Source organism: Crassostrea angulata, chromosome 10 (assembly GCF_025612915.1).
Source record: "Crassostrea angulata isolate pt1a10 chromosome 10, ASM2561291v2, whole genome shotgun sequence".
Lineage (NCBI taxonomy): Eukaryota > Metazoa > Mollusca > Bivalvia > Ostreida > Ostreidae > Magallana > Magallana angulata.
The window spans coordinates 33,401,320-33,452,040 of NC_069120.1; the positions used below are offsets into that span (position 1 = coordinate 33,401,320).

Below are 50,721 nucleotides of genomic sequence, written 5' to 3' on the forward strand. Positions count from 1 at the left end.
CCAATACAACACATACGTAAAAATGACAATATTCGAGCTTTGTTTACAACACAATTATTGACTCCGTATCTTGCTGATATTTGACTTTCAATTTCGATATAACATTATAAACTTCTATATTTATCATTATAAACATTGAAAATGGAAAAATAAAATTTATTAACATTATATTAACATTTGCAAATATGTTTCCTTATATGAACCTATAGAATAGTGAAAACGTTCAATTAAGGAATGAATTCAATATTTATTTGTTTTATACGATATAAAATGGTTTGGGGCAGTTTACGCTTTATAAACCCTGGTACGGTTCCTGGCTCTCCGGTGCTCCAGTTGTTCCCATCCTAGCTGGTGTAACATGCTAGACATACTGCCTGGGTCCCTGGACGTGTAGTCCCCGGTGGCAAATCTGGCTGCTTGGTGCTGAACGTTCTCTAGCCGACTGATCAGTTGTTGTTGGTAGGGATCCCACACAACCGATGCATATTCCAGTACTGGACGCACATGAGTTATAAATGCCTGGCTTCGGATGCTCTTCGGGCAATTTCTGAGGTTCCTCCTGAGAAATCCAACTGATCGTGTGGCTTTGGCCGAAGTTGCGTTGATGTGTTCACGCCAAGATAGGTCCTCGCTGATGGTGACTCCGAGGTATTTACCACTTGGGACTACTTCCAGGGTGTGGCAATGTAGATAGTATGCATCCTTGATGGGATGGCGTTTGAAATGTGGATGGTTGTACATTTCTGGGGGTGGAAAGCCATCTGCCAATCCCTCTATCACTTCTCGAGTGCTGATAAGTCCTGCTGAAGTTGGACTGTATCGCTGGTTGAACAAATCGTTCTGTAGACGAGGCAGCCATCCGCAAAAAGCTTTACGTTGGACTGGACAACTTCAGGGAGATCGTTGATAAGTAATGGTGCCACGCCAGAGGCTTCTTGCTTCCTACTCTTTATAAATGAACTTCTTAAGGTTCTGTGAGGCACTATAAATATAGGAGTTATGATGTCATCGATGTATTCTTGGTAGGCACGACGGATGGTTCGCTGGCATTCTGACTTAACAGACAAGTATCTACGTTGGTCTCGCTTGTTCTTTGTTGCCTTGGCTTTCTGGAATGCACGGTGTTTTCTGCGCGTCAGTCGCCTGCTGGATGTGTCAATCAAAGGGTTTGTTGTTCTGGATCTGGTACTCTTGTGGGGGACATGCTTGTTGATGATGTCTAGTACAGTGTCTCTGCAGAGCTCCCAGTGGGTGTTGACTGATGTAAAAGGCCTGGCGATGAAATCTTGTACAAAGTTGGACACTTCTTGGCGCAACAATGTCATGCCTGCCTTGTCCCATGAGTATATTTCCTTACGGACTGGTTTGCTTCTAAATGGTTGTATTAATGAGTCTATTAGCACTGCCTCGTGGTCGCCTACTCCTGGGATTACTTTGCAACGTTGTACAAGAGAAGGGTTGTTTGTGAAGAACAGGTCTAGTATCTTGTCTCCCCGTGTGGGTGTGTTCACAAGCTGTTGTACTCCACAGTCACCAGGTGTGATGGTGTACTCTGCTGACATTTTGCTTGGGTAGAGATGAGAGTTGATTGACAGGGTGGGCCAGTCTATATCTGGGAGGTTGAAGTCGCCAGTCAACCAAAAGTCAGATTTTGGATTATCTGATCGGACCTTACTCATCTCTGCTACAGCCATGCGTGCGTTGTCTTCGCAGGTGGTGTTTGGCGGTCGGTAGTATGCTCCAATGATAATGGACTTCTGTCTGGTTAGCTGGAGTCTAACACATAGAAGCTCTTGGTCTTTGCTGGTGAATAATATTGGCGTGCACACCAAGTCGTTCTTGATTGCTATGAGTAACCCACCATAAGAGTCCACTCTATCCCGTCGGAATATGTTGTATGTTAAGGGTAACAGCGCTAGCTCAGCTTAGAAGATGTTGTTGTTCAGCCAAGTCTCTGTAGCAACTATGATGTCTGGTTCTGAGTTCTCGACAAGTACCTCGGTCTCCAGGACTTTGTTCTTGATGCTCTGGAAATTAAGGGATATCAATCTCAAAGTCGTCCGCTTTTGTGCCTTTGGAGGCGCTGGATCCTTGATTGGAGACGATGTGGCGCACGGGCTTCCTATAGAGGCGCACGGGCTGCATGGGGCCTCTGGGTTGGTAGTTGAGAGGCTACTGTATGAATTGTCTTCTACTGAGATGGAGTTGTAGATCTTGCTGCTGTTAGGGGTGTTACAGGCGCTGCAGATCCACACTGTAGATGTATTTGCAAGATGAAAATACTCAGGAGTGGTCATGAACATGCATGAAGTGTGATACCATATGTCGCACTTGTTGCAAGCAACACCACGCTTACCGGTTTTAACTGCCTTGGTGCATATACCGCAAAGATATTTTACTGGACCAGGGTTGAATTCCACCTGTCCACCGATGAGGAGTAATAATTTAATAAGGCTCTTTCGTTTTATGTATAGGTGAATATTACATTGAGAGGTAAGAGGGAAGGCTCTTGAGAGCCACACGTATATACTGTTGTGAGGTTTTATATATTATATATTTTCTGTCTTCCTCATAGGAAAATGAATCGTTAAATGAAATATGGCAGGTATGACAAATATGAAAAAAGAGATCAGCAAAGATTTTTGAAGGTTCATAGTTACGAGATGTAAATACTGCTCATGCAGTTCGAATTTCCTTTTTATTTATTTGTTTTATGCGATATAAAATGGTTTGGGGCAGTTTATGCTGTATAAACCGCGTACACAACGAACACGTTTGCAGGAGGTAGGACTTTAGGCTCAGCATCTGAAGCTACCTCTGCGATTCATTTATATTTAGTTCAATCAACTATGCCAGCTATTATCTATAAAACATGTGAACTGTTCCAAAAACCTAAACCTCATCCAGCATCCAAAACATATGGCTCAGATTCAGCATTCAAACCCGTCAGTTGCATCAGTATCATAAAACACATTATCCACGCAAGATTTATGAAGTTAGGACCAATAATATTATAACTAAGATATAATCATCAAAGGGCACCTGCTCCAAAATCTCTAACCAGCTCGAAAAACCTTAACCTCATTCAGCACCCGAAACCTATGGCTAAGGTCTGTCAGGTGCATCAGTATCATACGACGCACTATCTATGCAAGTTTGGTGAAGTTAGGATCAGCAGTAACTTAGAAATTGCTTTCAAAGGGCACCTGCACCAAAAACTTTAACCTGTTCCAGAAACCCTAATCTCCTCCAGCATCTGAAATTCATGGCCCAGATTCAGCATCCAAGTCTTTCAAGTTGATTACATGTAGTAGGTCCAGATACATCATGCATGCAAGTTTGGTGAAGATAGGACAAGTACTAACTTAGATACAGGACCTGCAACAAAAACTTAAACCAGGGGTATAGCATAAGCCCCCCCCCCCCCTGACTTCGTGTCGGTGAGCTAAAATGCAAAACAAGAGGCATATAGAGCACATCGTTCACCTGAGCAACAATATTTATCGCACAATCGGAGCATAATGGAGTCATATACAAAATATCTGGACTATTCATTATAAAAAAAAAAACCTGTGATAAAAAAATCAATTTTTGTTCCCCTTAGATATTCTTATGTTTATCATTGAACAAACTTGAATCTACCCTCCTGCATGAGGATGCTTCTACATAATGTTCAACTTTTTTGGTAAATTTTTGGTAATTCCTAAGTAAAATGTTGACACCCAATTGTGGCCCTACCCTACCACTGGAGATCATGATTTCTACCGTACTTTGAGGATGCTTCCACACAAATTTCACTTTTTGAGAAAATAATATTTTAAAAATTTCTATATGTAAATTTTCCTTTGTAAAAATTTGACCCCCTTCCACTGTGACCCCATCCTACCCATGGGGATCATGACTTGAACAATCTTGAACCTACACTGCCTGAAGATGCTACACACATGTTTCAGCTTTTCTAACCAATTGGTTTATGAGAAGAAGATTTTAAAAATTTCTTAAAATGTACTTCCATCTCGAATAAAACATAATATTAACACCCCATTTTTCAATGATATTTATTATTTTGTGCATTGACGTCCGATACAAGTAGTCGCTCATTAAAAAAAAGTCCTTCAATTTCACAATACCATAACACACACTTTCATCAATCCAAACCAAATCATTCGCAAAATTTCACGAAGTTTTGCTACCTGACAAGCACCTTGTCATTAACACTAGAAATTGTGCATCATATATGCATCTTTGCAACATCTAACATGTTCAAAATCTTTAGATTGAATATTTAATTCTTAAATACAAAATCGACTTTCTCGTGCCGTTCGGAATCGTCAGAATGAATACTACTCGAACATACTCTACCCGTAATCACCTTCGAACCCCGCCTACCTCATGAATATTCATCAGTTCCACAAAAGAAAATATTTTCAATCTAAATCTCTACGTTCTAACGAAAGAAAATATATTTACTCTCTCTCTCTATATATATTCCTATGTAAAATTCCCCCCCCCCCATCTTAGCCCACCCTACCCCCGGGGATAAAGATTTGAACAAACTTGAATCTACTCTACATGAGAATGCTTCCACGCAAGTTTCAGTCATATTTTACCCTGTTTTAGAGTGATTTCTAAAAATATCACAAACAATTGAAATGTAACGTTTATTTACACAAGAATACCAATAAATTAAGAATCTATAAATAGTTACGTGATTAGACTTTCACAAGGTTAATTGTGACGTCATAAACAGTGCATTTTCCCGTAATTTGCACAAAAGTGAGCAGAAGACACTAGTTCCTTGGTGGTTTTTCGAATAGTAAAATATGTCCGCAGCTTTCGCCCACGATGAAACTCATATTATAACTTAATCATGTGATATTACATAAAATATATTAGTTTAGTTTTGGGCGACGGCTGCGGACACATTTTTCTCTTCAAAAAACTATGTCGAGAAAATCTGCCATTTTTAATCTTTTTTTTACCAAATTTTAGCAATATGCCAACATGTTGAAGTCGTAATTATTTTTTTGAAACAAGATAAAAGTGCATAACTTGGTACTTTATATAAACACATGTTCAAGGTGGTATATGTGTATTTTTATGAGATTTGAACAACTTTTGAATTTTAGGGCAAGTATTGAAAGAAACTGTACCTTCTTCTTTAATCAAAAATGGGTAGGGATTTGAAAACAGATAGAGGAAATTCGGACTGGAATATTATAAAGTCAATGAAAACTGAACGCTTTGAATCTATTTGGTGCCATTGTCATTCATAAACTGTATTTTATTTTAAAGAGAGTTGAGCTATTTGTATTTTCACAATTAAGAAAATCACAATTGTAGTGTTAAATTTTTATGGATTTTTCTTAAATAAAAAAATTCAATGGCCATTAACTCAAATAATATGTTTTGATCTACTTTTTTCAAAGTGAAGAATAAACCTACAATAAAAGGTCTAGAACACACAATAGATATATATGATCATAATCATCAGTGGATTTTTTTTTCATTCTGAGTAAACGTAATCATTAAAGTCTTTTTTTTTTTTTGGTAGAACATAAAAACTATAATTAATTTTAAATCCTTGATAAGCCCACTGAAATATTTGATTATAAAAGCCGTTGAATACAAATTATATTCTATCTCAAATATCATGAGAGATCATACATATTTACTAGTACTCTATAGTATATAGTTTTGGCTATCTTCAATCTAACGTGGAATAACGTTTTCTATGATTGTCTGATTTTTAAACTGATTTTCTAATTGTTAGTTAAAGAAATTCTAGTAACATAAATAGAATGCACATTTATAAAAGAACGCACACGCATAAAGTATAAATTGAAGGTAGAGATTGATAAGTTGCATAAAAAACTACCGATTGAAAGAAGATGAGTGAATAAGGCGTGTAAAATGCCCATATGAGGAATGATTAGATACATTGTACTGCAAAATTAAAACATCATTAAATCTAATACTTTTTAAAAACAATAATTAAAAACAATGTATATTTAACGAATCATCGGTTTGTAACCCTTAAATATTTTAAATACTTGCAATAAGTTGATTTAAACTGCCGTATGCGTATCAAACCTCTAAGTAGTGTCATTTTTATGACTTCAACGCCTTTTCATTCATAGAGTGGGTCTGAGGTCCATATTTTTGTCATAGTCTAAATGCGGTTTAATGAAATTTAAACCGATTTTAATCAACAAAAATGTGGAGAGATGACCCACTATACTTTAAAAATGTCATTTTGTAGCCCAACAATTGAACGTTATAAAAAAATGATACAAGTCCGTAAATTTGTGGCCAACGTCTCATATAGCATTTAAACAACCCATTGTGTTGTGAATGATATGGCTCAGTGGTTAGAGCACCAGACATTAGGTAACTTTATAGAACTTGGGTTTTTAGGTTGTGGGTTCGATACCACACAAATTAAAGATTCTTTTTCTTATCTTTTTTTTTAATATTTCAAACTGAATATAATAGTTAGAAATTACCCTTTTGTAAACTTGTATTATATCATATCAAATATATTTAATTGAAAAAATGTTGAATTTGAAATTGTATTTTACGACTAAACCAAATGGGCAGTTGCGCCATCTTATCCCCCCACCTTCTTTTATATACGTATGAGTTGAAACATTGTTTTAAATTATGCTAGAGTATTAGGCAAAGTCATCAGGCTACTTTTAGAGAATTTGGTAAATAAATTTCAATATGAAAAGCAGGAGTTCTTAAATTGCAATGTTTTAGCATTTTGCAATGACTCGCGCACCACATATCCACATATAACGTTTTCTAAAACAAAAATGTGGTGTGCAATTGCGTAAATATTTTAACTATAAATCCGCAATTGTTACAGCATGACAAATCCATAAATATCATTCCTAAATTACAGTAATATTGGAAAAAGTGCATTAAAAGTGAACTCTGAATATTGAAATATCACCCTGCATAATCATTTTTGTACAAGTATATCATGATTTTCACTATCGGTACATCAGCTAGTTTAATTTTTAAATGTTTTTTCGGTTGAAAAATCTACTTTCTATGATTTTTTTTTTTGAGGGGGGGGGTGTAACTCTCCTCTTCCATATTGTTTTTCGAAACCGTCTATTATTTGGGACAGTGATAAAATTACATGTAGGGTAAAATTTGACATAAAGAACAAAAGAAATCAATTAAGAAAAAAAATCTAACACAGTGAATATTAGCATTGTATCTTGTTAATTTGTAAAGTGTTACTTCCCATGCTTCTGCGGAACATCATCATTTATCGAAAGAACGGAAAAAAAACCCTGTAAAATCGAAATTTTTTTCAGCAGAGCTCTTTTATAATATGATAAATACTAACTAGAAGCTAAGAGTATTTCAAAGAAAAGCACACAGTTTCTTGTTCATCTTGTTCATTCGATTAAGTCAATCTTGACTGCCGTAGTTTCGTTGGTCGCCGAGTCCACCGCCTCGACCTCTAGTTCCGTACCGTCTAACAGAAAGCTGACTGAAAAATACCGAGACTCATTGCAGACGGCCGCCATCTTTGGAATTTTAATTACTAAAATTCCCAAATAAAACACTCCTTCCTCGGTTGTGAACATTGGATTTGTTTTAGTTGATGCGTATATTTCTAAATCTAGCTGGTCTTGATCATCTCTGCTTAAATAATAATTCTTTGGCCTACCCTTTTGTCCAATATGGATCGTTTCGTTGGCTTTGATATGTATGTTGAAAATGTCCTTTGCGAGCATTTTCCTACCGATACGTACCTTTTTTTCTGGAGGAAAGCGTTTTTCATCAAAATCGACAGTAGTGCAAATGCCGTATGTACACCGACATACTCTGGTCTGAAGGATTTGAGGATTTCTGCCACAAAGAACGGCACCCTTCAGGACTGCAAGAACCGGATCTTCGGGAACCAGTATTCTGGAACCTGGAAATGACGCCTTAAATAACGACTTTAAAAGATCACACTCGGCAAACCCACCTACAAGAACGATGCTATCCACCTTGAGTTTGTTCGAATCTATAATCGCGGACACGTGAAAGATTATTTTTTCGATAGTGCGATTCAACAATTTCGTGAAAGCATCGTTGTAAATATACATTCTGTCGCGCTGAAATTTCACTTCATGTGCTCTGCCAATTTCTTCAATGTGATCTTCCAATGACTTTCCAAGCCTCTCGCACATAATATCACGAATGGACTGAGGAACGTGAAGAATAACCCTATCGTCGTCTTTTGAGAATACCCTCTTTTTATTCTCAAAAACCGACATAAATATCAGAAAATCATCAGGGTACGATTCCTTAATGACCTTCATAATATCTGTTTCTGTCAGATCCTCTAAAAGGTCGATAAACTCGTCGTTTATGGCTAAGGAACCCAAATTTCCACCTGAAGCAGCGATGACTTCTCGGAGACCTCCGCCAGGTAGAATCTCATGAGCCGTGATATCTACTGTCCCACCTATAGGAAGGCAAGAAGATGGGCGAATAAGGCGTGTAAACTGCCTATATGAGGATAGATAAGATACTTTAAAATTAAAATATGAACAAATCCAATAATTTCTTTCCAAATTATTGAAAACAATGTATATTTACCATAACATCGATTTATAACCTTTATATATGTTAAATATTTAGAATAGGTTGATTTAAACGGCGTATGCGTGTCAAAACCTTCTAATAGTATCATTTTTAGAACTTCAATGCCTTTTCTTTTATAGAGTGGGTCTGGGCTCCATATTTTTGTCATAGTCTATATAAGGTTTAAAGGAAATCAAACCGATTTCAATCAACAAAAACGTGGGGAAATGACCCACTATACTTTATAAAAATGCCATTTTGTATCCCAACAATTGAACGTTTTAGAAAAACACTACAAGTTCCTAGATTCGTGGTTGAAGTTGCATATAGCAATCAACAATGAAGTTTGTTGTGACTGAAATTGCTCAGTGGTTAGAGCACCAGACAATAGGTAACAATATAGAGCTAGGGTTTTTAGGTTGTGGGTTTGAAACCACCAAAACTTTTAAATTCATTTTTGGGAGTTGATTTTAATCAACTCTCCTATGCAGTTACTCTGGCAAACCGAAACTGAAACAGTGTTTGGACCTAAGCACAAATCATCACCGCTTACAAAACTTAGTTCTTGAAAATAATCGATAAATTCGATGTAATGTACGCTGAAGCATTTTTTAAAAAAGGAAACTTATTTATAAATACCTAAGAAATAGTCAGATTTTAAACAGTACGAACAATTTAGAAGCTTTTTGCAGTCGTTTGTATTCCTACGCCAGAGTTCAATATAGTCTCGTTCAACCATCGGCTGTCTCCGTTCATCTCCGACAAGCAGAGAGCCAGTCTATATTTAGAGGTCGCATCATCAAGCTATCACGTGACCTGGTATCTCTTACTTGTCGGAGATTAACGGAGAAAGCCGAGCTTCTGATTGAACTAGACTAGAGTTTATTATTGGTTGGATGAAATCAATTCTATTTTTTAATATAACACAACATGATTCATAAGAGGTTTTCTCGAAATTCTTGTCGAAAAAGTCCGAGAATCCATATTATAAAAAATGTGCGTACCGTAATTCAAATAGAGATTATAAACTACTTGCCAAGCAAAATAACATATCGTTGATTTAAGGAATAAGGAATTATTCTTTGAGTATTATGAAGTGATAATTTTGGTCGGAACGTGATCAAATTCAATGAAGCCCGAAGGGCTTTATGATAGATTTGATCACCCCACGACCGAAATTGTCGGAAAAGTCCGAGAATCCATATTATAAAAATGTGCGTACCGTAATTCAAATAGAGATTATAAACTACTTGCCAAGCAAAATAACATATCGTTGATTTAAGTAATAAGGTATTATTCTTTGAGTATTATGAAGTGATAATTTTGGTCGGAACGTGATCAAATCAAATAAAGCCAGAAGGGCTTTATGATAGATTTGATCACGCCACGACAGAAATTATCACCTCATAATATTCAAAGAATGATTCCTTATATTTATATATTTACATTTTCCAGTGTCTTTGCCTGTGATAACACTACGTATCGATTTTGTACTATATAACTCCAAATTGAGGCGCCAGCGGGGTTCGTTTATTTATATTTAAATATTTAATCGTACGATGGCCTAAAATTATATAAATATAAGTAATAAGGAATCATTCTTTGAATATTATGAGGTGATAATTTCGGTCGGGGCGTGATCAAATCTATCATAAAGCTCTTCGGGCTTTATTGGATTTGATCACGCCCCGACCGAAATTATCACCTCATAATACCCAAAGAATGATTCCTTATTCCTTATATAATCTAAGCCTACGTACGATTAAATATTTAAAGATAAATAAGCAAACCCCGTTGGCGCCTCCATTTGGCGTCATTTGAAGTTATGGATTATGAACAATTTTTAAACAGTAATCTCACAAACTGAAGTACTGTAGTTCTCGAGAAGAAGATTTTTCTTTTTAATTTTCCCACTATATTTCTATGTTAAACTTTGAACCACTTTTAGGGCCACAATAATAGATCAAGGGTCACAGCTTTTATGATTTATAATCTACACAAATTGAAGCATTGTTACAGTAGTTCTCGAGAAGAAGATTTCTAAACATTTTCCATTTATACTTCTACGTTAACCCCGTCTTGGGTCCCCAGTATTATTCCAAGGATCACTATCTTAAAGGGACTTGGACATTATATAGATCAAAATTTTATTAATTTTCTTATTTTTTAAGGAATGATCTCAATGTTTCATACGATATAAAATGGTTTGGGGCAGTTTACGCTTTATAAACCGCGAAGCGGTTTATAAAAATGCTTAAACTGTTTTAAACTATTTTATATCGTATAAAACTAATAAATATTGAATTCATTGCTTATAACTTTTTTTTTTACTCTTCATTGTGGATAAAAACGGTCAAAATGACCTTTAAAATGACGTAATATTGTACAAAATTCAAACGTATCGTCAAGCATATTGATATGTTTTTGACGTTAGTCTTACTAAGACGTAGGCAAAATTATACTATATAAAATAATTTTTTAGCCAATCAGAAAGCGTGTTACAACCAGAATTAAATTATTTAGATATAAAATGGTTTACATGTACATTTTGAATGATTGACCAAAAATTTGAATGTTATTATTTAAGTTAGAAGGAGATACATTAAATATTTTTTACAATTTAGAATTTTTTTTTTCATAAGGATGATTTATACCAAGTTTGGTTAAATTTGGCCCAGTACTTTTAGAGAAGAAGTCAAAATGTGAAAAGTTTACAGACGGACGGACGGATGGACGACGGACAACAGGCAATTAGAAAAGCTCACTTGAACCTTTGGTTCAGGTGAGCTAAAAAGCAAAAAAAAAAATCATTGCTAAATAATTTTACACTGCAACGTCCTGTTCCCCTTAAAATTCTACTCCAAAACATTGTGGCACATGTAAATATAGTAATCAATGTACCCCCTATGTCAACAATAAGGCATTGTTCTCCAGGTGAGAACGTTTTGTGTTGAGAAGTTTCCTCATCTTGACGACATCCTGTTAGCTTATCAACCTGGAAAAGGGCACAGTACAGGGCAGCCACTTCCGGTTCTATAGCAATTGACAGTCTGTCCATCATAATTCCCGCCTACAAACCAATTAAAACCCTGCAACACTTTGAACGAGATAATTAATTGTCGTTTGAATTACATGTATTACTTGAATTGTCTATTTCCTTTATTAGATATTACATCATAATTATATATGTATTTAATTGTATTTACATAAAATTCACTTTCTATTTGTTTATTTCTTAATAAAATACTAAAATATACACTGCAACAGTGCAAGGTTAATTATAATTATCTGACTTATCAAAATGACCTGTCTTGCAGCTTCTCTCATGAACTGCTTGGCTTTCTCGTTCCATATTGCTGGAACCGTGAGAACCCAATGAATGTCTTCATCGATGCCCTCTCCAAAACGGATTTGTTCCACCATCCGAGTTGTGAAATCGTTCTTCATCCCTTTTATGAAGATGGCAAATATCTTCAAAGCTTTCTGAGGCTTTCCTTTCACATCATGCAAAGTGAGATCTCTTGATATCTATTAAAATTAAGACAGCCCAAATCATACATCAATTTAGTGTTGCTGAAATTGAATAAGGTTTATTTCCCAATCCTTTCGTTTTTAATATGATTGATTCGATGTTCATATTGGATAATCCATTATCTGGTTGAAGCACGTACTGAACTCTGCAATAAATCCAGAGGTGCTCGAATGAAAGTTTACGAGACTTGCTACGAGACGAATCCAAGAATTATGCAGTTTTTATGAAATTGAAATTTTAATGTCATATTTTACTAAGTGACAAGTCGTGGTTTATCATCCACCGGTATTTTGTACTAAATCGATGATATTCGAACAGATTTATCCTGTTTGTTAAATTGCTCTACACATGGTTAGAAAACATAAACATTAGGTTGCTTAATAAAACAAAACTTTGTTATACTTTTGGTATACAAACCCATACTTTTAGAAATGAAAGTGTGTATGTTTTAAATACAATCTAATTAAAATTAGATGTTAGATCCGCTCGCACCACAGGAGTTTGAATTTTTATCAATAAAGCCAAAAAACTTACTTTATTGACTGACCCATGAGCTTTGCGTAAGCAAAGCTCATGGGTCAGTCAATAAAGTAAGTTTTTTGGCTTTATTGATAAAAATTCAAACTCCTGTGGTCGCACAGTGGTAAAAACGAGATGACCAAACAATAATTTCTCCATTAATGTGTTAAAGAATCTATAAGTGTTCCAATACAAACCTTCTTTTCAAATTCTAATCATGCATCACTTCATAATTTAAAAAAAAGAGTTACACTGTGTTTTTAAAAACTAGCTTTTTTCAGGTGTTCCCTACACAAACCACGTATCGAAGAGGGTAGAATTGAAGGAATTGATAGTGTAGTTAGATTATTGTAACAAATTGAAAATGAAATACACTTTCTATTTCACTGTTCAACGTTGGACGACTTGAGAAGAAATTTTCTTTTGTGGGCGTGGTAGTGACTGTATTTCGGACAACAAACAGCCCCCGAAAATATAGAGTATCTGTAATTACTAATTATTTTGTCAAAAGAATTATTAACGTCATTTGAAGTTAATGGTTTCCTTACTGTAAACGAATAGATACACGGTAAAAATTGAAGACTTCGAAAAACTACACGTAACTTATAATTTTTCTTTGTTCTTAATGTGAACAAATTAGATGTCAAGTGGTAAAGTGCCGTTTTAAAGTTTAAGGTAAAAAGCACAAACAACTAAGCGTGATATAAAAATTGGGTATTTCTAATCACTGCGTGCGTCATACTGACGTCAAGTTTGTTCAAAACGTTACCGTACGCCGTGGTGACAGAGCATGTTGTTTTTAAAATCAGGTAACAAAAATAACTTTTCATCAAATGGAATGAAACTTCATATATCAATAAAAAAAGTGATGGCACATAGATTAATCTGTTACTTTTGCCTTTTATAACAAATATAAAATAAACAGCCAATGTGGCTGTATTTGTATTTTTTATTGACCCTCGTACAAGTATATAACATCATAATTTACATAACCGAGAACGGGTAAACTGCAATTTGTTAAATTAAGGATGTAATTATTTGGAACACGTCTATATTAACCTTTCCTTGATAAATATTTCAAACTTCGATGTATTTAAAAGTTCAAACAGACTGAAAATAAAACAATAAAAATTTTATTAAATGAATAGAAATTTTATCAAATATTTCCGTGTCATGCACATAAATGCAATTTACGGGAAGTAATTAATGAGCAGGTGTAACGACGAAAAGTGACCAATATTCTACGCGGGACCCTTTCGTCGTAACACCGGCAACATTGATTTGCAGTTTTATATGGGAATTTGCAGATGTGATTTACATCCCAATAAAATTCGAAGTGTGATTCCTTGTTCCTTGATAATATTTATGTTTCATGGTCAAGTTATTGATTTTATCATTTTGTTTAAATTTTTTGCATACCTGAAAACCTTTTTGTTTCGGTCATGTATATTGTTAATAAATGATAAGTAATTCAATATTATAAAGGTTAAATGTTGGTAAAATGTTTAATTTCAGGATGCTGAAATCGATTCCATAAATATTTTTTTTAAGTGTAATACAACGTTTTTATTAGACTTCAATGATTCCCATGTAAATATTTGAAGCATTCATCCTACAAAAACTTGTCATATGTATTATTTGGCTCCCTCGAGGAACTATAATCAATCCTGTTCTTAAAAATCGCTGATCATTTTGATTTTTTTTTTCTCAATCAAAGAACATAAATTCTTATACAATTCAATGTTTCAAACTCTTTTCCATTTTTTGTTGTGTCACTACAAAAAATATGAACGTGAAAAAGGTACTCTATGTTCTATTTATGCGAAGATGTGTTCGTTTAGCTTATATTAACAACAAAAACGGAAAGGGGGATTTAAAAACCAATTAACGACTTAATCATATAATTTATGCACCTATTTGTACAAATACCCAAAATCTAGGATGAATGGTTATATTATAACCATCAGGTACTCGCGCTGTGAAGCCGAGAGGGTCAAATCAAAAGACAAAAACAAATTTCAAAGGTGAACGTGTATATGCACTAACTTGAGTGCCTCAGACTCGTTTATTTAAAAACTATAATTATATAAATCAAACCTGGTGGTTGTAGAGTATCATCTTGAAGTTCTGGAAATAGAACCATTGCTGCCGTTCGTCCTCCTGTAGGGAGTTGGTGTAGTGGTATTCGGCGTCATACCCGATGCTGTGGAGTTCACCGCTAGGATTCAGCAGGACGGCGGATAGAGTCTTAAAGTGCTGAGACCCGTCTGTTTTGGACTTCCAAGTAAACGTGCTGATCTGAAGAGGGTTCCTCTTGTAGGAGTCGTAAGAAGAGATCGCATACCCGGAAGACGAGGACCCGATGTCCAAGGCGACCACAAACAGGTCCTGTCTGATCCTCATGTGTCTTATTTCTTCATAATGGCCACCTACTGCTAGACTAAGTCTTTCATACGTCCCATAATCTGAATTCGTTGAAAAAGACGTTGTTTCGTAATTTGACGCATTTGCATACTCGTTCGAATCTTCGGAACATTTGTTAGAGACCCTAGAAGTAAATCAGGCCAAAACTGTTTTTCTTTTTCTATGAATCTGCCTCTAGTTAATTTATCAGTTTTCGTCTGTATCCACTATGAGACACCATCTTACCTATTTTTGGTGGCTGTCAGTTGTTGTTGTTTCATAGGTTTATTACCCATCACCCTTGGAATTTAGGATGAGAAGCATCAAAATAAAATTGAGAGAAGAATACTGCGCTTTTACCTGATGCGCACCTTTCCGAAAAGAAATCAACGGTAGTTAACAGAATGAAAGATTATGGAACACGATAGCTGTTTTACGGTTGTATGTAATGTAAAGGTTATAAGTACTGCATAATATAAGGAACTTATCACCTTATCACCTAAAATAAGTCAATATGTTGTAGTGCGTGAAAAGATTTTACAACTGCAAAGAATAACTTCCTATCTTGAAAACTGTAGGAGGAGTTATCTTGTACAATAGGCATACCCTACAGTACATGCAACGCGGATCCCGTGTTTCCCGCGACCCGTCACGGTATAAACACATGGAGGTGATCGGCCAGGTAAGACAGGTATACCGCGTTCCCATCACGGTAAACTCATCATCTACCTGTCCCCGCCACGGTAAAATTATCGATGGAAAAGTATCGTATATCTCCCCGAATGACAAATACATTGCAGGTTTATTTATATTTAATGACGATATTTAACCAGATTTTGGCAAAGATTATGATAGGCTACTTGAAGTCTTTTTTTACTATTTTTTTAATTCATAGCTATTAAATAAATTATCAAAGTATTTAATTGAATACTTATGCAGCAATTTCAAATAAAATATTTTCGATTCCATTCTCATATATTAAGAAGGTCATTAAAATAAAAATTATCATTAAATTAAAAATTATCATGAAATGAATTTAATTGCCAATAAAAGTATAAACGTGTACGCGCAGTGATTGTGTTTTCTTAACAATTAATTGGTCCGCCTACTTTGTATTGTTTGTTGTTGAAGTCCACGCGTGTCAACTAATGATGAGCAAGTGATTAAAAATTAGGGCTTCCTATAATTAGCAACCCGGTAGTTTTAGCACGTTCGGTTCATTTCTTACAAGTTCTTCTACGTGTAAAGAACATTTTTTGTGAATTCACGTTTTAGTGATTTTGTGTTGTGTTACTTTAAGTATGGCTCGTCGTTTGTCATTGCGCGAGGATTCCCACTTTCTAGTGCGTTATGTTTGTGACGACAATCTTCAAGTGCGAAGCCGTGTGTTTTTCAAGACTCAGCCAGAATATTCAGTGTGGAAATGAGTATGACGTTCAGTGGGGCCGGCCTAAGGAAGTCGATCGAGCTGTGGTCTTGCATGCTGGATGTGAGCAGGACATGAGGGCCAAGCTGCGAGAGATGGAAGATACTGTGTGTCTACCAGCCTCTCCTTGCTCATCAACTTCTATGCCACCTTCACCCAGATCTCCAACTCCACCGCCAATCCAGGAACCCAAACGTCGCAAGAAAGAAAAGTCACTTGTACGTACATTAGTAAAGAAAATTTTGATTATTCTTTTTTATAGCTTTACTTGCAAGTTCATACACACGGGTTTATGAGATAAAGCGCTATGCCTTCTTTTTAAATGACAACAGTCATACTCCTGATAGAAACTAATGATACTGGAAAATAATTTTAAAACAAAAATTCCATTACACACGCATGAAAACTGCGATTTTCTAAAAATTCATACATAAGAATTTGTCGTTTTATGGGGAAGGGTCATCGATTCACGATCATATTTCTGTAAAAATATCAGTAATAATATCAATAACTTGTAAATATATCAACTACGTCCATGTATTTGTAATGAACTCTATACTTTGAAATTACAAAACGCAAATATCATAAATATGGGGGGTTTTTTTTATTTACACGTCGATTTTTAAAGAGTTGGCGGAGTTTGTTTTTTAAAACTTGACTTAACAAATTGTAATCTATTTCAGGCAAAACCTGAGAAGCCCAGGGCAACTGTTCTTGCCGTTGGACAACCCCCAGCTCTACAACCTGCAGTGCCGGAGCCAGAGCCTGCTGATCCACCGACGTGTCAGTCTGTTGAAGCCCCGTCCGCGTCAGCTGATCCGCCAATCTGTGAACCACGAACGCCATCCACTCCAGTTCAGGGCACCACTCCCGTACGGTTCCGTCCCTACCGCAACTCCACTGCAGAAGAAGGCGCCGGAAGTTCCTTTCAACTGGCCTTGATGAGGGAAATGGTGGAAATGCGTCAAGCCGTCGACACCCTGACGAAGAAGTTGGACGCTGCCAACCGCCGCATTGCATCGTATGAGGCCACACAGAAGACTGTGCTCTTGAACACCAACGTCTTGATGGACATCGCAAGGAACATCCGAAGCAAGCGCCAGGATCCCATCGCTCCAGTGACCGCATCAACAACATTCTCGCTGGACGACATACCGGAGGAACACGCAATCGATGATGAGGAACTGCGCCAGATTGTGAGAGATTCCAGGAACGCCGGTAACTTTGCCGTTTGTAAAGTAATGTATATGGAATATTTTTCCAAAAATTGACTAAGTTCAACAGCTAGTATTTTTTTTTTTCATAAATTATTAGAAATCAAAATCCTAGTAATATGCACACATCTGGTATATTTTCAATTGATATGCAAAAGAACAACTTCCTATCTTGAAAACTGTAGGATAATTATCCGTACAATAGGGGTATCCTTTATGCAATATTCTGCGAGAAAATGAATAAGTTCAACAGCTGGTATTTTTTCATAAATTATCAAACATCAAAATTCTAGCAAAGTGCACACCTCTGGTATAATTATGTTCAATTGATCTGCAAAAGAACAACTTCCTATCTTGAAAACTGTAGGAGGAGTTATCCGTACAATAAGGGTATTAGGGTACCCTTTTGGCAGCCGCCCGTCCGCCATTTTCACCATTTTAATGACCAGATTTTTCCGTTGGAAAATCCAGTTAACAATGGTGCATCATATCCAAAACTATATAATATGAATCATGTATCATTTACCAACAAACACATCTATCAAACAAGTTTGAGTGAGGTAGACGTTTTTTTTTAGCATCCTTGATAATGGAGATCGGGCTCTACATCTGAGGATACCTCTGCGATTCATTTATATTATAGGTAAATCAACTATGCAAGTTTGAAATTGTACTATTATCTATTAATCATGTATATTGATTTACTTGTATGTAAAAACTCTAAAAACCTGAACTATGGTGTTCCGATGGGGCCACTTCGACCTTCGCACTTTCACCTTTAGGTCGAAGATGCGAGAGTGCGAAGTTGCGAAGGCGAAAGTGCGAGAGTGCGACGGCGAAGGAGCGAGAGTGCGAAAATGCGACGGCGAAGCGCAAAGATGCGATGGCGAAAGTGCGAAAGTGAAGGAGCGATACTACTATCGCTCCTTCACCTTCGCAACTTCGCGCTTTCGCCTTCGTCTTATTTGATAGCATTCAGCAAGTCTCGGTTGATTACATAGAAGTTGATGCAAGCACCATATTCGCCAAGGTTTTCCGATTAATCCATGGTATTATTGGTGCGCATGCGCTAGGCCATTGTGCTTACTATGAATGTTTATCCATATTTTAATGTGTATATGTGAGATATATGTTTATCAGTGCTGGCTATGCCTAATCATTATATACTCCACATAAAATGTAATGTCCATCATTATATAAATAGTGCCTGTTTGGGAGGGTAAATGTTGAAATTGACACCCCGAGACAACCATTGTCAACCGATGCGAAGCGGAGGTTGACAATGGTTTTCGAGGGGTGTCAATTTCAACAGTTACCCTCTCAAACAGGCACTATTTATTTTATTATACTGAATGTCTTAATTTTAAAGAGAATTTTACTGCTTTTATATAGAAATGAAGTGAATTCAACAGCGAACCGTACGCGCATAATTTACGCGCATGTAACAATTCGTTGTGTTACCCGTTGCCAAGTGTGTTGCTAACGCTGAGGGTAATAGAACGGATTACCAACTGCGTCTAAACCAATCGGATTTCAATATTTAACATGAAAGTATAATAAAATGTATACATATACACTTCCAGACTTCTGTCACTTACCATCGTCAGATACCCACGGGTAATTTATCGCGTCTTTTACTTAATAGACGCGATCACCCGTGGGTAATGACGATGGTCACTTACCAGCTGTCTGTTTACCGTGGATCAAACACAATAATATTCTAATTTCATTATGCGACACTCATTGCTCATGTATGGATCTAGAGGGAGAGAGGGGGTCCGCCCCCGGAAAATTCAATATTAATAACTTCACACATGCAGTTAAAAGGGGAGAGAGGGTCCGGATCCCACCCCCCAGGAAAATTTAATTTTATTAATTATATATTATAAAATCTCCAAAATATGTCTTGGAACCCCCCCCCCCCCCCCCCCCCCGACAAATATGATTATTGTTGGGAAATATCTTGCATGACGTCAAGGTGCATGTGACGTTGTGAGACATTGCTATTATGACGTCATCATAATATGACGTCATGGTAACGTGACAATAATCATGTTTATGTTCAAATTAGTCTAGATAAACCAGTCAAAGCGTTCAGATGTGTTTTCGTTCTATCTGACTCAAAGACCACTATACAATCGCGACATTTTGGTGCCGTGACCAAACGGAGAGAATATGACTTCTAAACTTAGAGCAGTTCGTTCAGGACAAAGAAGTGCTGTTACAAGACTTTTGAAAAAATTGGAGGAATCATTTTTAGAGGAAAACAATACAGAGGATAAAGAGACTATAGTATCAACACTAAAGGAGAAGCAAGAAATTCTTAGGAATCTAGATGACAGAATTCTAGAAGATACAGTTGAAGAGGATGTGGAAAAGGAAATCCTTGAGGCAGATGAGTACAAATTTAATATAGAGTCAAAAATTAAGAAAATCAAAAAACATCTCTTAGTACAAGGATCAACTTTAAATGCAACTGCCAGCAGTTACCAGTATTTGGATCGCAATGAAAATCTTCAAATCGAAAAGAATGCTCATTCGACGCATGATTTTTCTCAAAATTCATGTGTTCAGCAGACCGTTACAAGCCTCAATTTGAATCCAAACTCTAATAGTGGTGCTACTCACTCAGCAAACTCCCATAAGTTACCGAAACTCAATCTACCAATTTTTGAGGGAAATCTTCTTGAATTGCAAACATTTTGGGATTGTTACAATACAAGTATTCATGGGAACAACAGTTTATCTGATGTAGAAAAATTTAGCTACCTTCGGTCATTGTTGTGTGGAGAAGCACTTCGCGTTATCTCAGGATTTAGTTTGACCAATACAAACTACAGACAGGCAATAGATGTCTTATTTGAAAGATATGGGCAAAATCATAAAATCGTCAATGCGCACATACAGGCTCTTATCAACATACAACTACCAAAGTCTAATCCAGATTGTTTGAGAATTTTTTATGACAAAATGGAGTGCTGCATTAGAGGTTTGGAGTCCTTGGGCACTGACGAAACCACGTATGGGACGATTCTAACACCCATGATTTACAACAAGCTCCCAGCAGACATTCGGAAGAACATTACTCGGGACAAAGGAGATGACAACTGGGATTTAAACTCATTGAGGAGAGCAATAAAGAAGGAACTTGCTGCTTACTTTGTTACAGGAGCAAACCATAAGAAAACCATCAAGCAAGGAACTACGGTAAAGCAATGCTTGTTTTGTAATGGAAAACATTCGCCAACGGCTTGCCATGTCATCACTGATTATGAAGAAAGGATATCAATCGTCAAACAGAAGAAAGTCTGCTTTAATTGCTTTGGAAAACACAAAGTAAACGAATGTCAGTCGCATTTCAAGTGTAGGAATTGCAAAAAGCTTCATCATACTAGTATTTGCCGCAATTCTCAATTCCCACGAAGTACTTCAGAGAGAGCTGTTAATGCCGAGAGCATCACCCCCCCCCCCCCCCCTAGAAAAAGTTATGGATCTGCGCAGGCTGTTAAAAATAAATTCTAAAAAGTTCATCCCCTGCCTCAGATGTCCTTTTATACTTCTAAAATTGTCTTTAAACGATAGAGAGCTCCACAATTATAAAAAGGCGAAGGCGAAAGCGCAAAGATGCTAAGGGCACCTGCTCCAAAAACTTTAACTCAGCATTCGATACCTATGGCTCAGATTCAGCAATCAAACTTTTCATGTGCATCAGTATCACAAGACACATCATCCATGCAAGTGTTGTGAAGTTAGGACCAGTAGTAACTTAGAAATAGCTATCAAAGGGTCCCTGCTCCAAAAACCTTAACCTCCAGCATCCGAAACCGTTGCCCATATTCAGCATCTAAGTCTTCCAAATCCATAAGTATGTCCTAATACATCATCCATACAAGTTTGGTGAAGATAGGACAATTAATAACATAGAGTATTATCACTCCTTTTGTCTTCGGATCTTTCCGCTTTGCCATCGCATCTTCGCACTTTCGCTCCTTTGCCGTCGCACCTTCGCACTTTCGTCTTCGCAAGGTCGAAGGTCGAAGTAGCCCCCATCGGAACTCTATTGATATTTACCGTGTGATATTTCATTGGTTTGCTTTAGATACTCAATGACACGAGGGGCACCGAATATGTCATCCAGTATCTAAAGCATAGACAAAAGAGAGAGAGAGAGAGAGAGAGAGAGAGAGAGAGAGAGAGAGAGAGAGAGAGAGAGAGAGAGAGAGAGAGCATATATCACTCCTGCTTTGTTCTTCTTTCTGTACTGCAATAAATGTTGAATATTCAGGATCATTTAAGCATTGAATGCTAATTGTATTATTAGCTATTGCAGGAAGGTGGGGTTACTTAAACAAGAAAATGGTTTCTTTGGTGATTCATTCGGGATATGAAGGTAGCGACATTGCAGAAAAAATACATAACCCGCGTGAATCATCAAAGAAAGCATTTTATTGTTTATATTAACATCTTTCTTTTAGCCAATTGATAAAATGATTATGAAAAGTAAGTAAAATTCACTAAATTGTCTCCTGTGAGACTTTGAGTCTGACGTCGTCATGATTATTTCGTGCAGTCCGTGATTTTTCCTAGGTAGTTGTAGGTCTCGACCAATCGATAAACAGGGCGTGTCAAGTTTGGTCCTGTCACTTTCTTGTCAGTTTCAGCCGCTGTAGATTTCGACCAAATGGCAATCAATAAACGGGACATGTAGATTTCAATCTGGCTGTTTCTATAGAACTATGAATTAACTAGATTTACATTTTCCAGTGTCTTTGCCTGTGATAACACTACGTATCGATTTTGTACTATAAAACCCATAATACAAATGACGCCAAATTTAGGCGCCAGCGGGGTTTGCTTATTTATATTTTTATATTTAATCGTACGATGGCTTAAAATTATATAAATATAAGTAATAAGGAATCATTCTTTGAATATTATGAGGTGATAATTTCGGTCGGGGCGTGATCAAATCTATCCTAAAGCCCTTTGGGCTTTATTGGATTTGATCACGCCCGACCGAAATTATCACCTCATAATACTCAAAGAATGATTCCTTATTCCTTATATAAGTTTCCGTAAGAAATAGAGGGAATAATACTTGGTATATAGATGTAAATGTATCATGTTTGTCACAAAAAGAGTGCGTTTGATAAATGTAATAACGTGTTACAATACACACTGTCCAATGAAAGATTATTACCATAACCTTTTGACCCTACATGTATCCTTTTGTAAATCCAACACATTTTAAAAAAAAGAAAATAAACGTTTTATAGCAAGTTTTATTGCAAGTGCAGCCTTGGTACAAGTTTTTGTTAGCTACTTGATGATGAAAACCTGTCGCAAGACACAGTTCTGTCAGAAGTGTTTAATAATTGTAACATTAGCTGTACACAGTACATGTTTTATGATCATGTCTTCAATTATTACAGAAAGTAATCTCAACGCAGTAATCACATATTTAAACGTAGGAGCATTAGATTTCAATACAGTGAGACAAATTTTAGAGGAACAGCTAAGGTGAAGATTCAGCACCGTTCACCATCATCACGATCGACAACATAAACTCAAGATATTTGTTTAAGCCGTAAGTTTATTTCAAGTTTTCGTATGTAGTATTTAGAAATCTTATGCTCCAACCTTTTCAGCCATTTCCCTCCCTTGCTTATTTTGCATGCTACATCAGAACATTTAGTCTTTTCCAGTTGTTTACATGTTCTCTTCTAATGTACTTATCAGTGATAACTCGATGCAGCTCCTTGGCATCGGTAACAACACTTGAACATGAAGCGGACAGTATGAAGTCCAAGAAAAGCAGCATCCATGGGTTGTAGTCATAACTGGTCAACACCGCCATCCTCAACGTTTCGATTCCAGCTACTTGTGGCCAGTACATGCACATTTTTAAAAAAATAAAATTCTCCTTCCCTCAATCCCCCTGTCTTGGTTAGGAATTCGATTCTAGTCTCTGTGCATTTCAAGATCCTGTGCAGGGTTAGGTGGGATAAAATTAAAAGTATTTAACCATATGAACTGGGATAAAAAGCCCGCATTGATCCTTTAGCTTGTCCTAAAAGGCAATTAATTGGGGAGGCTATTTGTTCCTTCTGAATTTCAACTCTGTGGTAAATATTCGATGCTGCCTCATGGCAGTGGAAGTAAATCATTTGAATATGAAGCCAACACGATTAATTTACCTCAAAGAAGAGGAGCAGCCATTGGGTAAAGTCAACGCTGATCAACATCGTCATCCTCAATGTTTGGATTTTTGTTACTTCGTGTCAGGCTGTGAGCATGCTCTTTATAGATCATAGTCCCATGAACATTATTGCCATCCCCAACAATAGGATTCAGGCTACATTTGGTCAGTATGTTTTTTAATATTATATTCTCTCCTTCCTTTACCCTTGCCACCCCTCCCCCTTCTTCCCTACCCCTTACCTTCTCCTTTCTTGGTTAGGAATCCTACCCCCAACAAACTTGAATCTACCCAGTCCCTACCTGGGGATGCTTTCACACAAGTTTCAGCTTTTCTGGCCAATTGGTTTTTGAGAAGATTTTTAAATACTTTTCTCTATATAATCGTATATAAAAAATTCAACCCACCATACCTCCAATGATCATGATTTGAACAAACTTGAATCTACTCTACCTGAGAATTTTCCCACACAAGATACAGCTTTCCTGGCTGATTAGTTTCAAAGAAGATTTTTGAAGGTTACTCTGTATATATTCCAATGTAAAAATTCGACCCCCCCCCCCCCCCCCAGTGTGGCCCCACCCTACCCCAGGGGTCATGATTTTCACAACTTTGAATCTACACTAGTTGAGGATGTTTTCACATAAGTATCACCTTTCCTGGCCAAATGGTTATAAAGAAGATTTTTGAAAATGTCTCAACAAATTTCAATAATTCCTATTTTTCTCCCTTTGTTCATATCCTTAATTTTCACAACTTAAATCTCCTTTGCCTAAGATTGCTTTGTTCCAAGTATGGTTGAAAATGGCCCAGTAGTTCTGGAGAAGATGTTGAGAATGTGAAAAGTTTACAGACAGACAGAGAGACAGACAACAGACAAAAAGTGATCAGAAAAGCTCAATTGAGCTTTCAGCTCAGGTGAGCTAAAAAGTGTACACATATGATGGAGATCTACAATTCAGCACTGTTAACAAACACTTTTGCTTAAAACAATCATAAAAAATAAAGGTTAATGGTGGTTTTATTTTTATTTATTTTTACTTTTATTTGTATTTTTATACACTGAATCACCATGCTCAATTTTCACCAATGTCATATCTAAAAACCTTGCACATTTACATGTATTAGGCATAATTACATACTAGACTGAATTTGAACACCAGAAAGTACTTTTTTCATTAGATGTGAAAATAAATTATCATAATGGTTTTTGAAAGCTAACAAAATTGTCATTTTATTAATATACATTTTGTAATGTTTCCTCAATTATTAAGGCTACAGCATGGATGAGAATTAGTAAACAACATTTTTAACATGCAAACTTTATCCAAAAACACAACCAGTAGATAATTGAATCACAATTCAGTTCATTATTGTATTTTTCTGTTTGATTCTTCACATGAATGACTTATGGAGCGTGGTCACGATTCTGGTCAAAAATTATTTTCTTAATGTTTACAATGTTTCAGTAAGGCATTTTAAATAAGCAATCAAAATTTGAGTGTCATTTGTTGAGTTATAAGTGAGTTATAGAGCTTTACAATTCTTTGTTATAAACAAAGATTTTGTTTACATTTTGAATGTTGAAGTAAAAATTGCAGTTTTATACCTAAAATGAATGTGTTTAACGTTAGAAACTGATGAATTATGCTTAAAATGAATAAGATTAAAAAAAATCAGCTTGAAAAAGATGTTTAACAAGTACATTGAACCTATATAAACAAAAACAGGGCACGAGCCTTGTTTACATGACAAAGAATTGTGATTCCTGCATTTTGCTTATAACTCTACGACTGACTCTCAAATTTCATTTGATCATTAGAAATACATTCCTAAAGCACTGTAGGGTAAATAATAAAAACAGAAATATAGAATTTGACCAAAATCGTGACCATGCCCCTTTAATTAATATACATGTATTGCTGATGATAATTGTTGCAGGGTAATTTCATTCATTAATGGTTCATGCATTGCATAGCAATAAATATAAACAATATAATTTAAGAATAAATCAATCCTGTTGCTATGTAATTTGAGGAAAAAAATATAAATCCTTCTACCTATTTTTTTTATATAAAGGGTACAGATCTGTAAGAGAATTCTTGATATCCAAATGAATAAAATTCATCATATTACAATTAAATAAAGTTGTTCAGATCCTGTATAAGAGATTATCAGTAATAAGTATGGACAGACTTTATAAGAGATTATTGGTAATAAGTATATGGACAGACAAATAAAATGTAATACATATTCACTGCTACCCAATTAAGTTCTATCAACATATCATAATCTCGTTTATTTGGCACCGCAGTGAATTAATGTACACGAAGCTACATAAGCATTACCGTAATTGAACTAAACTATATGGTTCATTGTGTCAAAATGATTTGTGATCAACAAATTTTCCTCACAGAAGCTTCTCCACGCCTATATATGAAGCATTTATGTTCACATGTAGAAGTTTGCACCAATTGTATCACAAAGACATGTACAATGAAAATATTTCTCTCAAAGTTGGTTAATATTCTTGAATACCAGTAACATAACACCAAGTTAAGCTATTAAAAGTGATGGTTTCAAAAACTCTCTCCATTCAATAGCATATCATATAACAAATTGGAATGTACAATTCAAGGCATTACGATATTGTAAATTCACATACCAGTAAATTAAATAAACATAAACAGTTCAATAATACATTCATTTCTATTAACCTTCAATAGCTCATCATTGTGAAGTGTTTTATATACATGTACAAGAATACCTTACTCAACATTTTATTATCACTATAAAAAAAAAATAAGACTATAAACACAAATAACATTGGTAGACACAGCACTTTTAAAGCAACAAGTGGCAGTAGGCAGTACTATAAATCACGGAAAAATATCTATACACTTGTGCATGGTTATCTTTTTTTTCAGTACCATAATACATATTTCAAGCACTTGACTTAAAGATTTTCGATTTCCCGACACATTTTTAAAAATCTCATACAACTAAAAGAAAATATAACGTGAAGTAACACTGCTTCAAAGAGACAACATTAGATATAAGAAAAGTTTTAAGGACACGGATAAGTCTGGTTGACTTGGACAAGTCTTGTTGACTTGGACAAGTCTGGTTTAGGTGAGGGTGACTTGGAATGTTCGGATATCCATTGGATTCAGGATCACAGTGAAGTTATCAGCCGCCTGAATCTGTCGTCTCACTGCCTCTGAATCTGTAAAGAGAGATTATACATGTCACCTTTTATCTATGGTTGACCTTGCTAATTCTGCTCAAAATACATCAACTGGAACATATACTAGTTTAAGAAGTACATGTACATACAAAGAGGAAAATGTTTACCTGTGGTATAGTCTTTTGTTTTCCACTGCAATCTTTTCAGATCAGCTAATGGTAGATTGGCCCCCAATGTTAACTCTTCCATGGTTTTTATACTGAATGGAACAAATAAATCCTGGAAGGAAAATTTACATGTAAGTCTTAAAGCACATCTGGTATACCCAAAATTTGTTACTTGTTGCATCTTAATTTTCTTAAATTAAGTTTATAAATTGATACTTTACCAAAAGTGTGAACATGCAGAGTTGTTCATTTCATGTTGTAAGAAAAATGATTTTGACAATTCTTGTTACCTTTGCCAGAAATTTGACTGGTTTAGACAAAGCAGAATTCTCTCCCTTCTCATAAATATGTTCAAAGCGGACAAGGAATGGTTGGGTTGCACTGGGACGGATTGTAGGTCCACCCCATTGTTCCAAGGTCAGCATGTGCACATTATCTGGCAGAGGGCTCTTCAGTCCTGACCACTGAAATGACCAGTTTATAATTCATATTGTAAATTCATTACCCCCCTCTAACTCCATCATATGCTTTTTTTTAAATAATTTTTTTTAAGAATTAACAAAATCTGTAATGCTTTACTTTCTAGTAAACTACAGAGGCAGAATAAAATTCTCCAGAATATCAGCATAAAGATTTTCACAAAATGCTTTACTGTCGAATACATGTGCCTGGGTGTCTTACATTAGAATAGAACTTTTGGCTCCACTCCTGCTGTTTCATCTGTGAATTGGTGAACGACAGAGAGGGGGCCATGTAAAGGCGGAGACCCATCTCCCTGTGCAGGGCCCCGGAATTCTGTACAGTGTCCAATAACAGGTAATGCTTGCCTGAAAATAGGATTGAAAACTCATTACTCCCCTTCAATGAAAATCAATTTTTGGAGTAAATTGTTGGGGTGATTACATATATATTCTAAGCAAAATAAAAGCCGGGGCAGATCGGCAATCGTCAATTCCAAATATTTTGCGGCAATATTCACAGCGAATACAAATATTACTGGTCCATCAAATTTCCTGAAATTTTAATGAGATTGGCAGATTAATAACTGCCAATCTTTTGTTTTGCCCAGGCCAAGTCTTGCCTACCCATTTTACCGGATGCCGAAGCTGAAACACGCCTTTCCTTTATCATTATTTTCGTAATAACTCAGATTTGAAACAGAATTAGACCTTAATTTTTGCAATTTATATTTTCCTTCCCATAAGGATAATTTATGCTAAACTACGTTGAATTGAACTCAGTAGTTCTTGAGAAGAAGATTTTTAAAAATGCACCCCCCTTTTTCTACAGCTTCAAGGTTTTCTCCGCTTTGAATACAGATCGGACTTTTATTTCTTCAATTTATATTCGCCATCCCAAAAGGATGCTTTGTGCCAAATTTGGTTGAAATTGGATAAGCGGTTTTAGAGAAGAAGTTCAAAATGTAAAAAGTTTACAGACGGACGGACGGACAGACAGACGGACAACGGACAAAATGTGATCAGAATAGCTCACTTGAGCTTTCAGCTCAGGTGAGCTAAAAAAAACAAAACAAATCAAATAAACTAAAAAAAAAACACCCATACCACATTTTGGTTCATGCACTGTCTTTTTACAATCATTAAAGATAAATAAAGAAATGTATTACGTTCTTTACCACCATTATGAACATATAAAGAGGTGAATTATAAAAGAAAACCCCACCTCTGGCTATGAGGCCTTTCCCATCAGCACCTGTCTCATTCAAAGCTTCTCCCACACCCAGATTGTCATCATACAACAGGCGGCGATGGAGCTAATAATGTAAAAATAACAAATTATTTTTATCTACAGCCATCACCAGTAGGCTATAGCGAAATTAATATAATATATTTTGTGGAATCACACAGCAAAGTTAAAATGTGAATTTCATTGTGGACAATGGCGGCAGATATATTTTCCTATTAAAAAATAGTTGAAATTAAGTGTTTTCTGCTTATTAAGCTTGAGAAAATTGCAGAAATTGCACAGTTTAAATGTGAAATTATCCTTATGTTTTGTGACTTAATTATTTACAGATTCTTTATGTTTAAAACCCCACCTCTGTCATGTTTCTTGTGTATATAAATGCTTGATTTTCATCTCTTAATAACGAAAATAATTTTTTTTTACCATGACTTCAATGTTGCCGTCCTGTAAACTGCTTCCTCCCTGACTTCTGTCCGTCATCACTGTAAACTGGGTTTTGTTATCCTGTCAGAAATGGACACAGATTACTACACATCTGTATAGCCCCATACACCCCTTAACCCCCACGAAAAATTTTGTAAAGAATATATTGAGCCCCACCACAAACATGTATTATGAAATTTTAAGGTATTAACAAAAAATCCAAGCTTTTTGGGCTATGACGGAACTGAATTGTTAATCAACAAAACTAAGTCGAACATTGTCATGAACAAAACTCATGGATTATTTGTAATGTGCACACATTAAAACATACATTGATATAGACCCTGCTGTTGATTGGGTAGTAGTTAGCAGCCACAGGTTCCGAGGTCTTTAACTCCCATGTGGCCCTGTGGTTACGTCTGAAAGTGTAAAAGTTAGTATGCTTAAATATTTTAAACCATCAAACAAATTGAAATGTACAGTTTATTAATATTCAAAAATTCGAATAGAAATTAATGAATGCTTTCAAATTTCAGTCATTTTGTCACTCTTACACTCTTTTGAGAATCTCCCTGCCATTGGCATCAGTGTAGAAGACTCCATTGGTCTGAAGTCCCGTGCTGTACTTTGTAATTACTTCTTTCCCCTTACCATCACTGAAAAATAAATAAATAAGAAACTTGATAAGAAGAATCAAATAATGATTCAAAGGCAACAACTTCATCTTGAAAAACTAAATTTATCTACAATGAATGATTTGAATATCTGTGGGCACAATCTAAAATACATGTACATTTATCCATGCTACAAGGGAGATAACTTCAATATGAAAGATAAATTCCATCATACAGTGATTTAGATTGAATTGATGTACTGACCTGACAGGGATAGGTCCCACTGTCCACTCGAGTTCAGCGTACTTGGCCTGGTCATACAGTCGGACCACCTGGGACACCCAGGGAGAGAACTGCTGCCAGATCTCCTGTACCAGCTGACCCTGGGATAAAAAATAAGAAAATATTGATGATTCTAGGATTAAAGAGAATTCTACATCAAAATTAATCTTATCTTACACAAAAACTTCACTTAAAATGATTTGCCTGTTAAACAGTGTGTGTACCACTTTATCCTTCACTCTACTGCCGGTAACAGTTGTTAACTAAAAAACTAAATAAATATTTAAGTCTAGAATAAAACTAGACGTATTTGTACAGTTAGAGAGAACAGTACCTGCACATAGAGAGTTTTTTTCTTTAGAGTTGGCTGGAAATCTAGAGAGGCTGATGTGAGAGGTCTGAACACGTAGGCCCCGGAGGCTTGGAACCGTTTTACACTGGAATTTCCCGGGTGTCCGATGTAGTACTGGAATGTCTGCTGTAGTGGAATGGAGGCTCCGGAATTCAAGTTTTTCATGGATTTCAGCATTCCAGTGTTTCCATCAAACATCAGAGATAAATGCTACAAGAATATTCCATCCAAAAGATTATCTTAAGAGCACTTTTCAAAATTCAAAAGTCATATGTCATCTATTTCAAATTCCGATAAATATAATACATTACAATGTATTTGGTACACTCAGGAACAAACCCAGAATTTTTTATAACAAATGCAGCCAAAGTTTCATGAACTGGACAAATTAACAGATATCACATCATTATTCACACTTCTCACTAAACATTCAAATTTTGGATTTTTACAGTACCTGATTTTTGATTGATATGTCTGCCTTATCAATCTGGCCAACTACAGACCTCTGTTTCTTGATTGATTCTAAAAATAAACACACAAAAGTGCTTTCAAAATCAGATCCTAATATATGACACATACAAGTACCGGTACATAGAAAAGAAACTGAAATGCCTAAAATACGTACGTTGGGACATTTTGATGAAGAAAGTGCTGAAGCCAAGGGGAGGTAATGCGACTTGGAAGACAAGCTCGTTCTCAGCCAGCGACCCCTTTCTCTCCGGAATATTCTTTGTCACATTGCTTATGGGCAAGACCTGAACGCAAAGGTTTTTTCAATCTTAGATTCAAAAGTGAGAAAATTCACCTTTTACTCTTGAAAATTAGCATTTTCCAAATAGCGCTTGATGTTGACATGACATTAGTTGCCAAGGGAATATTTTTGTTATATTTTTTACTTTGGCTTTCTACCTAACTGACATGAACATCCTTAAACAGAGAATGTATGACCAAATTGCCTGATTCTTTTGTCATCCTGTATTTATACATGTTATTTAATCAAAAGTGAAAATAAAATAAGATAGTCATGCATGTACAGTTTATACCAGTAATTAAAATTTGCCTTGTGATAAAAAAATTCACAGTTCTGTGCATACCAGTTTACATTCTGTCCTATATTTACATATACTTAATGTTTCAGTATACATTACATGAACCGAGATCTCATACTGACCTGAGATGGCACACTCTTGCCATTGGGATCTGTGATGACATAGGATTTCCCAATGACAGGGAGTCTCACCCAGTGGCTCACGGCTCTACCCAGGGGATTGTACACTGTCATAGTAAACTGAGGGGAAAAAGCACAAAATAAAGTGTAATGTTGTAATATAGATGTAATGAATGACTTGCTCTATGAATAGATGGGTTTTTGTATGTACATGTACATGTATATTCTAAGTGTGTAATGTTCAGATTCTGATATTAAAAATATGGCACTTACATGCTTCGCTTTTCAAAATGATCAATGTTTGTAATCATAATGATTTTTAAATGATAATTTGATTTAGGGGTTTTATTTTCCAAATTTCTTTGTATAAAATTATTATTTTCCTTCATAAATCTGCCCCCTCCATTGTCCGCACCTGTTTGTTGTTCTCTGTAGCCTGACACATGCTGATGTTCAACAGATTACAAAACATCTGATTTGGTGGCACCTCTTTCTGTTTGGGAAACAGTTTCTTGTAGGCATCATTGACAACTTTCTGGACCAAAAAAAAAAAAAAAATCATAACATAAGACAACAAAATTCCCTGTAAAATGTCAGTCTACTGGTAATTCAAATTTTGATTCCAAATTAGATACATATATCTGCAACAAATGTCTACTTTAAATACACATTCTCATTTTCAGTACCTGACATTCATAATTCCCCCTTGAGAGCCTCATTGCGTAGTCATAGGCTACAGCTTGTTTTTCTGTTCCTCTGTAACAGTAATATCAAATATAGAGAATGTCATTGTAATGAACCAGTCAAATTATTCTTTACCGCAGCCATATATAGATCTATACATGTAGTTTTACTCACGAAACTGCATCATGGTGCTGTGCAACCCCCATTGCTTCCTCTGTAAGCAAAAATGTAACTCCAATGTCATTAATTTATATGTTTTTTTCATGCATTAAAACTTATATACATATAGCTATAGTGTGCATATAAGTACATGAACTTTTATGTATATTTGATTACTTTAATTAAGTTTGATATTTCATTAGACGATAAGTTTTAAATTCAATGCTAAAATGACTTAAACACGTGAAGTAAAATTCATTAAATTTGATCTACACATATTGTGCCAGCCAATCAACTAACATATGATTGTATAAAAGTACAGTAATTCTTATTGTTTGCATATTACTAATATAGGGTTATACAAGCAAAGTTAGGGTTCAATTAGATGCAAGAAGACACAGATTATTATTACTTTAAAAACAGTCTATAAAAGCAGCTTAATTAATTCACATATGGTGATTTCCAATAGCTTACTTAGGACCTGGATGTTCAGTGTACTGTTGTCAGAATCCTCTAACTTGGCGAGGGCATCCAACTGTTTACAGACCTACAGGACAGAGAGTCTGGGTGGTAATGTACTTGTTTAACTAATGTGCTAAGCACAATTTACACAGGTTATCAAAGAATAGGATACATATTATGCACATAATCTACCCATAAATAAAAAGAAGAGGGCAACTATTCACCGTATCAATTTTTTGTGCAAGAGGTAACAAAATACCTCAATATAAAAGAAACTGATTTGAGTTAAAAAGAACTCAATAAAAAATAATTGATTCATCCAAAAGTTTGTTGAAGATGATTTCTCTCTATATATACCTGAAGAAAGTTGTTGGTTTGTCTGACGTAGCCCTTGAGGGTGGGGCGACTGGTGTAAAACCCTGACCAGTAGGCATGGGGGAGGTGAGCGTAGGGGAAGAAGTCGTCACTCTTGGTCGGCCAGGTTTTGTTGGCCCGATTCAGCTGAAACAGGTAACAGCTGGGCGTGGAGTACAATAAGTTCACCTTGCTGCCATTCTTTTGCTGTTTATAATAAATATCAAATATGTTCAATTTTTACATGCCTACTGCAATAGTAGTTTTGCCCATCTAACCCCAATATCCCAGAGTAATGCTAAATTCAGTAATCACAGAGTTTATATGTAAGAAATCTTGGGTCACTTTTTGAATATTCTCTAAAATCTTTATATAGTTTATAAATCACAGTCAGTGAACAACTGAATATCAATATCTTTATAAAAGTTGAACTAAACAATGCTCTTCAATATAATAGAATCCATTCATAATGAAAATACCTGTGCATTCACAAGGCTGATCAGTTTATCCATATTCTTGAACCACATGTGTGCGTTCTGGTAATTGAAATCACTGCCCATGGTCATCATCAGGTGGTCAGTAGCATAAGCCATGGACTGTAAAAAGATCAAACATACCATTAATAATTTTTCTGGGTATTGATCAACCTAGAAGACAAGTTGAGGCAGTTGTTATTTTCCTTAACTTTTAATACTTTTAATACTGTCTCTTTTTTCATTTTTACCTTAATAGTAGCATCATGCAGAATAAAATTGTTTTACCTGGTATTTGGTGTAACTCAGGAAATCCTGGGTCTTCTGATCAGCATTATACCCCTCCATGTCCTCGTCATCCTATGTAAACAGTACAAGGTCAACCTTTCATTTCTTAGGAAAAATTTCATGTCTCATTTCTTATTCAAAACGAAAAACCATCCAATGTATTTATAAAAGTGCATGAAAACTCTTCAAACAATCTTGCATTTTGCATTATTAATTGAGATCCTGAGAAAAACGAGACTTGGTCATGACTACTTGTAAAGATAGAAAAACACTCACCATAATGGGGTCATCAGTGCATAGAGTGTCCCAACAGAATCCTGGGGGAGGGTTGTAGCCATGATAGAGCACTCCAGAGAACAGGTCACTACTGGGACCTGAAACAGGAGGGGGACAATCAAAGGGGACAATAACATTTTTATTGGACTAGCCAATATTTTAAATGTGACACTGTTGCATAATCAAGAATATTTTTTCTTTATCATCCTTACCTAAATTATTGGGGCTGCCCTGCCATACCATTTCCATGGATTTTGTGATCGCTCTGTTGAATTTGTCCTGATAATCCACACGTCCAAAGAATAGGCCATCATATCCCATCTACAAATTTCAATCAAGAGATAATTAATCTTCTATTGAAACAAATAAAATTTGAAGGGAAGATGAATACATGTCAAGCAGTATGAAACATACAACAACAAGAGATGTTTGTGAAACACTTATGCCCCCCTCCCTTGGAAACATCCACAAAGAAAATGAACGTAAACTGCAAATGACTGGAATTTTTCTACGTCCAAGGGGTATAACTCCGTCGAAAATTGCTTTATCATTCCCAAAATCAAACTTGACCTAGATATTATTTAGATAAATCTGTATACCAAATTTCATACCAATACGTGCACCCTCTATAAAGAAAATGAGTGGAAACTGCAAATAACTGGAATTTTTCAATGTCCAAGAGCCAAAACTCTCGTTGAAAATTGCTCGATCGTACCCAATATCAAACTTGACTTAGATATTATCATGATAAACATGTATACCAAATTTCATTTCAATATGTTCATCCTCTGCGAAGAAAATGAGGGGAAACTGCAAATAACTGGAATTTTTCTACATCCAAGGGCCACAACTCTGTCGAAATTGCTTGATCGTACACAATATCAAACTTGACTTAGATATTATCATGATAAACATGTATACTAAATTTCATTCCAATATGTTCATCCTCTGCGAAAAGGATGAGTGGAAACTGCAAATAACTGGAATTTTTCTTCGTCCAAGGGCCACAACTCTGTCGAAAATTGCTTGATCGTACCCAATATCAAACTTGACCTAGATATTATCATGATAAACCTGTATATCTAATCTATTTCAATATGTTCATCCTCTGCAAAGAAAATGAACGGAAACTGTTGGTGGACCGACCGACCGACAGACCGACAGACAGCAGCAAAGCAATATGCCCTCCCTTCTTCGAAGGGGGGCATAATAAATATATTGATACAGAGTATGAGAAAAATCATACAATCAAATCAAGTGGTTTACTTTGAACATTTGCAAGCCACATGCAAATGATATTTGTAATTGTTTTTTAAGTGGATAATATAAATTTCACTCATGACTCACATGTGCAAACAAGGATGCCTGTTCCCTGGAATGGCCGAATGGATCAATCTGCCAGGCCACTCGGGGTCTGCCACAGTCTCCAAAGTTCTGTCGCAGAAACTCCAACCCCAGAGAATGCTCATCGATGATTGCATTGTAATGTGTTGTTGCTTCATCGTCCATGGACCAGCCTCCCAGAATAAACTCCAGGCGACCTGTTTAAATCAAAAGAATTGCATGAAAATTTCGATCACTGCAAAATTCAAATTAAAACTAAAAGCAGCATTCTTTTAACAATTCTTAAATACTTAAATACTGTAGATTCTTATTTTGTTCACATAATCTTGTTTTTTTTGTGATTTTGTATAAATATTCACGAGAACATAAATGAAACAGCATTAAACTCTTGTTGTAATTCCAATTGTAGTTTTCAATTGTCGGAAAAATATAAGCAAGATTTTAAAACCCATAGAGGATGCTTCTTGCAATTTTACACGATATTTTTTCCTCATGTTTGATTTAATTGCAGTCACTATATGCAATGGTGTAAGTTAGGAATTCTTTATGAACGTTATATAATGAATCTGCACTGAGTCAGTAGATTGAGTCAATGATTTTACTTCCACTTTAATCTGTAAGTATGTAAATATTATTCTAACTGGAGGAACTACTGTAAATTTTTTTCACTACCAAACAACTACTGATGCATTGTCATATCATATTATCATCCCCCTTGAGGAGATTAGTCTCCAATAGGACAGTGTCCCATGTTAGTGCTTCCAAAATCAGAAAAACAAACTTGACTCCCGTCAAGTTCAAGGACTCACAAACTATTAAATAGCTGAATCATCCACTCTGGTAACTTTTCAATAATTGCGCATTTTATAATACTTCCTTAAATACACATACATGTACTGGTATATCAGTTTGATCCTTTTATGGAAAATATGCTTTTTCTTCAAATTTAATTCATACAAATGCAAATAATAAGTAATAAGTGATGTTTCTGTGAATTTCATACATGTTAAATCAAGAGCACTGATGCTTAATGAATTGTGAATAACATTTGAATCTATAAAGTTTACAAGTAATTCATGTATGATATTCATTAATGATTCTTTTTAGCACTCTACCGGTACCTTCATTCATGAGAGGGCTAATTCAAAAAGTTTTTAGAACTTGTGCCCATGCAATCCGATTGAATTATATCAAAATAGACCTCAACAAAATATGACCAAAATCCATACCTTGGTTGACCAGCCCCTTCACTGCATGCCTCATGCTGTCATGCTGCTGTCGCCACCAGCGAGCAAAGAAGGCGACTTCCACGTAGATGAAGCGCTTGTTCTTGTCGGCCAAGAGCTGCTGAATGACGGAGTCCAGGATGTACTGAACGCCTGCATTCTGTATGTGGTTCTTGTCTGAAATGTTAATAGCAGTATATATAAACAGTACTGTGTCAAATTAAATTCACACTGCATAAGCTTGATTGCCATTGCTTTTCATTTGCTCAAATGATAGGAATTACATAATTCATTATTTTTTTTTTTTAAAAAGTCAATGTTTTGGAAACATAAACATGCTGATTATTAGTTAACAATATATAGATTCAGGAAGGTAAAATACCAACAGAAAAGGATTGGATACATGCAGTACTATAGGCTAGCTATAAAGAGAAAATAATCAAGTGTTACCTCCATAGTAATACTGGTCCACTGTTTTTAACCAGCCGACATCGTCATGAGTGTGTGGCACCAGATGAACGTTTATCATTCCATCTTTTACAGGGTTGCAACTCTGTAATCAAAATACACCCACATGTGACAAGGGGCGGCTTTTAATTTGACATCATTTGAGAATCATTAGAATTTAAATTTAAACAATCAGAAATCTATCTTAAACGTGTGACGCAAACCTCATAACCACATTTTCCTGCAGCTTGACATCCAGTTATTAAAATGACAATACACAGGACACTTAATATCTCCATCGCAAAACCCTTGTTTACTCTAAGCTTGTTCATTTTTGCGAATATGTATACAAGACGAGTTCATCTTCATAGGGGTGTTAAGGCTAAAAAGGTTTACGTAATTGTTAATATTTTATTCAAAATCCCCAATGTACCTTGCTTTATTTTTACATTGTAGTAACCATATTTATTTGCACGCCTATAAAAATCTTACAGTTAGATCACAAGAGAGTTTATTAAAGAGACCGAAAATGAAAGTAAACTTGATTTGCCCTATTTCTTTTGATAGGATGCTCCACTTTCGGATTAGGCTTCGCCGGACGACTGCTGGCTGCTGCGCAAAAGTACAATATTTTTAATTAGCAGAAGTTATTCATGAAGAAAAACTTTTCATGATAACTTGCATCAAGTGTCTATAGTTTGATGAAGAGGGAATAAAAGTCGAGACCAAAAATTGAAATGTATGCATAATGATATACACATGGTAGGCCTATTTACCCTATAGTTGATTCACACTGTCCTTGATATTGGACAATGCCAATGACCATGATTTTAAAAAAAATAGGATATGTGAATTGCAAGTTTTTCAATGAGATTATCATAACGTTTTAAGGTGATTATAAAGAATGTATGAGAATATTACTGAATGTATTTGGCCGTGCTGGCCATATATACAGCAAAAAATTCATAATCATGTTATTGTGCATTAAAAAAATTTTAAGCACAAGTTTTCTATAGCTCGCCAATTTCACAAAAATAAGCTAAACATAGTTTCACAGTTGATAAATTAGGTTTATTGACTATGTTAACTATATTGACTTTAATTAATTATGGCCTATTAAAAAAATTGTGTTTAGGGTATGTAACACTGATGAAAAAATTAGGTTAGGTATAGGTAGGGAATCTTTTTTATTTTATCATATTATTTTCTGCACAAATCCTAAGAATGTTTGTTGGTGTCATATTTAATAATGGTTTTTTTAATAGAAATAATATCAAAATCACAATTGGATAAAAATAGACATCTAAAAATGGTAGGATCGGGGGATTTTTGTAGGTTAGGTCGGGTTACCCTTAAAACACACAATTTTTTTTTTTGTAGGCCTAACTATAGTTTACAAACTGCAAACTAAAGTTAACTTAATGATATATAACTTAGATATAGTTTTCATCTGCAAAAGGGTTAATTGTAAGATAATCTAAGTTTATCTCTTAGTTAACAATATAATAGATTTTGCTGACAATCTGCTGACAAGCATAGATTCACATCTTTAAGCTATCATTTACGTTCATTATCTATAGTTAATTAACAGCTGGACATTAATCATTTCACAAATTGTAAGCTATATTTATCAGATATACTAGTATGTTTTGCAATTGCAACTGGTTGTTTTCAGTGTAATTATGATAGTTTTAGTTACACTTCTGAAACATTGAATGATCGTGTTAACTATGGTTTACAGATGTGAAATATAGATTAATATCTTTGATTTTAATAGTTTTCAATCTGTCTGTAAATTATAGTTTACAGCCATCAAACCTGGTTTATTAAAGACTAGCTGTGAAACTTATAATGATTACCTTATTTTCGTAAATTTGGCATGACATAGTGACTGTTATCATGGTTTGCATTTCTACACAAAATACAAATTAAATGAATTATATACAGTTGAACTTCGAAATCTCGAACACTGATATCTCAAATACAATGGATATGTTGAAGTGATTTGTAAGCCCCAACTACTTATTTTTTAAGTATTTTAATCTCGATATCTCGAATACTCTCAGATATCTCGAAGTTTTTAAACACTCCCATCTAGTTCGAGATAACGAAGTTTGACTGTACATGTGTACATGTATATTTTTGACTTGCTAAGCCAACATACGTACCAGTGGCCTATAAATAGACTTTAATTGTGTCTAACAATTAATCCAGTGTGTTTTATGTATATGCCTGGATCTTTATTAATCTGGTGATATGTCAAAGTCCATTTGTTTGAATTGTTGATGAAGATAAAAGAAATCTGGTGTATTTATTTACAATATAGGTATACCTGTACTTACAAATGAGATAACAAGAACAACTTCACCTGATAACCATTGCACAGAGGCAGAATGCTCTATAGTGCAATGATGGCAGGGTGGCCGAGTATTGTTGTGTCTGCTGTCATTTGTTTGTTTTTTGCAGATGTGCACGCTCGGCCGAATGTGGTGGAGTTTGCACCACCAGAGCCACAGTGTGGTTACAGAGTAAGTATATTTTATATATGTGTATAAATTATGTGACTGTCTATTATATCATGGAAAGCCAGTGAAGGCTGATCGAAGTATTGACATTCTCTTTTCATTTTTTTTCTTTTTAAATGCTATTTTAACTCCCTAAATTGCAATGCATTGTGTATAGCTCATTAAATTATTGTAACACAATATATTGCATATGCATATATTTTTGATAATCACAAATTTTAGAATAAACTGCAGTATTTTGTGATCTTATTGTTATTCCCTTATTGCTGTATTATTGATATTTGAGCAAATAATGATTAATGAAAATACTTAAGTTTTTGACTTTCGTTTAAATTAAACTGTGCAGTATGTGTATACAAGTTACACTGGTTTGACCTTACAGAGTTGCCCGGCAACTTCACCCACCATGCTGAACGTCCATCTTGTCCCGCACACACACGACGATGTAGGGTGGCTCAAGACAGTCGACCAGTACTTCTATGGCTGTAAGTTACTTTTATGTTTGGTTTTAGCTACCAATCAAGGGAAAATTATGTGCAAAATCATTAAATGAAATTAATTACATATAAAAGCCAGTACATAATATCCATCTCTATATCAAAATCCATCTTCTCTGGCTTAAGGCTATAACCATGTTTTATTTACTCTTTGTATAGTGATGTTTATTTATTTATTTTTTACATTAAGAAATTGTGAATAGATGATACAATATTATCCTAAATTTTATGTTCATGGGGGCAGTTTTTGTGGATTTTAATTTCTGAACAAGTTGTGGGAATTTAATTTTGTGGATATTAATTTATTGAATAATGAATTTAGAGTATGTTTTATAAGTCTTAAAGGGGCATGTCACGATTTTGGTCAAATTTTATTTTCCTGTTTTTATTATTTTCAATGCTTAAGCAATACATTTCTAATGATCAAATGAAATTTTGGTGCCAGTCGTTGAGTTTTAAGCAAGATACAGGGCTCACAATTCTTCGTCATGTAAACAAGGCTCGTGCCCTGTTTTTGTTTACATAGGTCAAATATATCGGTAAAAAATCTTTTTCAAGCTAGTTTGTCTATCTTATTATTTATTTTAAGCATAAATAAACGGTTCCTAATGATTAATACATTCATTTTAGGTCTAAAACTTGAATTTTCACTTCAACATTCAAAATGTAAACAAACGCTTTGTTTACATATAGGGAAGAATTGCAAGCTCTGTAACTCGTTTATAAATCATCAAATTACACTCAAATTTTGGTTGCCTATTAAAAATGCCTTACTGAAGCATTGTAAACATTAAAATCGAAAAAATAATTTTGGAATAAAATCGTGACCATGCCCCTTTAAAGAATGATCTGTAAATTTATTGGTGAGGGGTATATCCAAATGTAAATTTGAGCCACCATGAATTGTAATGTTGACTTCTGTAGCGAGGAATGACATTCAACATGCGGGTGTTCAGTACATCCTGGACTCGGTGATCCCGGAACTGCTGAGTGATCCCACCAAACGCTTCATCTACGTGGAGATGGCCTTCTTTGCCCGATGGTGGAGAGAGCAGGACAACATAATGAAGGAAAATGTCAGAAAACTAGTTAATGAAGGTAAGGTGGATTTAACATGTACTCGTACCAGCAAATTTGCTGTAAAAAGTCCATTGGTTTGGAAAAAAATCATTCAAATTGGTTTTTTTTGCACCATCAGGAAAAACAATTAGGTTCAAATCTATTAAGAATGTCCGAAACATATTCACACAAATTCTACTGTAAAAAGTCTGTTAATTTGTGAAGTAGCTGTGTTTTTTTGCAACAATGTTAAAACCAAATTGCTTTTAATGTGTAGAAATTATCAGAAACATATTCTTTTCGTGTCTAATAAATTATGTCCATAAAATGATGGCTTTCAGGCCGTCTTGAGTTTGTGTTGGGAGGGTGGTGTATGAATGATGAGGCCAGTACCCACTACAATGCCATGATAGACCAGCATACCCTGGGCTTCTCCTTCCTTGAGCAAGAGTTCGGAGCCTGTGGGCGCCCCAGGGTTGGCTGGCAGATAGATCCATTCGGTCACTCCCGGGAACAGGCGTCCATGTTTGCTCAGGTATGAAAATTGAATTTGATGGGATTTCAACTTCTTTAACCTGCCCCATAAAATATAGGTCAGCACAGTTTGTAATGAGATTTTTAATGAGTAGATACATGCAATAGTATATAGATGAAATAATTTTTTCACAAACAGAACAATTAAATAAGGAAAGTATTTGCCCAGATGATAATTTTCTGCTATAAAATGAAAATAAATCTAGATCTGCATATAATATTTGAACAGATGTGGTAATAATGTTTTTAGTTTTAATATATATGCAAAAACAAATTAAGTTTTACAGATGGAAGTGAATTGTATTGCTTTGACTAATTTTTTGTACAGTTTGGGTTTGACGGACTTTTCTTTGGTCGTCTGGATTACCAGGACAAAGACAACAGACTTAAACAAAACAACATGGAGTTTGTGTGGAGAGGGAGCCCCAAAAACCTAGGCATGTTGCTAACTACTTCTACCTTGATTTCAGAAGATTTGTTGTCTCCTTAAAAATTGTGACATATTGACAGTGGAATGAAGATTTGTAGATCTGTATGTTTAGGTGAGGCATCAGAACTGTTTACTGGGGTCTTGTACAACCACTATGTTCCCCCACCTGGATTCTGTTTCGACGAGTCCTGTAATGATGAACCAATCATGGTAATATAGCAAACTCAGAATTAATTTACACTGATATAACTTTGAGTCTGTAAATATCTTGTATTCCGGAGATAATTGAATTTTGTGGCTCCTCATAGATTTGCGTTTTTTTGGCAAAACTTTTGTTTTGCCCTAATTATTTGGATAGTTCATTTTGTAAATGACTAAACATCCACTCATTTCTAATCAGTTCTAATAAATCTATAACAGGATGATGAAAGAATGCATGATGTCAACATTCAGAGTAGAGTTCAAGATTTCATCAAAATTGTCAATGATCAGGTAGGTCCAAGTCCAAATGTGCTGGTAGATTGGTTGTATTTGTTACATTTTGCAATGTTTCCATCATAAATTTTTCAGTTTTACAATATAAATCTGAAAATTTTCCAAAATCCTTTCCAAATTAAGTCTAAATATTATTATCGATCATTATAAGTTATCTTATAATGAAAATTTATTTTTATGAAAAATTCAAATATTATAGATTCAAAATAACATGACAAAAAGCATGCATTTTTCATGTACAATGTACTTGTAAAGGTGTATTCAAACATAAAAATTTCAACTTTCAACAACATTTTGTCATGTGATTGGTTTTCCCTAAACCCACATCAGATCTTGAAATTTGTCTTAGCCGTCTCAGGTACTGAGAAAATGTTAGGGTGTTATATCTTGTTCTTTGACCCCTTTGTATAGGCCCAGCACTTCCACTCCAACAACATCATGATGACCATGGGCAGTGACTTCCAGTACCAGAACGCCCACACCTGGTACAAGAATCTGGACAAGCTGATCAAATATGTCAACCAACAGGTAAGGTACTATGACTTATACCTGGTACAGGTAACTGAACAAGCTGATCAAATATGTCAACCAACAGGTAAGGTACTATGACACATACCTAGTACAGGTACCTGGACATGTAGATCAGATATGTCAACCAACAGGTAAGGTACTATGACACATACTTGGTACAGACTACAGATACCTATACATGTCAACCAACAGGTAAGGTACTATAACACATACTGGTACAAGAACCTGGACAAGCTGATCAAATATGTCAACCAACAGGTAAGGTGCTATGACATACCTGGTACAAGTACCTGGACAAGTACGGTAGATCAAATGCTAACCAACAGGTAAGTTATGGCAACACATACTTCCAGCAGATGCCCTCAGTGTTCACCAGGTCCAATTGATTTATTTTTTCTGTAGGTATTGTTTTTAGATTAGAATTAATTAGTGACTCTAATATTATAATGTACCGTACAATATATCTTAGGTGTCCAAGTAGCGTAATGGATAACGCACTCGCTTGTCACCGCTGCGACCCGAGTTCGATACCCGTGATCGACAGTGGTTGTATGTGATAGGGTATGGCGGTCGCCCGCTTGGACACGTGGGTTCTCTCCGGGTACTCCGGCTTCTTCCCACACCAATGACCCCCTCGCGCTAACATCCGTGCCAACGAGAGATATTAATATAAGTTGTAGAACTTGCTTATCAATCGTTGTGAAATAAATAAAGTTCAGTTTTCAGTTCAATATATCTTGTTCTTGATTCTGTTTATACTTTGGAGGCTGAAAATGAATATCCATGTTTTATTGATCTTTTATCTGTAAAGTAGTGATCAGATTTTTGCACAGGTTAGAGAAAGTTGATTGTCAGTCTGGAGAAAAGATGAGGAGTTTGGAGGGATCTCCATTTACTTTCCTTCAAACTCAGAAAAGAGAGATTAATTCTTCAATATTGTCATTTTACATATTCATAGTAAATAAACATTTGTATGCTAATGCATTTCCTGCTTTAACCACTCTTAGAATCATCCATATTTTTGCATCTGCAGCAGAGCAATGGCAGCAACATCAACCTGTTGTATTCAACCCCATCCTGTTACCTGTTCAATGTCAATCACCTGAACCAGGTGTGGAATTCTACCAAGGATGACTTCTTTCCCTATGCCAGCCGGGAAAACACTTTCTGGTCAGGATACTTCTCCAGCAGAGCTGCACTGAAGGGTTATGCTCGGAAAAGTAACAACTTCCTACAGGTACTGCTTTCAACTTGTGCATTTTGTAAAAATATCCAAATCAAAATATATATTTAAAAGTTTTGTTTATGTGCAATTAAAATATGAAATACACTGTTTGTTTAAGCTGTGATTTTAAATTGTTTACTGTATGTTTTGACGCCTTTCCCCAAAAAGTTGTTTAACCTATTATGTTTGTTATACAAGTACATGTACAATACATGTATACACTTGTTGATGGTCTTTTTCTGTGTATAGGTCTGTAAACAACTGGATGTTCTTGCCAACCTCATGCGCCAGGGTGTCAACGTCACAGAGGACCTACGCTTGTATAGTAAGCCAAGCTTCTAACACAATAAACTTTAAACAACTTGTATGTTTATTATTTAAAACCAAATGATGGTTGGTTGTAAACTTAATCATGTTTGGTTCATCTTTCAGAGGAAGCTTTGGGTGTTGTTCAGCATCATGATGGAGTCTCGTAAGGCTTACCAAATAAAATCTCACTGAAGATGAAATAATTTAATTAAATGTCGTACATGTATACTTTGTATATTTTGTGAAGTGATTTTGGGAACAACTTTTGTAGAGGGACAGAGAAGCAACATGTTGCCAATGACTATGCTCAGAGGTTAGCTGCAGGAGCAGAGAAATGTCAGGTTGGTACAAAATACTGGTAACCTGGACATGTATTGAAAAAAGTATGATTTTTTTTTAAATCATTATACTGTATATAATTTTCTGTTTAACATACCGGTATTACTTGTACCTATATTGCATGAACATTTAATTTGATTTCAGAAAGTGACAAATGCAGCCTTTGAGAAGTTGTTGCCAAAAGGATCAGAGAAAGCTCCTAGTCAGGTCTACTGTCCACTGACAAACATCAGCTATTGTGAATTCACTGAACACAACAAACAGGTAAGAAGGTTTTTATTTGGTTTTATTTTTTTTTTCGGGGAGGGGGGGGGGGGGGGGAGGGGGGTTATTCAATGTGGTACTTTATATCAAGTAATATATGCATATGAAAAATAGCCAGGAGATTTGAATTGGAGCATAAAATTTTTAGTTTATCACCAAGTTTAATGCTCACAGATTTGTCTAGTTTTCTTAATATGGATCAACCATTGTTTCAGTTTATGGTGACCATATACAATCCGCTTGGACATGCAGTGACAGACTATGTCAGAATCCCAGTGCTTGCCAGCATGTATAGAGTGGTGGATCCAACAGGAGCGAATGTGACAGCTCAGCTGGTACCCGTCTCTGATGAAACCAAGAAAATACCCGAGAGAAACGGATCCATTGCCCAGAGTGAGCTCTTCTTCCAAGTAGAGTTACCTCCCTTGGGATACAGTACATACTTTGTGATGGAAACTAAGAGTGAGTTTTTATTGAGATGAATTAAAGTGTTGGGAGAGTACCGGTAGTTTAAACAAATGTAGGAAATGTGTTGTTTTGCTTGCTAACATTGGTACCAGTGTGATTCATTGGTTGACACTTCCTATTAGTCGTGTATAAGTTTTTGTCTAAAAATATGAAAAGTTGATGAATTTTATTGATGTCAATCATTTATTATGCTTTTTGTCAAGAAGCAGGATTTCCAGTACATGTATTTCAGTTTTATATTATTGTCGAAAGATTTTCCATTATTAAATAGGATTATGTTGTTTTTGTAGATTCAGATGAAGCAACATCAAAGACTAGTAAGATTGTTCCTGTATCAAGTGGCAAGGCAGATATACCCTTGTACATACAGAATGATGTAAGACTTCAAATAACATTTGAATGCCAAAAAGGATAAGACAAACTGAAACACCTCAGTTTCATTTACTTTAAAATTTAATAGATGTGCATATCTGATTCAGCACTTACAACTATCTTTTTTGCATATTTTAGGAATATTTGGTACTCTTGGATAACATCAATGGAAATACGCTTGGAATCAATAACAAAAAGAAGAAAATCGACCTTCCTGTGAACCAGGGTATCTGGTGGTATGAGGCTTATGGAGGGAACTGCAGCAAGGGAGAGTTTCAGGCTTCCGGTGCATACGCACTGAGAACTAAGGGAGAGAGACAAAGAGTTCCAGACAAGGAAATGCAACTCAAGTCCTACATTCTGACTGTGAGATGTTACAGGCATTTTGACATTTTGGCAGATCAGAATTTGTAATGTATTTATATTAATATTGTGCTAAGATATACTGAACTTTTTAGGGAGAACTTGTACAAGAGGCACACATGATATTTGGAGATGAGGCTTCCCAGGTGATCAGACTGTACAACAACAAGCCCTATGTAGAGTTTGAGTGGACAGTGGGACCCATCAATATCAAGTAATAACTTTTTAAAATGAGTTTAATGCTTCTGACATGCATGTAAATTATATCATTCTATATGCCTTGTAATTACGGTAGTGAAGAAAATACATGTATTGTTGATAGGCATGGAAACAAACTCAGAAACTGAGTGAAGTATTCTACTACTAAGAGCTTACCTAGCTAATAATTACTGCAGTTAATAGCCCAAACTTTGATGACCCTGTATGTATGGAAATTCTGAATTTGCAGAGACAAGATTGGCAAGGAGTACATAACTCTGTATGACACTCAGCAGACAGTGAAGTCGGGAGATCTGTTCTACACGGACGCTAACGGACGGGAAATCCTAGAGAGAAGGTAGCAGGCTTTTGACAATAAAAATATCATGATTTTATATTTCAATTTATCAAAACATGAACTGGTTTAAACACTGAGATTAATTGACCGCAGGAGAGACCATAGAAACACCTGGAGTTTTAATAATACGGAGCATGTGGCTGGTAACTACTTCCCTGTCAACAGCCGCATCTACATTCAGGTCAGGTCAAACATCTCCAACCTGTAGTGAACAACTCACAGTCAGAAATTGTAGAATGCTTACAGTAATGTCATCAAATTTGAAGTACATGTGTCTGTATACACTAGTACATGATAGTGTATAAAATCATCAGAAAGATTTTTTTCCTTGCATTTATTTAAGAACAGCATTCATTTTGTAGAAATTGAGGAAATTCTAACAACCCTTACTAGAGTATCATCTGGTTAAGTGTTTGATTTTGAATAACATCTTACGGTATTAAATGTACTCCACTTGTTACAGGATAAAGCCAAGAACCAGCAGTTGACCGTGTTAACCGACCGATCAGAGGGAGGTGGCAGTCTGGAATCTGGCACCATGGAGCTTCTGGTGTGTACCTCAGAAAAATAAATGGACAGCCCACAAATACATCTAAAAACTGTTCCAATAAAGTACCTATAAGTTACATAAAGTTAAATGTTTCACATTGTAAATGCACCATATTTTTGCTGTAGGTCCACAGGCGGTTGCTGTACGACGACCATTTTGGTGTAGGAGAACCTCTGAATGAGACGGGAGCAGATGGACAGGGACTTGTTGTTAGAGGCAAGGCAACTTCTTCATGTCTGCTTTGTGTGACATCATAGGTGTCACTGTATTAATGCCATGAATTTGGTTCCAGATGTGTTAGGGGATATAATGAGATAATACATCAGATTCCATACAACGAGCACATACAATGTATACATTATTATTATTATTGACAATATGCATTTGATCTGTATTTGGAAGGGAGTGTGGAGGTTTGAGAGGTTCAACTGCAAGTATGATACAAAAGAATTAGGGTTCATATTTATTGAATTGAAGCTGAAGTTGTTTGCATTTTACCCCAACTTAAAATTTTTTGATATGTAAGAAGTTTAATTTCCTCATAACATTCACAATTTTTCAAAATAGGAAAGCAGCTGGCTCTTCTGGATACCATTAAGGATTCCCCTGCCCTACATAGAAGCCTCGCCTTAAGGATGTACATGGCTCCCTCTGTGTCATTTTCTCCCCTAACGATGACTCCAGAACAGGCAATGGTCAAGTATAATACCCAGGTACATTGTGATAATTCATTGCATCTACTGCCTAAGATTATTAATGTGAATTAAGGAACATCAGACTTGCATACATTTTCCGTCTCATTACTTTTTTCAGCACAACGTGCTTTCTGTGAATCTTTTTGTCTAGTGTGATATATGAATTATCATACAAAATGTTTATAAATGATCATTGTGGTAATTTTTGTGGTTCTTGTGATGCTCTTGTACCTTAAAGTGTGCTTTTCAGACCCCAACCCATATGGTGCCATGTTTTGGCTGTAGGGAAGTGGACATTGTGGACATTATTGAATTGAATTTCATTTTACATTCACAGTGGTCGGCTCTGAAGAAGCCCCTGCCTGCCAATGTCCACATGCTTACCCTGGAGCAGTGGGTCTCACCAAGCATCATGCCTGTTGAAGTCTCACAGATTCTCCTCCGATTTGAACACATCTATGAAAAAGATGAGGATCCAGTACTATCACAGCCAGCTACTGTCAATCTGGTTAGGTCTACTTGAACTCCTTTGTTTTAAATTAATTTGGAGGAAATTTTTATCACTGATTTTATTGTGGAGGTTTGGAAGATTGTTGGCATTTTATAGTGTTTTTTTACAAGAAATTTAGGGAATGTACCACACATAAAAAAAATTGAATTGTTAAACCATACTACCTTTTGTTACTTTTGATGTTATATTTTTTCAGACTGATTTTACCACATTTAAGATTGAAGCAATGAGGGAATTAACTCTTGGAGCCAACCTTCCTTTGTCAGAACTGAATAGATTACCCTGGGGGTACATACCAGGTAAATACAAGTGGAAGTCATAAGGGAAAAAAATTACATCCGTTTACTCTCATAAATATAATTAATTCTTACCTATGCTTGCAGATGTGTGAAATGGGATTTTAAAATGTAGAATATTCTGATAGTTGAGGATATTCCTGATTATTTATACTAAATGTATTATTTATAAAGACTGTGGTTTTATTTGAATATCAGATTCCGAGGAATCCCTCAGCAAAGAGGAGCTACTGAGGACAGCAATTCCTTACTCGGACCCCCCTACAACTATCACTCTACAGCCGATGCAGATCCGAACATTTGTGGCCACCCTCAACACACTGCAATAAATTAACATTGTAATCATTAGAGAACTAGAAAGAAATGTACCAGTAGTCTTGTATCCATAGTGAATCAGTCTCTTGAAATGTAGTCGATATTCCAAGTATATTTTTTACTTTTGTTTATTGTTTATGTATGATATTCAAAAAGTGTACACACTTAATCATATGTAAATACATTAAAACTTTGTAAAATTTAATTCATTGGGCCTTGCTAATCTTTTATGCTATTTCCGCATTTGCTCTATCTGTCTATGGAATTTGTAAAAATATATCTAGAGAATTTGCAACATTTATGTTTCCTTATTACAACTCTTGAATATGCCCCCTGAAGAATTTTTAAAATACCAAATATCAAATTTTTAAATGATTTCAAATTTTATTCGTCTTCTAAATTGATTCTTATCGAATTTAAATTTTCAGTCAGTGGAATATCTTTGGGTGGTAAATTTAATTTTGGCCTGTGAGAATTTAGGACCACTGCGGAATTTCACAGAAAAGCGGATTTCATCGTGAAATTTTCAATGTTAATTTTAGAAACGGGTGTGTCATCACAAAGACCAGTTAAAAACAGAATTTTTTATTAAAGAATTATTATCTCTTAAGAAGAAAATAAACGTATCAAAACTGAGGGGAAAATTAATTATCAGTATTCAGGATAGTATTAATATCAGTGTCTTCTCTTTTCCAACACACTTTCTCTTCTTTGTGTCCTATTTTTTCATTGATTTAATTAGAGATTAAATGTCTGATTATTCTTTATTAATTGCTTCTGCTTCTTATCGATTCTTATTCCTAGGATCTGTTTTGCCTTTGATTTCTTTGCTGTTTTCAGTTGATATGACGGTCTGTATCTGCCAAGAATGTTTGTCATCACTTTG

General features: G+C 35.5%; 4 protein-coding genes and 1 pseudogene across 7 annotated transcripts; 2 read left to right on the top strand and 3 right to left on the bottom strand.

Moving 5' to 3' along the window:
- Nucleotides 1-737: 737 nt before the first annotated feature.
- LOC128168147 (uncharacterized) lies at nt 738-1,758 on the bottom strand. Its single transcript, XM_052834259.1, has one exon. It carries the CDS (start codon nt 1,692-1,694, stop codon nt 777-779), a length of 918 nt encoding a protein of 305 aa, XP_052690219.1. The 5' UTR covers nt 1,695-1,758; the 3' UTR covers nt 738-776.
- A 5,565-nt stretch (nt 1,759-7,323) lies between these two features.
- Nucleotides 7,324-15,453, bottom strand: LOC128167766 (heat shock 70 kDa protein 12A-like). Its single transcript, XM_052833663.1, has 5 exons — nt 15,296-15,453; nt 14,744-15,194; nt 11,902-12,123; nt 11,497-11,665; nt 7,324-8,476 (listed from the first exon to the last, which is right to left on the bottom strand). The coding sequence occupies exons 1-5, from the start codon at nt 15,343-15,345 to the stop codon at nt 7,416-7,418; spliced, it is 1,953 nt and encodes a 650-aa protein (XP_052689623.1). The 5' UTR covers nt 15,346-15,453; the 3' UTR covers nt 7,324-7,415.
- A 637-nt stretch (nt 15,454-16,090) lies between these two features.
- Nucleotides 16,091-18,302, top strand: LOC128165937 (uncharacterized; annotated as a pseudogene).
- A 6,595-nt stretch (nt 18,303-24,897) lies between these two features.
- On the bottom strand, nt 24,898-37,860 carry LOC128166298 (lysosomal alpha-mannosidase-like). The gene is made up of 26 exons (XM_052831387.1): nt 37,726-37,860; nt 37,505-37,607; nt 37,058-37,231; nt 35,832-36,025; nt 34,697-34,805; nt 34,485-34,582; nt 34,209-34,280; nt 33,927-34,043; nt 33,451-33,654; nt 33,106-33,178; nt 32,647-32,686; nt 32,475-32,544; nt 32,204-32,323; nt 31,792-31,908; nt 31,246-31,375; nt 31,075-31,142; nt 30,603-30,830; nt 30,251-30,369; nt 29,927-30,028; nt 29,704-29,791; nt 29,373-29,453; nt 28,926-29,016; nt 27,924-28,069; nt 27,533-27,706; nt 27,243-27,354; nt 24,898-27,114 (listed from the first exon to the last, which is right to left on the bottom strand). Exons 1-26 carry the CDS (start codon nt 37,831-37,833, stop codon nt 27,017-27,019), a joined length of 3,036 nt encoding a protein of 1,011 aa, XP_052687347.1. The 5' UTR covers nt 37,834-37,860; the 3' UTR covers nt 24,898-27,016.
- Nucleotides 37,861-38,096: 236 nt separating this feature from the next.
- Nucleotides 38,097-49,983, top strand: LOC128166297 (lysosomal alpha-mannosidase-like). 4 transcript variants are annotated; one of them, XM_052831386.1, is made up of 26 exons: nt 38,097-38,123; nt 39,968-40,029; nt 40,409-40,511; nt 41,448-41,621; nt 41,924-42,117; nt 42,445-42,553; nt 42,659-42,756; nt 42,967-43,038; nt 43,453-43,569; nt 44,606-44,809; nt 45,047-45,122; nt 45,230-45,269; nt 45,378-45,447; nt 45,590-45,709; nt 45,925-46,171; nt 46,468-46,553; nt 46,688-46,915; nt 47,008-47,126; nt 47,361-47,468; nt 47,562-47,649; nt 47,932-48,018; nt 48,144-48,234; nt 48,586-48,731; nt 49,051-49,221; nt 49,421-49,523; nt 49,719-49,983. In XM_052831386.1, exons 3-26 carry the CDS (start codon nt 40,433-40,435, stop codon nt 49,847-49,849), a joined length of 2,958 nt encoding a protein of 985 aa, XP_052687346.1. In that variant the 5' UTR covers nt 38,097-38,123; nt 39,968-40,029; nt 40,409-40,432; the 3' UTR covers nt 49,850-49,983. The 4 variants fall into 4 exon arrangements, with proteins under 4 accessions (XP_052687346.1, XP_052687344.1, XP_052687345.1 ...); XM_052831384.1 differs by lacking the exon at nt 38,097-38,123 and adding an exon at nt 38,149-38,240 and having other exon boundaries at nt 49,719-49,982; XM_052831385.1 differs by lacking the exon at nt 38,097-38,123 and adding an exon at nt 38,245-38,263 and having other exon boundaries at nt 49,719-49,982.
- The last annotated feature ends 738 nt before the right edge of the window (nt 49,984-50,721 follow it).

Coding starts and splice junctions, on each gene's coding strand:
- LOC128168147 (XM_052834259.1), bottom strand. CDS start 1,694: ATGGCTGTAGCAGAGATGAGTAAGGTCCGATCAGATAATCCAAAATCT.
- LOC128167766 (XM_052833663.1), bottom strand. CDS start 15,345: ATGGGTAATAAACCTATGAAACAACAACAACTGACAGCCACCAAAAAT. Junction 12,124..14,743: donor TGATACTCTACAACCACCAG/GTTTGATTTATA, acceptor TAATTTTAATAG/ATATCAAGAGATCTCACTTT. Junction 11,666..11,901: donor TGAGAGAAGCTGCAAGACAG/GTCATTTTGATA, acceptor ATTGGTTTGTAG/GCGGGAATTATGATGGACAG.
- LOC128166298 (XM_052831387.1), bottom strand. CDS start 37,833: ATGAACAAGCTTAGAGTAAACAAGGGTTTTGCGATGGAGATATTAAGT. Junction 29,454..29,703: donor ACAGCAGGGTCTATATCAAT/GTATGTTTTAAT, acceptor CATTTCTGACAG/GATAACAAAACCCAGTTTAC. Junction 29,017..29,372: donor ACGGCAACATTGAAGTCATG/GTAAAAAAAAAT, acceptor TTACATTATTAG/CTCCATCGCCGCCTGTTGTA.
- LOC128166297 (XM_052831383.1), top strand. CDS start 39,895: ATGCTCTATAGTGCAATGATGGCAGGGTGGCCGAGTATTGTTGTGTCT. Junction 40,030..40,408: donor AGCCACAGTGTGGTTACAGA/GTAAGTATATTT, acceptor TTGACCTTACAG/AGTTGCCCGGCAACTTCACC. Junction 42,757..42,966: donor GTAATGATGAACCAATCATG/GTAATATAGCAA, acceptor AATCTATAACAG/GATGATGAAAGAATGCATGA.